The sequence below is a fragment of the Adiantum capillus-veneris genome, chromosome 21 (genome assembly GCF_014529385.1).
Source record: "Adiantum capillus-veneris isolate H3 chromosome 21, ASM1452938v2, whole genome shotgun sequence".
Taxonomy (NCBI): Eukaryota; Viridiplantae; Streptophyta; class Polypodiopsida; order Polypodiales; family Pteridaceae; genus Adiantum; species Adiantum capillus-veneris.
In genome coordinates this window covers 40,833,057-40,905,145 of record NC_140951.1, presented here as the reverse complement: position 1 = coordinate 40,905,145, position 72,089 = coordinate 40,833,057, and the positions used below count along the sequence as shown (strand labels likewise).

At 41.7% G+C, this 72,089-nt stretch overlaps 1 protein-coding gene and 2 pseudogenes across 1 annotated transcript; 1 reads left to right on the top strand and 2 right to left on the bottom strand.

The window, feature by feature from the left end:
* Nucleotides 1–15,670: 15,670 nt before the first annotated feature.
* On the bottom strand, nt 15,671–16,348 carry LOC147430836 (L-gulonolactone oxidase 3-like; annotated as a pseudogene).
* An 11,149-nt stretch (nt 16,349–27,497) lies between these two features.
* Nucleotides 27,498–28,435, bottom strand: LOC147430835 (uncharacterized; annotated as a pseudogene).
* Nucleotides 28,436–57,863: 29,428 nt separating this feature from the next.
* LOC147430834 (uncharacterized) lies at nt 57,864–59,398 on the top strand. Its single transcript, XM_086494458.1, has 2 exons — nt 57,864–58,392; nt 59,074–59,398. Exons 1-2 carry the CDS (start codon nt 58,042–58,044, stop codon nt 59,263–59,265), a joined length of 543 nt encoding a protein of 180 aa, XP_086350584.1. The 5' UTR covers nt 57,864–58,041; the 3' UTR covers nt 59,266–59,398.
* Nucleotides 59,399–72,089: the final 12,691 nt, after the last annotated feature.

Sequence of the window (72,089 nt, the reverse complement as noted above, 5' to 3'; positions counted from 1 at the left end):
ATGATCACTTTAATATGAGAGCCATGTGAAAATGAGGGGTGCTTCTCACTCCAATGCTAGAAGCGTGTCTTTCCCCTCCATGCCTAGCTCTCCTCTTTTGAGTGCTAAGCTGCAAAGATGGAGTAAGTTTTTCAGTGTATCAAGAATAAAAAGGAAGATATGTCACCTCCCATGTAAAGTTGCCTTGCCATGATTACTTATGGACCACATATACTTGTCCATCTTGAGCGTGTCTCCGAGTCATCTAAACGTACTAGTATGGTAAGAAGAAGAAGAACATTTTGAAAGATCTTTAAGTAGCCCTTCTAGTGTTAGTTAGAAAATATTTTATGGGCCTAATGGAAGTATATTGCGACATCCAAGGAGCAAGGTGACATTGGGATCCTTAACCTTGAAGTGCATTCTAAGGCCCAATGTGCTCAATTTTTGGTCTCATTAGCCAAACAAGACTAGGTATGGGCCATTATGATAGAGGTGACAATGTGAAGCTTTCCTCTCAAGGGGGCCCATGGAAGGAGTTAGGGATTCACGAAAGGCTACTGGCACCTTGGTGGGTGAACTTGAGGTTGGGTGGTATCACGAACGAGGTGGTCCATCAGTGTAACATGGCTGTAAAGACTCTTGAATGGGAGGAGACCACCAAGTATTTTCAAAACTCCATAACACATTGGTCCCCATGGATACCTAAAGTGGGAAGGGAATTAGCAAATCCATTTTGGAGAGAGATTTCCAGTAAGATCAATAACAAAGGAGTACATCATCTTGGTCAATTTTGGGATGGCTGCAACAAGAGATGGAAATAAGTAGACCAATTGACTACTCATTTTCTCCTTAACAAAACTGAAAGCCTGCTATAATCAAACGAGATGTCAAAAATCTGGATCAAGTTGTGATAAGCTATTTGCAAGTTTGAATTTGCATGGAAACCCTAGGTATGGCCTTGGAATAGAAAATTCTCAAAACCATAAACCAAGGAAATTTACCCTAACTGATGCTGAAAACAGGGTGGATTCAAGTGGTGCAAGCCATCTCACTCTCGACGAGTTGGCGCCATGAAAAACGATCTCAATGACTAGATACCACCCTAGCTTGTGGCCCGTCTCTACACTCAAAATGGCTTCTTGTACATCTTCGAAAGATCGATACTGTTGCAAATGTGAAAAAGAACTCTCAACAGCTAGCTTCTGAGAGATTGTATGAGAAAATAGGGATGCACCTATTGCCATGGGTAAACTCAAGAACTTTTAAAGATTGGAAGCAAGCTCTCAAAGCCATGTCGGAGGTGGTACCCTCCATTTTATCTATCTTAGTAACTCTCTTGTGTCTGTCTCTCTTTGGTTGAGATGTTCCCTCGAGGCACAAGGTGTGCCTGAGGTACTTTGTACTTTTTTTTTTTCTGACTTAATATAACATCTCCACTCACAATTGTGACTTGGCAAAAAGAAAAAAAGAAAATAGCATTATGAAGGGTAGTTGAATATTTCCTTTCACAAGAATGTTTGGAGTGAATGATTGGGTCACCCTTTCAACACGAGCGTTGCGGGTACATTTCTAATTTGATGGCCATGTGCATATAATCATCACGTTGGAGTCTATTGTCATACCATGAACATAAGGAATTCAAGTCACGCCTTACCACATAAATAACAACAAACTTTTCACTCGTTCCTTTATATTTGACACGGGAAGGAATTCATGGTATTTGATTCTAAGTGCTACAACAACAACCCCCCCCCCACCCACCCCCCCCCCCCCCCCCCCCCCCAAAAAAAAAAAACTATCTTGCACGGGCAGCTTCAAAAGTGATCTTCGGTTGAGATGATTCGGACCCGTCAGATGCACATTTGTAATTTCGAAACATTTGGTAAATTCGGAAAGAAAAGTAAAATTAGGTAAGCTTGTAAATTCGGGGCAGCCCGCACTCCATGTCTTGAACCTGCGACCTCCCCATTGTGAGCCATGTGCTCTAACCACTACGTCCGCATACGTTCGTTGAAATATAGAAGATTCGAATATGTCATATTGTTAATGTGGGCTGATTAGTAAATTCGAGTAAACTAATAAATTCGGAGAAATTGTCAAATCTGACGATCTACGATTAACGCGCCCGATGTTTTCCTCCTCCACCATTGATCCCATTTTAGCATGCCCGTGTGATAGTGATGAGCGCCCCCCCCCCCCCTTCTTCTCTCTCTCTTCCCTTCTTGACGGGCACCCTCACCGCCACCCCCCAAAAAACAAACCCCCCTTATCAAAACAATTTGATTATCCAAGGTCTTCATGCCAGTACCCTTGTGTCATCCGAGCCACAAACTTCAAAATCTACCTCTATATTGAAATAATCAAAGGTGAGAAGACCTATGAAATTTGGAATATTTTAGTAAAACGTTCATCATAATATAATTTTCTCTGTAATTTTGCATATGTAGGCTTTTCCACTTTTTCTCCCTTTTTTGCCATATTAATAACTGTAAGTGAAAAGATTGAATTAGCATGGCAAAAGATTCATCTCCTCATGCCCACCACGGGTCAGCCCTTTCTGCCCCCGCCCCCTCTCTTCCTCTTTAGCTTGCTCCATGGCGATTCCTAGTATGGATGCCGTGATGATACCCATAGAGGAGGACATCTGAAAATTCTCGGAGGTGCTTGCGACAAGAAAGTTGCCGATGCATGAAGGCTTCGTGCCGATGGACGAAGGGGTGGAGCAAACACCGAGTGCATCAAACGATGTCAGTATGAGAGACGAAACAATGACTAGTGGACCGACCCAGGTGGATAATGAAGAATGTTCGATTGAGACGACTCCCCCGAAAAAAGACGATATGGTCGACCTCAACACTAAAGGGTGCAATTTCGAGGTAAAGACACTCAAGACTGGGGAGCCTCAAGGAACCATTTGTACAAACACCAACAAGTTACCTACCATTTCTAGTTCTCTCAGACCAAGCATCTCTTTTGCGAGCATTCGGAAGGGCCTTATTCCTATGGTCTGCAACAAACAAAGCCACAAGTGTTGAGGGATCTAGCAATGAAGACCATGAGAAACTGAAGAATGCTAAGTCTAGGCTCGAACACGAACTGAAACAAGTCAACAAACAGATGGAGACCGGCCCTGGCGATACCAAAAGGATCTAGGTCATAGACGAAAAGCGAGGGGGTACTAGAAGATGGGATGGCAGATCGAGCTTATGATGCTTTGAAGAAGTCTCTCCTGCAACAAGTAGAGGTTGTGGAGGCCATCCCACTCAACTTTGGGGGCATGCTTTGAGTGTAACCAATTTGGGCACTATGCCAAGGATTGCCCCATGAAGGCTAAGTAAATACCGACCCGGAAATGCAAGACTTCAGGATGGAAGCCATTGTAGAAGTGAGTGAGAATCAAGTAAAGAATTGCAAGGAGTCAGGAGAAGGTGAAGAAAAAGAGGCTTTGATCTGTGACAAAGAAGTTACCAAACTGCAAGAGAAGGTGGTGGAGAAGCAGTGTGTCGCTTTGAAAATCCCTAAAGGACCAAGCAATGAGAATACCTCTCCACCTAAGTTCACGACAGTGACAACTATGTTGGTGGTGCAAATCCCAGGCCTGAAGAGGGTTAAAAGGGTGAAGGTAGTGGCAAGGGACTCCTAGTGACTTGAGACTACAAAAGCTTGGAAAGAGAGAAGCACCACCCCACCCCCGTCCATCCAAAAGGGGCGATGTCTATCGTCCCTCTTCACAATCCCTTTGCAGTGTCACAAGAAAAGAAAGCTCTTGATTTGCATCCCCCGAGAAACTTCATGGTAATCGTGGGGAATGGGAAAGGACCAATGGAGGAGGACACCAGGAAAGCTCATTAGGAGTGTCTCAGGAGGTGGAGGAGTTCGTTCCCCTGCCTCAATAATGGAGGAGTTGATTATCCATTCATGGAATGTTAAGGGGCTCAAGAACCAAAAGAAGAGCTCCCTCTTTTGAGAGTAAGTTAGAAAGGGAAAGGAAGTAAACTATTGGGCTATCCAAGAACATCACCTTGATGCCGCAAGTAAAAGAAAACAAGAACGGAGGAAGGAGCTTATATTTTATGGAGAGGGTGGTGATCGTTACAGTGGTGTAATGATGATTGTGGACAGAGACCTTGAACCCAAAGTGGTGCTCAATCATCCCTGTGGGAGAGCCTTGGGTGTAAAGATCAAGTGGGTCCACCAACATATCACCATTGTCAACATATCACCATTGGCAAAGGAAAGAGAAAATCTCTAGGATCACGTGAAAGGCGTGCACATGGAAGGGGAATGGCTTCTGATGGGAGACTTCAACATGGTGGAGAAGAGAAAGGATAGAACAGGATCCTCGAGCATGCTTGTGGGCTCAGAGAGTTCCAATGGCGAAGGTTCTGTGAGAAGTGGGCTTTAATTGACTTGTGGGAGGTGGTACATGGAATAGCACGCCATACCAGCCTGCAATATGCTAGCACAACATCTCAATTGGATAGATGCTATTTCTCCCATCAAGCCGACTGGCTACTGCCATTGCTTAATATGAAGGTGGTAACTTCACAATGCCTATCGGATCACCTACCATTAACCATGAAGTTACTGCCCTCACAACGAAGTTACTGACAATAGAGGCAATCTCTTTAAATACGATCTCTTTAGAATCCTGTTCATAAAGGCTATAAGAAAGCTTTGTAAAGATGTGAATTTGGTAAGCCCTAAGGCTTGGGATATCTTCACCAAGAATGTTGAAAAAGCAATCAAGACAACAGGCCCTAGAAGGAAGAAATGCCACAAGGAGCAATTGAAGCAACTCGCAAACGACGTAGAGCTATTAACTACCAAAAAACAATCGGCTTCTGAATCCGAGCACAAAAGGTGGCTTGACGCAAAATGCAATTTGATTGAACATCAACTCGAGGAGGTGAAGAAGACCAGAATTCTATCCAGAGAGACTTTCCTCCACCTAGAGGATGCTAATCAATCTCACTTCTTCGGGGCCCTCAAAGTCAAGAGAAATCGGGGCATTGTCCACTCGTTATACTATGGGGAAGGAAAGGAGATTAAGGACCCAAATGAAATGGCTCATATGATGCTTAACCACTTGCAACACATTTTTGGGCAGCCTGAGCTCGTTCCCCGGAAGTGGATGGAGCCAAAGATGCTCTTCCGAGAAGAGTCAAAAAAACAGTATCACATTCAGACACCAACATATTGGAGAAGGCATTCTCTAAGGAGGAATGCTCTCATGCATTGCAAGATTTGGGTAAAGAGAAGTCTTCTGGATGGGATGACATGACTACAGAGTTCTTCAAATAATTTTGGAAGAAGCTTAAGTCTCCAATCACACGCATGGCTAACCAAGCCCTAGTCAAAGGAGCTCTCGACTTGAGCGTCAAAAGAGGCCCTATCAAACCGATCCCTAAACAAGTTTAATGCTCCCAGCTAAAGCAATGGTGCCCTATAACTATGATGTCAATGGCATACAAAATAATCACCAAAATTGTTGCTCTCAGGCTCTCGCCTCTTCTTGACAAGGTCATCACCCCCCACCAACATGGATTTATAGAAGGAAGATCTATCTTTGACAACATCCTGGCAATAATGGTTGGCATCAAGCTTGCATCATTCAGTTAGCAAAGTGTGTATTACTTCAATTGGATTTAGATAAAGCGTATGATAGGATCACATGGTCTTTCATCAAAGAAGTCATGAAATCACTAGGCTTTGGTCCGCGGATGTGTCGGTTGGTTACCACACTGGGTGTTGGTAGTCAATCTAAGCTCTTATTTAATGAGAGGATTGTGTGGGCTTTTGAGGTGAAAGGATCAATCAAGCAAGGTTACCTACTTGCTCCCCTTTTGTTTGCCATTGGATCTCATCCCCTGGTGACAATGTTCAAAGACAGTGCTTCAAGAGGGGAGATTCAAGGGCTTTCCCTTCCCAATAATGACCAACTATTGGTGAAGCTATTTGTGGATGATTCACTTCTTTTTCTAAAAGCTTGTCCTCAGGTGATCATGAAGGCTCTAGAGATTGTGCAAATGTATGCCATAGCATTAGGGTCAAAGTGTAATATTGAAAAATCTAGATTGATCTCCCTTTTAGAAGATGAATCGTTCAATCCAGCAATGTGGTCCGGGGAGATTGTGTCCAAAGGGACGGTGTTTAGGCACCTGAGATCCCCCTTGGGGGTGGATATTATCCACAAGCAAAGATTCTCATGGGTGTTGGATAAGATAAGGATCAAGGTGCATAGGTGGGAGTATGTGATCCTCCCTTTCGCGAGCAGATTGAAAGTGATCAATTTGTTTATGCTCCCATCTTTAGCATTTAATGGCGGCTTGCTTAAGATAGGAAAATGTACCTGGAAGGATTTCTTAAAAACGGTGAAAAAATCCCTCTGGAAAAACAACAATAAGGACTCGTTGCCTTGGAAATGGGTAAGCTGGAGACCATAGCAAGGCTGGTGGGGCAAGGTGGTCTTGGAATTATAAACCCTAGTACTCATGCAGAGGCCGAGTGTGCCAATTTTGTGGTTGCAATCACAAAGCAAGATCAACACTGGGATGTTATAACAAAGGCCATGATGGAAAATGCCAAACTGTACTTGCAAGGTGGCCAGTGGAAAGGGCTTGATCTACACAACAAGTTGCTTGCCCCTCGGTGGTCTAACTTGAAGCTTGGGGGCATGATTAGTGAGCTAGCTCGGAAGTGCAAAAGTGTCGCAGAGGCCTTGGAATGGGGAGAGGTAACTAGATACTTTCACAACTCGATGTCTCACTGGTCCCCTTGGCTTTCTAAGGGGGGAAGCATCCTGTTAAACTCTGCTTGGAGGGAGGTGGCCAAAAAGATGAACAACAAAGGACTCCATCGGCTGGATTAGTTTTGCGACTTTAGTAGCAACGACTTGAAAGGATCAAACCAACTAGCCTCCCAGTTCAATCTCAATGGGACTAAAAGATTGCTGGTAAATAGAGTCTTAGAACGACTTGACGGTTGCTGCCTATCGACCTGTGAGTCTAAGTTTGATTGGAAAGTATGTGGTGGCCTTTAGATAGACACTTCTATAAACCGCATACCAAAGAAGTGTACAATATTCTCATGGTCTCACTGGATTGTTCTCCCCCCTGAACAAGAAAAAGCAATGGCTGAAGGCAAGATGGGTGACAATTGTTAAGAACATTTGGTGCCCACAATGGCCATTGGCTTAGGATGGAGGTCTTTGTATGGAAGGTACTTTGGGGGGCCTTGCCAACTGGGGTGAAGGTCCTAGCTAGAGGTATTGGTCCAGATAGATGCCCGCAATGCAGATCAGCAAGCGAGAACCTCCTGCACCTTTTCAAGGACTATCCAGGATCTGTGGCGTGGCAGGAAAGATTTACAAGTGGATTCAAAAGACATGGAAGACTGGGTTCTGCAAGAACGTCTTTTCTTGGGTGGGATGGTGATCATGAGCCACCACTTCTTATAAGTACACAAATTGTCAGGTTTTGTTAGTTTTTACACATCTAGAAGGCCATGAATGTCAACTTTTTGAGAAGGTCATTAAAAAACAAGGTTCACAGAGATCATTCAAGAAAGCAAGGAAACAATTATTGCCATTGGAAATAGAGTAACCCCGAAGAGAGGGACAAAGTTGTGTCTGCAGCAATATTGGAGTTGCATGGGTAAGTGTTTAATCCTTAGCCAGCTTAGTGTTCTACGCTCACAGCAAAGTGGCCCCCCATTAGCCGATGTACTAATGTTTTCTGGAAGATGTCATGGCTCGACACAAGCATGACTAGTAATTGTAATTCTTTTGGGTTGCTTATATAATCTACTCATGATTGTGAGTTTCACAAAAAAATAAAAAAGCATAGCAAAAGATTCAATACAAGCTATCGGAGTGCAAAAGAATCAAGTACCACCAACAAGAATTACTCCAAGCAACCACCAAGAAAGAATTGCAAGGGATCATAGAAGAGCCACCGCGGGCATTAGGAGAAATACAAGACAAGAGGTCGCCAAGAAGATAGAGGAAACATACCACTGCATTTCTAGAGAGAGATTCATTTCAAGCACTAGTAATCCATGCATAATGTTGAGCAACGACATTGGATTGGCCCTCTAATGACAATTTTGAGCATGCTAATGTCCACCCTTGGATAGTAAGTGTGACTACTTGTGTCCCTTGTCTCCAATGCTCACATCTTTCGATTTGTAGTGGAAAATTTCTAGCTGAAAACAAAAAATCTTGGTTATAATTTCATTAGAATTTGATTTTGGCATTCATAAAAAATGGTAGTGCTTTTCTCATTGGACTTCTCTATCAAGACCAATATTTCACGCTAGAGTAGCAAGGAATAGTCTTAATGTTTTCTCAATAAGACACACCTTGAAGCCTTTGACCATGGTGCATCAAGTTATGACCCAAAATAGGTGTGGTACAATCTTTTGGGGTGCTTCCATTAGTAGGAACGAGTGTGTGACTTGCACATTGCTGTGGCTAAGAAAAGCATGGCCATTGGGTCGTCCCCCCCTCCCCCCCCTCCAAACCAATATTCATACGTGTGTGATTGGGCATATGCACACGAGTGGAGAGGGTGGATTGTAGTCCTTGTAATCATTCCAAGAAGATGACAATTCTCTCTCTCTCTCTCCCTCTCTCTCTCTCTCTCTCACACACACACACACACACACACACACACACACACACCCCCCCCCCCCCCCCCCCACACACACACACATCAAATCTTGAGATCAAGATTTGTCAATGTTATGTTGTGATTTTTGTGTGCAAGATCTACATGTAGTATAAAGCGCTTCAATAGCTGATACGTTATCACTGGGCTTTGGGCCTTGCCTTTCTCGACTTATACACACTCTGGGTGTAGGCAGTCAATTATGGAGGAGATCCATAGAAAAATAAGAAGGGGGGAGTTCGTGCTGATTCCCTTCCCAAGTTGGGTCAAAGTGATCAATATTGCCTTCACTAGTCTGCTCCCCAAAATTGCCAAATGTAGCTAGAAGGAGTTTTTGGATTCTTATGGAGGAACAACACTAAAGACTTATCGCCATCGCAATGGGCAAAGTGGGAAGTTATTGCTCGATCAATGGTTCAAGGTTGTTGAGATGTCGAGCTCTACATCTTGAGCTGGCATCCACTACGGGTCTTGGCCGCTTACGACATTTACTCACTGGCGCATTAGGTGACCGACACGGAGGATCTCTGCCAGTGATTCTACAGCTAGACTACACTTATAGTGCCAGCCTAGTACGCTTCTAGCGAGTTCACACTTAATGACCGCATGTACATATGTGCTACTTTTCAGTTTTAGCACTTAGTCATTTGTAGTCTCTTTTCTGTGCGAAGAAGAAGAAGCTTTCCATCTCTGTGTATTTTGTGCTTGTCTTCTCTAGCTCTCTTGCATCCTCATTCTTTACATGGTATCAGAGCCTAGTGCAGGCAAGAGAGGCTTAAGAGATCAAGAGCAGTACACAGAGATTTACTGTACAAGTACAGTGGTTGTATGTACGCTTGATTGTGGACACTTGTTGAGTGTAGAAAGCGTTACAGGTACCACGATAGCAGGTTCAGCAGATTTGCAGGTTTTTGCAGATTGCAGCTATTTTGTCTTACTGCTTCAAGATGTATGACGGTTTCAGTCAGATTGTCACTGAGAAGCTTGAGAAAAATAACTACCCTGCATGGAAGTTCAGAATAACAAATTTCCTAAAAGGAAAAGGTTATTGGGACTATGTAGAAGGAGACAATGAGAAGGAACCAGAGATTCCCGAGGCAAATGCTACAGCAAAACAAAGAAAAGCTTTGAGAGACTGGCAACAAGGCCAGAGCAAAGTGATGTACTGGCTTTCTATGAGCATCACAGATGGCATGATGGGCTATCTACACGATGCTGAAACCCCCGCCATTGCATGGAAAAACTTAGGCAGAGTGTTCGAGGTGAACACCAAGGCCAGGAAGCTTCAACTAAAGTCGGAGCTAAATCAGGTTAAGAGGAACAACCTCTCCATCAATGATTATGCTTTGAAGATCAAGAGTATCATTGAGGCTCTTGGATCTATTAAAGTCTCAGTGGAAGACGATGACATTGTCCGTGCATGCTTGGATGGCCTAGGAGATGAGTATGTACATTTCAGGTCTTCCATGAATACAAGAGACGACATGAATACAAGAGACAACATCCCCGTGCTCCAAGATTTGATTTCTATGCTTATTCTTGAGGAGAAGAACATTGACACATCTTCTTCTCATGGCAGAAATAATTCTGAACACGTCTTCTATTCTAACTCCAACAGAGGTGGAGGTAGGGGCCGTGGTCGAGGCCCAAGTGGTTGCAGGGGCCAATTTCAAGAAGGTCAATCAAATCAAAACAATACAGGTGGCAGGGGAAACCAGTCTCAAGGCAGGGGGAGTCAAAGAGGTCGTGGTGCAAGATCAAGCAGGCAGCAACATACTGCAGATAACAGAGAATGTTGGACTTGTGGTGAAAGAGGTCACATGTCACATGACTGTCCAAAGGGAAAAGCAAGTGGAAAGAGAGAACAGGGCAACTATGCATCTACTAGCAGAGATGCAGATGACATCAAAAACGAGCGCATGTTTGTTATGCAGCATGTAATGAATACAATGACTGCAGAGAATTCCACCCAAGATGATGTTTGGTATGTGGATTCAGGTGCCTCTAATCACATGACGTCTCGTGGAGAGTGGTTTAGAGATATGCGCAAACCAGATGTGTTAGGCTATGTGCAAACAGGAGATGACACAGCTCACCCCATTGCTCATGTAGGGGACATACCTCTAAATACGAAGAGTGGCAAATCAAATTACTTAGCAGATGTACTTCATGTCCCAAACATTACAAAGAATCTTGTTTTTGTTGGACAAATGGTTGAGCAGGGTTTGCAGGTTCGCTTCAATCCAAATGGCTGTTATGTAGAAGATTTCCAGAATGGATGTAAGCTGATCACAGAGGGCAAATGTGTGGGTAGAATGTTTACGCTGAATGTAGACATGCCTGAGGTAAAATATGCATTATTTGCACAGGGCACAGGTGTTGTGGCTGATGTTGACATTTGGCACAAACGCATTGGCCATGTCAATGAGCAGAGATTGCGTAGCATGGAATCAAAACAAATTGTAAAAGGTTTGCCCAAATTCAAGGTGGATGGTATGCATAAAGTGTGTACAGCATGCCAGTTTGGAAAACAGTCAAAGGGCTCATTTCTACATGAGCGCAATGTATGTAAAAAGCCACTTGAGGTGGTGCACACAGATGTTTGGGGTCCAACCGATACTGCAAGTATACATGGTTGCAAGTATTATGTCTCTTTCATTGATGACCATACAAGGAAAGTATGGGTCTACTTCATGCGTAACAAAAGTGAAGTGTTTGGTCACTTTCAGGACTTCAAAGTCATGATTGAGAAGGAGACAGATATGCAAATCAAGACATTGAGGTCAGATGGAGGGGGAGAGTACTTCTCTAACGATTTTTCAGATTTTTTGCGAATGCATGGTATACGCAGGCAATTTACATGCAGATATACTCCACAACAGAATGGGGCCGCAGAAAGGAAAAACAGGCACATTGCAGAGGTTGCACGTGCATTGATGAATGAGAAAGAACATGCCTCATCATTTCTGGGCTGAAGCTGTAAATACAACTGTGTACATTATGAACAGGACACCTACAGCTGCGGTGCATGATGTAATGCCCGAGGAAAAGTTTACAGGTACAAAGCCTGATTTGGCACACTTGAAATTGTTTGGCTGCATAGCTTACGTGCATGTACCGGATGAGTTGCATAGGAAATTGGATCCTAAAGCAGAGAAATGTATTGTTGTGGGATATTCCCTTGAACAAAAGGGGTACAGGTGCTACAATCCTACTACACGAGAATGACGAGTGAGCAGAGATGTAGTCTTTGATGAGATGAGTAGCTGGTACAGTAATGCACATGGCACTATTGGGGCTGATGTAAAAGATGATGTGGTTGTACAAAATGTGAGGCCACAGTCATAGGTTTTGAGTGGACCACAAGAGTCCTCTTCTCGTGGCTCTGTTGAGAAGCCATGGAATGGTAGACTACGTACGCAGGTTACTCCATCAGCAGGTACAGGGAATGTATCACGAAAAGGAAAGGAAAAGGTAGATGAACCTCCCTTTATGGATGATGCATCATTAGGGTTTTCACATGTAGACATGGATTCAGATGGTTCTAAACAATGTCTTGATGAGGAATTTGGAATTCCGGCTGTCGGGACACCTGGTGTAAGGAAAGTACAAGAAGATGCTAGAGGGCAAAGGAGTGACCCAGGACCGCGTAGATCTAACAGAGTCAGAAATCCAGTTCAGAAATTGACTTATGATGGGTATCTAGCGCATCACCAAGCCTACATGGCTAAGGTGATACAGGATGTGGAGCCCACATGTTTTGAGGATGCAGTTGGAAATTTACATTGGGATGATGCAATGAATGAAGAGATGGCTGCATTGGAAGCAAACGACACATGGGAGTTGGTGCCATTGCCAAGTGGCAAGAAAGCTATTGGCTGTAAATGGGTGTATAAAACCAAGCATAAGGCTGATGGTAACATTGAGCGTCACATGGCAAGGCTGGCCGCAAAGGGTTATGCACAGACGTATGGCATAGACTATGAGGAGACCTTTGCTCCAATGGCAAAGATGACGACTGTGAGAGCTATCATAGCAGTGGCTGCATCTAGAGGATGGATTATGCATCAAATGGATGTAAAGAATGCCTTCTTGAATGGTGAGTTGCAAGAGGAAGTGTATATGGATCAGCCACCTGGTTATGTCGATCCATGTTACCTAGATTATGTATGCAGACTTCTCAAAGCTTTGTATGGTTTGAAGCAGGGCTCTAGAGCATGGTATGACAGGATTGCCAAGTATCTTGTCAGTATTGGGTTTAGGAGAGCTCATGCTGATCATTCACTCTATGTATGTGAGAGTGATGTGGGGATTGTGGTCATTACCATATATGTAGATGATCTTATTATTGTGGGTGACAATGCTATGGAGATTGACCATGTGAAGGGTCTTCTCAAACAGGAGTTTGAAATGAAAGATTTGGGCGAGTTGCGCTACTTTCTTGGCATTGAGGTGATCAGGACTCCAGAGGGTGTATGGCTGTCACAGAGACAGTATGCTTTGGACATGTTGTCAAAGTATGGTATGGCTGATTGTAAGCCAATTTCTATTCCCTTGGATGTGAATGCAAAGCTGAGTGCAGAGAAGGGTGATGTTGTTGAGGATGTCAAGATGTACAGGAAGATTGTGGGTAGTCTAATCTACTTGACTATAACGAGGCCAGACTTGAGCTACACAGTAGGCTTGGAGAGTCAGTTCATGCAGCTTCCGAGGAAGCCACATTTGTATGGAGTACGACGCACACTTCGGTATGTGCAAGGGACTCTTGACTACGCATTGTTCTTTGCAGAAAATGTGCCATTAGCATTGTATGGGTATACAGATGCAGATTGGGCAGGTAGCATTGTTGATAGGAGATCTACGAGTGGCTTCATGTTCTCTTTTGGGAGTGCTGCTGTTACTTGGAGCAGCAAAAAGCAGCCTACGGTTGCTTTATCGAGCACAGAGGCCGAGTACAGAGGTGCAGCAGTTGCGGCGTGTGAGGTAGCTTGGCTACGCACATTACTTGAGGACTTGGGAGTGCAGGTGGACCATCAGATTGTCATCCATTGTGAAAACCTCAGCAGCATGCAGTTGGCTAGGAACCCAGTGTTCCATGCCAGGACCAAGCACATAGAGGTCCATTACCACTACGTTCGAGAGCGAGTGTTGGCGGGCGACATCGACTTGGTCTACGTCAGCACAGAGGAGTAGAGAGCGGATATCTTTACCAAGGCCCTCGGAGCTGAGAAGCTTCGACATTTCCGGCCTATGCTTGGACTCTGCGACACGCAGAGCTCGAGGGGGAGTGTTGAGATGTCGAGCTCTACATCTTAAGCTGGCATCCACTACGGGTCTTGGCCGCTTACGACATTTACTCACTGGCGCGTTAGGTGACCGACACGGAGGATCTCTGCCAGTGATTCTACAGCTAGACTACACTTATAGTGCCAGCCTAGTACGCTTCTAGCAAGTTCACACTTAGTAACCGCATGTACATATGTGCTACTTTTCAGTTTTAGCACTTAGTCATTTGTACTCTCTTTTCTGTGCGAAGAAGAAGAAGCTTTCCATCTCTGTGTATTTTGTGCTTGTCTTCTCTAGCTCTCTTGCATCCTCATTCTTTACAAAGGTGGCCTCGAAATTTTCAACCCCATTGTTCATGCTGAGGCATTGTGTGCCAAGTTTATGGTCTCAATTGAAAAACAAGACCAAGCCTGAGCTATCATGACTAAGGATATGATAGCACATAAAAAATTTGCTCTAAAGGTGGCCAGTGGAAAGGTGTCGAGGTGCATGAAAAGCTATTAGCCCCAAGGTGGTGGCATCCCGGGAGAAGCAACATGGGTACTGGAATGTGGTGAGTTAACTAGATACTTCCAAAACTCCATCTCTCACTGGTCCCCTTGGCTTTCTAAAGCTGCTAGTGTAATTCTAAATCCTTATTGAAGAGAAATTTCCAGAAGGATAAACAACAAAGGACTCCAACCGTTTATCCACTTTCGGGATGGAAACAACAAGTGTTGGAAATCCTCCAACTAGTTGGCTGCCTAGTTTCAGCTCAATGGCACTGAGAAGCTTCTTATCAACAGAGTTGTTGAAGGCCTGTATAACACTTTGACGCCAATTTGGGAAACCACTTTTGAGTGGAAATCTTGAAAATGGGCCATGAGTAGCCATTTCTTGAAGCCTCATACCAAGGGCATCTACCAAGCATTGATGCACGAGATTGATTGGGTCACCTCTTTGAATAGACAATGAAAGAAAAAATGGTCGGAAGCTTGATGGGTTGAGGTCATGAAGAACATTTGGAATCCACAATAGCCTTATTTTATGAAGGTATTTCTATGTAAGGTGCTATGGGGGGCTTTGCCGATAGGTGTCAACATTCAGGCACGTAGTATCGGGTTTGATAGCTGTAGAGGTGTAGATTGGCTAGCAAAGACCTCACCCACTTTTTCATGGAATGCCCGGCTATTAGAGTCTTGGCATGGAAGGTGTGCAAATGGATACAAAGATCGTGGAGGATAGGGTTTTTCAAGAAGGATCTGTGCCTTGGTGGGAAATAGTTTCAAAGTCCCGCACTTCTAACCTGTACTCAGATTGCCAGCTTTTGTTTCTTTAGTAAGATATGGAAGTCCAGGAAACTTCCGTGTCTTTGATAGCGACCTCTCTGTGGCTAGATTCTTAGAGATTGTACAAGAAAGTAAGGATTTATAGTTGTGATAGGTAAAAGGAAAAACTTGGATGATTGGCTAAGGGCGACTCCCACCATCCATTCGAGCCTTGCTGTGTAAAGGACTGGACTTTTGGTAGTAGGTACTTCTAACTAGGCTCTGATGTAACCACTTGCCCCTCAAGGTTCAACATGATCTTGAGGTTGTTTTTATATTTCTTGGTGTCATTCTAATACAATCACTCATAATTGCGAATTTTGAAAAAACAAAAAAATCACTTCAAAGCTAAAAGCTATTAATATGGAATGTTACCCAAAAGACATACCAAAATAATATTTTGTGTTGTGAATGGTTAACTTGTTGTCATGGCAATACTCCCAAAACTCCCAATGGCACTTTAGCAGCATCAAGCTCTTCATCTACCTCTATAAGATTAAGAATCTTGGCATTGCCCTATGATTCTATCATAGGCACAACCAGTCTCAAGCCAATGCCATAATCATGGACCACTCCACCTCTTCCTTTGAAGGATCTTCCATGAGTCCCCATGCTAATTAAGTCAGCAATGCTCACACCCTTCCATAATAGAACAATACAAAGAGAAAGCCCATATGAGGCAACACCATGAAGGGACTATTGTAAGTGACCACTCTACTGTCAAGGGAATCGATCATTTGCTTCTTGTCGGAAATCAACTAATGGCTATAGTCCCTAGTACTGATAAGAAGCCCTCGGCTTCCATCAAGGCATGTGTGTTTGGGAGAATTGACAGTAAGCTTCGAGATGACCTTGATCTTTTGCTTCATCCTTGCCATCTCCTCACAACAATCACTATTTTGGAGGTATGATAAACAATTTGACATGTTGTGCAAGGGAAATATTGGGCCATTTGTCGTAGGTGTTGTAGGCTTTTCAAGAGAGGGATTCACAAAGTATAGAGTCAAGAAGAGGGCGAGCCTGGGCGACATTGCATTGCAAAATGAGAATAATGTTTGTGAAGACGATAACACAAACTATGTTGAGAAGTAGCCAACACTCCATGTCTGAAGCTCTACCCTGCTCATTCGCCACATTACCTAAAGTGAACTCTTTGTGTGTGTGTGTGTGTGTGTAATAAAATCTAATATCTAACCAACCCAAATGATTTTCTCATATTAAACTGATCATTTAATGTGGGAGAATAAACGGGAACAAGGGTTAGAATGTAGACATGTGCTTATGGATCTATCTCAGCAAGGGGCCAAGGTTAAAGGGGTCCAAAGGAGAGATGGTATCTCAAAGAGCAAGGCTAGATAATGGAGCTTAAAGACCTTTGGGTTAGCTTCATTAAAGACCTCCAAATATTAGTGTTAAAAGTCCTTAGACCTTAGGCAAGCTAGGGCTATGTTTGAGGTGGGAACCCGGCCCAAGCTTGAGGTGCTTGTCGTGCTTGCTGACTAAGGTGCTCCAGGTGCTTGTCGTTCTTTATGAGTAAGGTGCTCCATGACTAAGATGCTTGAGGTGTTCCCAAAGTCAACCACAATCCCTACTCATGGGGGGGGCAAGCCCTAATTGTAGGGGCAAGAGAGAGAACACACACACCCTCACACAAGGAAAGCCTAGTCTAAAGAAGCAACAAGGACACATGTCAAGTTCCTCTCCATGTTGCCTTCATAAGGTGCCTAAAACCTATTGGTTTGCCTCTAAAGGTGTGCAATAATCTTTTAGCTAATTAAATTAATTGTGTATCCATTTATCAAGTCCTCTATCTCAAAGGGTAAAGGGGGACACTTGTCCCAAGGCTAGCATGGTTGCAAGATACAAATAAGTTTCTTAGAAATTGCTGGAATACATATAGAACCTTTATCAAATGTGCATGCAAAAAACTTGACCCTAATTCTAATTGTAATGCTTCTATACTATGGGTTGACCATTTATTATGGTATGTGTTTCAAAATTTACCAAAGTTTTTTCCCTTCACATCTGGACTTGCACAAGTATATGCATTTATAGCATGGGTGGCTACTTTACCTCTGGAAGTACGACATGCTATTCTAGTCTACTATCATTTTCATGAACATATGGTGGAGGCTGCTCGCAGGCTAGTCTTATACTCTCCAGGAAAACCTCTACTACCCAGAATTGCCGACACACCCATAGCCAATACCATCAAAAATATCCTCAGACCGCTGAAAGGCAAAGAACCCATGAAGAAGATTCTACATACACCAGGTAGTTCATCTTCTACTGCACATAAGAAACCTTGACAATTCTGAGGTGCTGAAGATATTGGGGATACATCAAAAACTTTGGAGTTCTTCAACGAGGAACAGGTTCAAACTATCCTTACTAAAGCTAACTCACTTAAACAAATGACTAGAAACTATAAGTCAAAAGGAAGATTCATACATATATTTTTTTGTGATAAATTTATGGATTTTATAGAACCTTCTACAAGATGTCTTGAATTTTATTGGCATACCTAGAACTTTAATGTCATAATAATCAATATCTAATTCTCCTAAATGATTTTCTCATATTAAACTGATCATTTAATGTGGGGAAGTGCCAAGGGAGAAAAAGTTAGAATATTGGTTAAGTTAGCAGACCGGCCACAGTAGGGATCCAAAGGAGGGAAAATAGGGATCCAAAGGGGGGGCCATCTGCAAAAGAGCCATGTGAAACAATGGGATAAAAAGACCCTAAGGTTCAGCCCATTAAGACTTCCAAAATGCTAAGGTTCCAAAATTCAAAGGTTGTGTCCAAAGGTCAACCTTAGGGAAAATTGGATGCTTAGTGTGTGCCCAAAAAGTCTTTCTACATCCCTACATGGGAGGGGGCGAGCCCCAAAGCTAGGGGATGAGAGAGAAAGCCACACACACACACACAGGCTCCCTTTACACAAAGGGAATGAGGGACACATGTCAGCTCCCTAGGCCAGATGCCCACAAGGTGTGCCCAATTCCTATTGGAAGACCCTTGAAGTGGACCAATGAGAATTAGGCTAGAGTAAATCTAGTTTAATTAATTTAAAAACATTTAATAAAAGAAACCAATAAGAATTAAGTGTCCTAGAAGACTATTGGGCAGTCTCCCAAGGGGTCCAATGAGCATTCAGGAGCCCTATGGCTTGCCTGATTCCTATTGGCCAGGAGGCAAAGGGGTCCAATGAGAGTTTAGTTTAATTATTTAATTACCTAAAGCTCTCACAAAAGGGGAAAGGGGGACACATGTCAGAAGGCTATCACTTATGCTGCTTAATCCCTATTGGCTTGACCTGGGGAGGTCCAATGAGGCAAAAGCCAGATTAATTTAGCAGCTAGGGCTCGCCCAAGAGAGGGGGGGGGCTGATTTTTGCTTGGCATTGACACACACACTCTCACACTTGACCATGTGTGAAGGGAAAATACTCTATCTCCTCCCAAGCTTTAATGGAGAGCTCATCACCTACTCAAAGCTTGTGAGATAGAAGCCTACATCAACACTCTTTTGGCATGTGGATGCAAATCCAACCAAGAGCCAAGCTTCAATGCATGCTCATCTTCTCTACCAAGCTAATTACTAAGCTAAGCTATGCTAATATGAGTGATTATGTGAGGAGATGTACTTCTTTCTCGTAAGATACTTCTTTTTCCTCTCAATCTACTCTCATACCCTGCTAGCTCTCACCATCTTCGAAGGTGTGTGAGGTCTTGGGTCTGAGAACGGGGATAATTCAAGTTGTGTTTGATTAAGTGTTTTGCTTGGTGTATGAAGCTTCCATCTTCATTGCACTAGCTAGTCTTGAAGGAACACAAAGAATTGTATTGTACAATGTCTCTCTTGATGGGAGAAACCATAATACAAAGCCTTTTGGAGGGGGGACCGGCTCCATGCAAATCCGGTCCTCAACTGTTGTCAATAGCTTAATTGCTCTCTCTTTTGAAAGTATTGTCGATGCTATCTAACTAGGTGTTATGCTTTTTGTTGCTCTCTCCACCCAAGCACTCTTGTAATTCTCATTAGGAATCAACTCTAATGAAATGCCCACTATGTTCATGCTAAATTCCGCTACACAAAAGATTTTAGGCCATTAAATGTTACATTGGTATCAGAGCTCAAGGTTTCTCTTTTCTTGCTCAAGAAGGGAGGTCCTCAAGCTAGCTACAAATGGTTGGTATTATTAATTGCCTGTGAGTAAGTAGAATAGGGATTTTTCAGCCTTGCAGTGCGCCTGCCTTTGTGCAGCTAACGGGGCATCACCGTCGAGAGCTATGGTCTTAATAGTGGAGTCCTACGGGGCTTGCCTACGGCTTAACCACTATTGAGCTATTAGAAGCTTGACAGGAGCCGGTGCTGTTTTGGTGTCGAAAGACCCTCTCTTCTATTCCTTGCAATTAATGGTATTCGAGCCGCGGGTACAGTAGCTTGAGTGCTTTTTCTAAAGGGGTAAAGAGGAGTAGCAACTAGGGCTTGAAGTGCCAAAGTACACCTAAAAAGTTTACACCTAAAAGTTGTTAGAATGGCTGACAATAGTAAAGAGAGTGAAATTAATGTTGATAACTTTGATTTTGCTCATGAGCAAGCTACTAATGATGCTTCAATGCTTGTTAACTATCTTGTTTCTAGGCTTCAACAAGCCATGGGCAATCCATCTCTCCAAAGTGAAGTGCAACGGCAGCTCCGTGCTCACGGGATTCTCCAAGCTCATCACCATGACGAGAGAACACCTAGGAAGCCTCCTTGTGAAACTACCAAAAGAGGTCTCTCTCCGATTCGGGAAGAAGAAGAGAATCCATATGAAGGGCTCAAGAACTTACTTCTTGATGATGCATCTCCTTTCCAAAGGAGAACTCAAGAGCCTCCACCGAAGGAACGAGAAAGAAGCGAGTCTCCCGCCACCTCGGTGGAGATGGCTCCACGAAGACGGCGGGCTAAACGCTCTCCATCACCACCAAAGCGGAGAAGACCATCACACTCTTCTCCACGCCATAATTCAAAGAGGGATGATAAAAAGCAAGAGAAGAAAAAGGCGAGAAAGAGGACACCCTCTTCTCCATCTTCTTCATCCTCTTCCTCTTATGAAAGCTATGGTGAAGACGACAAAGATCAAGACAAGAAAAAGGCGAGAAAGAGGTCACCCTCTTCTCCACCTTCTTCCAATTCTTCATCTTCTGAAGAAAGTGATGGTGCAACTTTTGAACCATCAAAAAGAAGAGGCCATAGGAAATCCTATGCCGCATGGAAGAGGTCGTCCAAGCTGAAGAAATTCAAAGAGGGAGGGAAGAGCATCTCTTTCCTTACCTATGATGGCACCTTCGGTGCTACAGACAAAGTTTTGGCCTTTATCCAGCAATTCGATGCGGCGTTTGGAGATGAGGGCTTCACGGAGTCCTCTAAGCTACGCCATGTAGCTATGCACTTTCAAAAGTCCGCCAGACAATGGTGGTCTAGCCTACGAGCCAATGGTGAAGCTCCACGAACATGGAAGGCTTTAAGAGCTTCCATTATGAAGCAGTTTTTGGCCACCGATGCCAAAGACAAAGTACTCACCGAATGGCGAAGCTTAAAGCTCTCTCCCAATGAATCCATCCACAAATATGTAGACAAGTTTTGGGACCTACAACTCAAGGCCACTGTCTTCAAAAAGTTGGATTTTGGAGAGCAAAAGCAACAATTTTGTGCGGGCTTAACCAAAGAAATGGCGGAGTATGTCAACTCCCAAAGGCCACGTACCATATCGGCGGTAATACACCATACTATGGTGGCCTCGCGAATCAATTTCCAAACGGGGGGTAAAAGAAATAATAAGCCCCCGGAAAACAAGGGTTCCAATGAGCCTAAGGGGAAGGACAATGTCCAAAAGTCTCCTAAGGGCAATTCCAACAAAGCTAAAGAGAAGGGAGTTTACAAAGGAAAGAATAAACTCTCTCCTGAAGAGCTTGAGCGTTATCGTAAAGATAACCGGTGTTTCAAGTGCGGCGAACAAGGGCATGCGTACCGCGCTTGTCCCCAAAAGAACAACCGCCAAGATCCTCCTAGACCTTCTTTGGTTGAAATCCAAGAGGAGGAGATTCACCAAACTCACCACAAAGGATCTCCTCTATGCCATGCTTGGGGAAAGGTAAGAGAACATGATGCTTTTATTCTCTTTGACCCTGGTTCTACTCACAATTTCATATCTATGGAGTTAACCACCAAGCTAGGCATACAATCCTACGAGATGGGAGATATCCTACCCGCAGACAGTGCCTTCAAGGGGCAAGAAGCTTCAGTCACTCCCTTAATCGGGAAATTGAGGCTTCATGTCCAAGGCTATGTGGACAAAGAGGACTTCTTTATCTCTCCTCTCAAGCATGAGGATGTAATCCTAGGGGCACCATGGTTTGACCGTCTGGCTGCCCATGTTAAATTTCCTGAAAGGAGAATCTCCTTTAAGTTCAGGGAAAAGGACATGTATATAGATGCTAGGGAGATGGGTAACACCATCCCCATTGTACATACACCAGCTTTCAACAAGTCAATAAAGAGCTCTATTTCCGTGTACATGATTTTTGTTAAAGATTCTCAAAATGAACCTAATGCTTTAGCAAAAGAAAATAAAAGCAACCAAAAGGAATTAGAGTTATCCAATTTTCTCAAGGGGTTTCAAGATGTCTTTATTGACGACATCCCTTGTGAGCTACCTCCTAAACAAGGTAATGACGACCATGCAATTGAACTTCTTCCAGGAAGTTCACCGCCTAACAAACCTCCTTATAGAGTTTCTCAAGCTCAACAAGAGGAGATTATGCGGCAAGTGCATGAGTTAATTGAGAAGGGCATGGTTAGGCCTAGCTCATCTCCATTTTGCTCACCTGTGCTATTAGTGCAAAAGAAAGACGGCACATATCGTATGTGTGTCGACTATAGAGCACTAAATAGGATCACTATCAAGAATAGGTTTCCCGTTCCACAGGTAGAAGACCTATTTGAAAGCTACAAGGATCGACCTACTTCAGTAGGATTGACCTAAAAAGTGGCTATCATCAAATAAGGATAATTGATCAAGACATTGTAAAGACCGCATTTCGTACTACATTTGGTCTTTACGAATACATTGTCATGCCTTTTGGCTTGACTAATGCACCAGCCACATTTAACCGCTTGATGGAGAAGCTGTTCAGACCTCATCGAACCTTCACTGGAGTGTTCTTTGATGATATTATCATCTACTCTAACTCATTGGAGGAACACAAGCAACACCTCCAGGTAATATTTCAAGTATTAAGAAAGAATAAACTTTATGTTAATCGAAAGAAAAGTGAATTTTTCTTGCAAGAGATTCAATATTTAGGTCACATTATCTCTCAAGATGGAATCCAAATGGATCCATCCAAGTTAGAGGTAATAAAAGGATGGCCTAAACCAAGGAATCTTCATGAACTAAGAAGCTTTATAGGTATGTGTGCATACTATAGACGCTTCATAGAAAAGTTCTCACAAATTGCGGGACCATTACATGACCTAACAAAGAAAAATGTTAGGTATACGTGGTCTGCTAAGGAGAACAATGCTTTCGAAAAGCTTAAAGAAAAGCTTATCTCTCAACCATTTAGTATTTTCTCAATCCCTTTTGTGACTGTTCATGTATGATTTTGAATAGGTTTGCTAAATTTTGAAAAAATATTGAACCCTTCGGAATGCATGTTACTGACAATAGCATTGGCAGGCATGCCATGCAAAGGACTTTTTTAAGGAAAGGACTTAACCATATTCCTATGGTCCCTGTAGACCCTATTAAAGTGGCAAAAAAATTGATTATTGGTTGGTAAAAAATATGTAATATTTTGGGTATAGATGATTCTGTTGTACACCACAATATTATTTCTATAAAAATTGATGAAACATTTGAAAACAAATTCCCATCACATAGGGTCAATCCGTTATCCTGGTTTAAGGACCCAGATCTGAGGAATAGAATCGAGTTCCTACTAGAACACCTATTTGTTTGTGGCTTGGATAAATCTTCCCAGACACCCATTTTTATTTGTAAAAAGCTAGTACGCTTAGCAACTTACAAAAGACTTTCATCTAGTGAATTTCAGTTTTCTCATAGAAATGAATGTGAAATCATCGAGGATGTTCTGCAATTCTCTTCGATGAATGAAATATTACTACCCTCTAAGCTTAGTCTTCCTTATCTCATGGGTAATTACAAGATTCACAAGGAGGAATTTAGATGGATAACTAATGCCCATGACTGTATTTTTTTCCCTTTAACTAACATTATGGCATCTATTCTCAAAGCGGTAAACATTGGCCTTTGTGAATCCTATGAAGGCTTACATACAAAATTAAAAACCTTCTCTAGAGTTAATACTAATGTTACTGGATTATCCATAATCAATATGATTTTTTGATAATCATTCCAGATAAAATACTCTCATCTTATACATTTGATATAAAAGCTTGCTATGAGGCAACATCACACGATGGCAATAATGGATGGTTGACACACTTGAACATATTATTAAACTACTTCGCGGAATGGGTTATAAAGGGTCTAGAAAATCTCATAAAAATAATGTTCTCACAAAAACATAAAGAGATTACATGGTCATTTGAATTCTTCATCACTTTGAACCATTTTTAATTAGATAATTGTGTATCTAAATTAGGAGATTACATTTTTTATCAAAAACAAGGAATGCCAGTGGGATATGCATGTGGGCCTCTTTATGGTGTAATCTCTATCTAGCATGGTTTGAATTGGATTATATCAGAAAGTTATCAAGACTTTAGAAAAATGACATGTTACATGCATTTCTATACTCATGGAGATACATGGATGATCTTCTCACCATAGTAGACCTCTTTCAGATGAGGACCCCTTTTCTATTTACCCACTTGATATTATCAATATCAAGCCCACTTTTGACAACCACATCACTTCATACTTAAGTACCACTATCAAGGCGATTCGTCCCATTATTGGGGAGTTTGAAACATTCACATACTGGAAAAAAGATGTATTACTAGGTGACGATGTGAACTTTATTCATGCACATAGTAACAGACCAAAACGGCTGGCCGAAAAGGTTTGTGTATCATAAGTGCTTCCTATCATTTACAATGCATTGAAAACATCGTTGGCATTTATTGATCTATCACGTCTTATATTAACATGTTTGAAAAAAATAGTTTTTGTCCAAATAGAATCATTCGACATATTGTACATTTTCTAAAAAATAATCAATTTTCCAAAATTAGAATTGATATATCACTACTTATTAAGATTTTGGTGGGGGATAGGTCCACTTGGTGGCCTATCTTTCACCAAGTGGACCTTTCCTCTAGGATGGGGGAGGACCACACACACACACACACACACACACACACACACACACACACACACACACACACACACACACACACACACACACACACACACACACACACACACACACACACACACACACACACACACACACACACACACACACTCGTTATATTAGTTGGTCCTGATTGTTTATCAGAAGAACAAACCCTTACATAGTTATAGTAGATATCCTAACCCTAGTATTCAAACAAACACACACACACACACACACACACACACACACACACACACACACACACACACACACACACACACACACACACACACACACACACACACACACACACTTATAGCACTGGTGGATGTCAAATGGTTATAGGAAAAAAAACTTCTTTTACACACAATAATGTACAGGGTTTGACCTTTTAAGCCAGTAACAAATAATAATAAGCAATTATTGTCCGAATATTGTATATCATAAGAAAGTATAACTCTAACATGATTAATTAATTGCAGATACAAGCAAAAATTACTTTAGGAAGTACGGGGTCCACTGGGAATGCTCTAAGCAATGTATGTGTTATGGAATTGATATCTTATTATTTATTGCAGCTGCTGTGACAGGTGGAAAAGTCTTGACCGAGCTAGGGTATTGCAAAAGGATATCATATTTTATGTACATTTTATTATTCAAGTGCTCTTTATGAGCTTTGGCCATTTATGACTGGCCAGCCAGTTTGTAACCAATTTGACCATTCAAGAAATCTATAAAACAAATACGTGCAAGAGGGAAATGGTCACTCTTGCACGGGGGGAGATTGCACCCAGTGTCTGCGTTATTCTTCTCCTCTCCTCTCTTCCCTCTCTCGCCGTGCCGGCGTAGCACTCCGCTCTAGGAGGTGCGCCTGCACGTAAGCTGTCTCGCTCTTGCTCTCTCTCTCTCTCTCTCTCTCTCTCTCTCTCTCTCTCTCTCTCTCTCTCTCTCTCTCTCTCTCTCTGTTCGCTTATGGATTTGATTATATGCTACAAGACTAGTCAGGTATGCGGATCTATCGGTTTTATGGTTGCAACGTGTCATTTTGCTATTTTACAGGGAACTCCATGCCTCCGGCTGTAGCAGTGGTATCAGAGAATAGGCTACGCTCCAAGATTAAGGATTTTGACAAGCATCAGCTAAGTATTTTGTTCTGTCATGCTTGTTAATGTTTTTAGTTGATTCAGCTTGCAGTAACTCCACGCCTCCGGCTGTAGCAGTGGTATCAGAGAATAGGCTACGCTCCAAGATTAATGATTTTGACAAGCATCAGCTAAGTTTTTTGTTCTGTCATGCTTGTTAATGTTTTTAGTTGATTCAGCTTGCATAACAGTTAGTCACCTTTGAAATTAAAGAGAAATTCTTATTTATTGTTATGATATAGTAATTACTAGTGAAATTATGATAATTAAACATCATAATTGAACAGATTAAACTTAATGAAAATACTCAATAATAAGAAAGGATTAGCATACGGCCTTAGATAGGATATTATGGGAAAAAAAAGCAAGAGAAAATGTATTTAGCCATGATGACACTTTGTAAATAGCGAGTATAATCAAATTTTGTCACATAGAACGACCAGAAAAAAAGAAGAAGTAGTAGCAACATATTTTATGGCGGATTGTTGTAGGAATATACCCAAGTGAACGTGGTGATTATCCGAGTGAAGAAGTAAACGGGAGGAGAACAGGAACTCGATTGCCTAATCAACCATCTCTCCGCTTAGTGGGAACGACCATCAAATTAGTTTTGTGAGAAAGCCATACTATTGTTTTCTTTTAATTAACGAACACAGTTGAAACATAAAACCACAGCAGGTGGCGCAAGCAGGCAAGGACCATTACTGATGGATGTGCACTTGGTATATAGGTGCCATCCACAACTCCCCAATTGTCTCAAACCCCCCCCCCGGCCGGCATGCAGAGTTCGACACTCTCTCTCGCTCTTTCTCTTTCTCTCGTAGTTTCCAGCTGGCCCCTCTTGATGCCATGCATCAATTGAAATTCCCAATCCCCCTCTCTTTCTCTGGTCCACTGTCAACCATATTCTCTCTCTCTCTCTCTCTCTCTCTCTCTCTCTCTCTCTCTCTCTCTCTCTCTCTCGGTTCAACCACACAATTCCATGAAGCAGCCTCACCAGACTCCTGTGCCACCAGCACTCGACTGCCAACCAATCATGCTCTCTCTCTCTCTCTCTCTCTCTCTCTCTCTCTCTCTCTCTCTCCCCCCTCATTTTGTTGTTGGTTCCAGCACCCCATCTGATCTCACTCTATCTCTAATTCCTCTCCTCCCACTCATTCTAGCCGCCATGCAACCCTCTTGCAGTTTCCAGTTGCGCAATATCTCCTTTTTCTCTCCCTCTCTCATCAAACTGCAGCCCAACCACTTGAATACATGAGGTCTTGCAACCATTACCACACGACTTTACGTCGGCTGTCCTCATCCTCACAGAACACCAACCGCCATGCAACTCACCAACACTCCCCAACCGTGACAAAAAATTTCCTTAGTTTGCATGCCTTTGCTCCTCCGGATCAGACCCTTAGTCAGACACCTTAGATCAACGCGGCCATTCATTAACACATGCTTGCGTCTGGCTGTGTTGAATGACTGCATGCATAGTATCAAGACCGTCACCCCAAGGCTGCACGCGCCATCTTCCACTCCTCATGAGGCTGGCACTAAACCCCAGCTCCAGCCCACACACTCTAGTAAACTTTGCGGCGTAGTTTTGTTTTAAACTACTCACGACCACACCAGCTGCATGTCATGGTCTCTCTCTCTCTCTCTCTCTCTCTCTCTCTCTCTCTCTCTCTCTCTCTCTTCTCCCATGCACACTCCTTTATCTCATCACCACCATGCCTTGTCTATCTCTCATCTCTCCCTTTTCGATACCTTCAGAGCATGGTATGCCATCTGCTCCTTCACAAAGTCCTCCGCTGCACCATCGTGATACAAGTTGAAGGTTTTGATAGCAAGTGGCACTCCAATGGCAGCCGTATCTTCAAGAACAATACTGTATCTTCTCACCGTGAAACGACCTGTAAGACCAATATCTTTCATGCTATATGCAGGCAGCTTGTGGAAACTTTCAGACGTGAGGACATCAAGACGTGAAGACGTGGAAATTCGATACTTCAAGATGGTAGCCTGGTAGGAGATATGTTTTCCATCCGTGCACACTGCCTCTTGTTTTTTTCTTGAAGAACTAGTAGCCCCATATGTTCTTGCTCTTTTTTTGCACAGACACTCACACTATTTGCACGGTTTGTGGTTGAAGTCACTTCAATAACCGGAGGATACACAGATGATCTGGCACCTATGACCTCCCAAGACAGTTTTTTTGTCACCTCGATGATTGTAGGCTTCTACCAAGACATACAAGAGTGCAGCAAGAGGAGTGGATCCAATTTTAACCACAGGAGAATATTCCAAGGTCTTCATAGTAGCATTTGTAGCTCTTTAAAAAAATAAAATAAAATAATAATAAAATAATAATAAAATAATAATAATATATATATATATATATAAGGATTGTAATTGCTCACAAAGCCATACTTTGTCTCATCTAAAACCATATCACCAAACATCTGTTGAATAGTGTCTGTGATCTTTTGACCTTCTTGGGGTTATTGAGGGCATTCTCAAGTTCCCCATTGTCCTCCATGTGAAATTGCCAGTTGCCCTTTTTCCTTCACCGTTCCCAAACACACGCACAGACATACGGGTCTATCACATACCTCCTGCGCAACAAAGGTATCTAAAAGCACGATGTCTGTGCAACTGTATTTTCTTCTGCTTCGTGCACCCATAAACTTAAAGAAATGATCAAAAGATCAGCTAGCGAATCTACAGTGATAAATAAATCGTCCAATGCATGACGAATGTCTATCCCGTCAGATGCAGGCCAAAGCGATGCAAAGCGCTCCAGTGGAGGAAAATATGATAGTTGTTTATCATCCAAGGAAGCCGTCAATGCCCTAGCGCCTTCCCAAAATCCAAGCCATCTCTCGAACGAAGACACCATTTGGGGAGAGACGGCCTGAATGCACGAGCATGAAAGCCATTGGGAGACTCGAGGACATATTTCCTTTTTGACTCAAATGTAATTTTGGCATTTGAAGGTGTTGAATGTAACATTCTATTTCATTTCATTTCTCGCTCTTTCCCCCTCGTCTGCTACATCTGACACCTCCACAACAGAGCCCCCCCCCTCATAATTACATTGATGATATGTCCCATCGATGATTACAATGTGACTAGATATTGACGAATGGTACAAATTTGCGGTGGGTAACAACACTAATTAAGGCAGAGAGTATTTGGAACACAACTACGAAATGATATGCTGGAGACGACTACAATCACGCTTCATAAAGTGATCATAAGACTTAGGTTTATATAACTCTAATATCGTCAATGAATTCCATCACACTATTTTTATGGCTTGATTTGCATGATCTTTCTTCGGTACGTAGCACAATATTTTTTTAAATCCTTTGCACTACCTAGCAATGTTGTTAGGATTTTATTTTCACTTGATTAATGTTTTAATTAGCACAAGCTGGTACAAAATGTTCTATGCTCATACTCCTACTGCCAGCTTGCTCAGTGACCACTTTTTGCAACTTCATCTAATTCCGGCTAGGCTATATTGCATGCTCTTTCTACAATTCCTTGTATCGATCAACGTTCAATGTCATGCACTCTTAATTGGTGACTAACAATTGGTTGCACTTTTAAAAATTTGAAGATTTTCTAGGTTTCCTCCTCTTCAAATGGCACATTGTTATATTTTACTAGTTGCTGTACAATAGCACTGCTCAACACTATTACCTTTATTTGGTTTACCACAATTTTAAGGAAATTAAAGTATCTGTCTTACTTGACCTTAATCAAATGATTTTTATCATGATCTTCATTTGTTTTTATTACATTTCTTTAACTCATTTACGGATTCTTTTTATAATTTTTTTAAAAAAACTATGCAGACCATAATGCAAGGACGTTAGATAAGTAATCTCTTTACTTTATTTTGCAAACTTATTTTTACACCTTTCGTACTAATCTCCTAACCATATTTTATCCGATTTTATGATACCCTCTTACACTACTAAGGTCATGCCCTCTAATTGTATTGAAAGAAATTTTTGTTGAGATGATTTGTCAGTAAGCTATGTAGCTACTCATGTGAGCTAAGGTGCTCTGGGATAGTGCACAACCATTTGTAAGTCCTTTGATGATATACTGCACTGTGATATCGACAATGTAGTAAATATTTTTTTTTCTCCTTTATGTCTTGTCTAGTCCATTGGTCACAAGCACACAGATTCGCCGGTTTAGGCAGTGTGCAAATGCTCATCCTAGTGCAGATTCGCCGATGTAGGCAGCACATTGATAAATTGTAGATTCATGATTTTTAAACTTATACCAAATGCAGATTCGCCGATTTAGGCAGCACATCTTATTGGTGTAGATTCGCCGATTTAGGCAACACCGATCCCAAAATCATGCTGCAGTGTGGCTGGCCACCATTGTAACTGGTATGATTTTGTTACCCGCGTATAGGAAATGCAAGATATTTTGGATTTGGATTTGGACATGGGATTTGGAATTGGTATATGATAATTTTTTGCCGCGACAGTATTTATGGAGTTGGACTTGAGATTGATAAGATCAATGGATTATTGAATGATGATTCCCGGGGGATTCACCATGGAAAACTTACCGCACCACGTAAGTACAGGGGAGGGTTTTTTTTTACAAGTTACATAAGCATATAAGTTAGGGGCAGGCCCCCAATAATTTATCTCCCAAGCTTAAAAATAAAGAAGGGGGTATCATATATATGGGGTGGGGTGGAAGAGGGGGGAGGGGAGAAGTGAGAAAAGGAAAAATTGAGAGGACTTTTTTGTGTTGCAAAATCATGGCTTCCCAAAAGACTCTGCCCTCAAACTTGTGAGCCAATAGATACATGCAAGAACTAACATTGATTTGTATCAATTGCTTGTTTTGTGATTATAATTCATTTGTTGAGGGATGAAAGCTATAAAGAGTTTGCATAGATGCAAATTTACACGGAGAACCTAGCACAACTTTATAACCATGTTTTTTGAGTAATTTGGATGGGTCAAAATTGGATCAACACAAGTGGTTTCTTAGTAGGTTGCTAGTCACTATGCTACACGCTCTTTGAATAGTTTTACTCAGTTAGATCATGTGAGACCTGAGTTTTATATGTAAGATAGTTTTCTGCATTGATTGTCGTATAAGCGTAGAAAGGGGGGTCATATTCCCTAATATGAGTCATATATAGGGGTTTTATCAAAGTTGTCCGCTCGTAGGTGGCATCCCATTTTGTATATAGAGTGAATCCCCCGGGATGATGAGTGTGACCAATGATATCCCGATTCATCAGGATATGACATATACTGCTTATTCTAGTGGTATGGGACACTAGAATAGGTAGTATGTGGATGACGGCAGGCATAAGAAATGTTGTCTAATTGTATGGATTTTTCTTTTACTATTTGCTACAGATTTCTAATCATTGTTTTTGACAAGTACTGTTTGCAGATTTGTATCTTCACAACTGAGGACAGTTGCTTTCCAACGGAGAGGTATGTTATGGAATTGATATCTTATTATTTATTGCAGCTCTGATAGGTGGAAAAGGCTTGACCGAGCTAGGCTATTGCAAAAGGATATCATATTTTATGTACATTTTATTATTCATGTGCTCTTTATGAGGTTTGGCCATTTATGACCGGCCGACCAGTTTGTAACCAATTTGACCATTCAAGAAATCTATAAAACAAATCCGTGCAAGAGGGAAATGGTCACTCTTGCACGGGGGGAGATTGCACCCAGTGTCTGCGTTATTCTTCTCCTCTCCTCTCTTCCCTCTCTCGCTGCGCCGGCGTAGCACTCCGCTCTAGGAGGTGCGCCTGCAAGTGCGCTGTCTCGCTCTCTCTCTCTCTCTCTCTCTGTGTGTGTGTGTGTGTGTGTGTGTGTGTGTGTGTGTGTGTGTTCACTTATGGCTTCGATTCTATGCTACGAGACTAGTCAGGTATGCGGATCTGTCGGTTTTATGGTTGCAACGTGTTATTTTGCTATTTTACAGGGAACTCCACGCCTCCGAGTGTAGCAGTATGATCGGAAAATTATGAGGATTAGAGATACATTATTTGCATGAAAAAGTTTTTTTATGTGCAAAACTTTATCTACCTTCTAAATAGAGTGGGTGGTTGCTTTCCAATAAATTCACGGATTTTTTGTATTCCCTACTGGCTTTGTAATTCACTTGAAGAAAACCTTGGATATTTAGCTAGAATTTCGATATATAGCTGGATTGCATTTTCCTCATCTTAATATGGTAGTGGATATTGAGTACCACCACATTCCTAAAATCGGCCTTCCTATGGTGGATAGCTATTAAGTAAAGTTGGTGTCCTTGACAAAATTGGCATGTGAAGTAAGTGCTACCCATTTGGGTCGCAAGCTGGGATGCGAGCTCTGCTTAAAGTATTTATACACATACCTCACGATGTCTGTGCATGCACAACCCGCTGGTACAGAGTGTATGCGCATACATTATCGGAGGCTTTCACACCTAATCTCACACCTACACTCACCTACAAACGAGTACACACGCACACGCACGCACACATACACACTCGAGAGGTCTATCTGCAACAAACCGTCAAAGACCATGAAGTAGTTGAAGACAAAGCATTGTAGAAGACAAGTAGACATTTTTCAAAATTTTTCTCTTGGATTAGAGCGGTGTCTTTGATCCTCGATTGGAGAGTTGTCTTTCTTCATCAAGTTGTAGCCCAAAGCCCAAGGGAGTATTTTTGTCATCCTTTGTGGATCTGCCTTCCTTTGTGGATATGCATTGACATCGTGTGTGGATACTATGTGTCATCCTTAGTGGATAAAGAATTAATCTTCAATGTATTGTCCTAGTCCAAACCTCAAGGGGAGGATTGTAAGGTATGAGCTTTGTCCTAGAGTCACTAGAGTGTGAGTGAATGACAAAAAATGTGGAATTATCCCACATGTAGTGGTGCAAGGTTGTAGAGCTACTTAAAGCTTATTTCATGAATAAACAAATTCAATCAAGTTTGCATTACATCTCTCTTGATTATGGTGATCTTGTGATGGGTTAGCAAACTACTCAAGGTCGTGTTTATGAGTTCAAGTAAAAATCTAGCCTACACACACTCACTTGTGTGCATTATGTTTGTCTTCCATCCACCCTAGCTAGCATGATCCCATTCCCATTAGCTTGGTTCTTATTATTGTGTTATTTTATCTTTTTAGCATGAATACTTAACCTCTAGAAACCATCAACACCATCACCTTCTTTGAAAGCGCGCTATTTGATATATTTTCCCTTGTTAAAATCGCTCTCTCTCTCTCTCTCTGTTCCGCCGTCAACTCCTTCCCTTGTCTTACGTTGCAGACAACTTCCTATTTGCAGTGCATCCTCTCCTTGTAAACCAAGCAGGGCTACCCTCTTGATTCACACTTCATTTGTTTTTTCTTGCAATAGCATGCTAGATCACATATAGCAATTGTTGGATTTCGTTCATGGGACCGGTTGGAGTACTCACCTTGGATCGGAACACGGATTTCTTCTACCAAGGTTAGATCCAAGCAAACTTGCATCAGCCAGACAATACATTGGGCTACTACCTTCCCTATGCAAGGTCGCAAGATAATGGGCATCTTGAGTTCGGCGTCCCCATAGCGGAAGGCACCATATTCACTCCGCTCATCACTATGCTCATCAAAGTTGAGCATGCACGATGCTGGAGAACCTTTTGATGTACATACTTATGCAGGAGCGGTTCGTTGCTTGATATATTTGGCAGGCAACACTCGTCCAGACATTCAATTTGGGGTTTCACAAGCAAGCAGATTTATGCACAGCCCAGGTATGCATCATTGGCAGGCTGTGAAGCGCATACTTCGTTACCTTTCAGGTACCCCTAATCTTGCCATGTTCTTTCCAAGGGGGGATATGTATGGAAAGCACAGTTCTATGCAGCTTCTTGGTTACAGCGATTCAGATTGGGCTGGTGATTTTGACACACGACATTCCACAAGTGGCAATTGTTTTTTCTTGGGAAATGCATGTATATCTTGGCTAAGCAAGAAGCAACCCACAGTGGCTACATCAACTTGTGAAGCTGAGTACAGGGCAGCTTTCACGGCAACAGTTGATTGTGTATGGATACGCAGGTTATTGGCAGATCTTTGTGAGTGTCAACACGCACCCACTACCATTTTCACTGACAGTCAGAGTGCCATGGCAGTTGCAAGGAATCCAGTATTTCATGCAAGAACAAAGCACATAGAGGTTCACTACCACTATGTCAGGGAAAGGCTACATGCAGGGGAGATCACACTAACTTACTGTCCTACACAGGATAACATTGCAGATCTATTTACAAAGGCGTTATCATGAGAAAAGTTTGAAGCTTTCCGAAAAGCTTTGGGCTTACTCTCATACACATGATGATCTTCTACCTTGTACGGATTCACACTATCACTATAGGGGGGATTTGTAGACATGTAGTAGTGTTAGTGTGTATACGCGCTTCACCAGGGGCACTTTTCTCCCACTGGGTTTTTCCCCCTGGACATCTGGTGTGAAAGGACACCTTATCTCTTAGGGTTTCATATAAGCTTTGTAGCTTTGAGTTTGTATATACTCTATTATTCTAATACAGAGAGAGATACTACACAGAGACGTACACAAGCTCTGTGTCTTCTCCTTCTCCATCTTCTTCCTACTCTGAGTTGCTATCTTCCTTCTGTTTCCTGTTTCATCATCTTCAACAGTACTCACCTTGGATCGGAACACGGATTTCTGCTACCAAGGTTAGATTCAAGCAAACTTGCATCAGCCAGACAATACATTGGGCTACTACCTTCCCTATGCAAGGTCGCAAGATAATGGGCATCTTGAGTTCGGCGTCCCCATAGCGGAAGGCACCATATTCACTCCGCTCATCACTAACCCAAACACCGATATGGCGAACATACTAGTACATGACACTCATGGGCATCAGTACGGGTGGAGTTCCACTCGATATCACATCATTCACCTTTGTATTGGAGCCACAAACTAGCAGGGGATGTGTCATACTTAGCAGTTACAAAGCCCATACTACCTTGCATTTAGCTCCCTACAGAGCATTGCGGCAAGCAATCACCAACTACAGCCTATAAATACCCATGTTATTAACATCAGGAGATCAAGCCATGGTTCTGAGGCAATACAACGCCGAATTTATCAATCTGTTTGATGATCCATGACAGACAACCATACATGTAGCGCTCGAGAAACAAATAAACTGACTTTAATTTAAAGGTTATTGCATTGAATTCCCCTAATTTCCCACTATTCAATGAGATATTTGTATCTGGGATATCACTAAACGTAATTTATTTCTAACCACCGGATATATGATCCCTTTCTCCAAGGTGACTGTGATTGGATGACGTGAATTGAAATAAAGTTATGATGCAATAATATAGCACATTTGAATGTGCATTCCCTCCTAAATACATCACCCAATTCAATACCCCTAGAATATTCTACCACAAACATCAAACCAGTCTCAATTCCTACCTCGTTCTGGACGGGTCTCTCCCCCCCCCCCCTCTCTCTCTCTCTCTCTCTCTCTCTCTCACACACACACACACACACACACACACACACACACACACACACACACACACACACACACACACACACACACACACACACACACACACACACACACACACACACACACACACACACACACACACACACACACACACACACACACACACACACACACACACACACACACACACACACACACACACACGTGCGCACGCGCGCTTGCAAAGAGTGGCCAGTGTTTGATATTTATTAAGCACTAAGATCCCAGACCCAAAGAAAGGATCTGTGCAGCGCTCTATGTAGGCCCTCAAGATGGAGTAGCTCAAAGCCGGACTCAATCCGCTTCCATGGAGGTGGACAGGTTGTGACGGGGACAGCCGGCTGGCTACTTGGTTCTTGGAAGATGTGCTAAGGGTGGGTTCAGACTAGGCGGCGAAAGAGAAACGCAAAGAGGCGTGGATGCTCCATGGTGAAATCTGATTGTTTTGAGTTGAGGCACTCTTCCGCCGGGCCCTCCATTTTTCTTCCGAACCCCCCCCCCCCTTGAAGAGTTAATGGCCTCTCTCAGCCCCCTTCACTTTTTCGCTTTTCCTCCTCCACTCTGTTCACACTAGGCGGCGGCAAATTTGCGAAGGATGGTTTCTTTCGTCAGTTCAATCTGAACCCAGCCTAAGTGAGCTTTTGACATCAAACCACAAAATATCCTCTTGATCCGCCGCATTCACGATGGCATCAGAAGCAACATTAAGGAATCAATCCTTACTCGCATACTCTGCAAGGAACCCCATGCGAGGCTTACATTGGATGCGCTCTTGTGTCATCCATGGCTACTTCTCAACACACATTAACACCACAGCTTGCCCCTCATCCTATAATTGATGGATCAACAACTGGTTCTCTGCCTTCTCAGTAGCACTATGGAGAAAAAGGCAAAGTGTCAGATGTAACCACTGCCTTGTGGAGTTTCCTTGGAACATGAAGCGACATCCGGCATTCAAAAGACGACAAGGCAACTAGAGCTTGAAACTCCATCTCCTTGCAGGTTGAACAATGGCTCCCTCATCATTCCAATTTTGTATAAGGATGATATGCTCAAAGCCGGGAAGCCAAAAGATGAGATTGCACTTCTCAAGGAAGCCTTAAGCAAAGATTTTGCTATGAAATATTTGGGTGATGCACATCACTTTCTTGGTATGCGTATCAGAAGAGATTGCAAACGTGGTATACTTGAACTTTCACAGGAAGAGTATATTCACAAGGTCTTGCAACGTTTTAATATGCAAGGGGGGAAAGCATTGAGTACCCAATGGTTGCATACAAAAAACTTAGCGAGCATGATTTTCCCAAATCAGATGCTGAAAAGGTAGAGATGGAAAAGCTGTCGTATTCTTTGGTAGTTGGCAGTCTCATGTTTGCCATGGTTAGTACACGGCCAGACATTGCATATGCAATGGGAGTGGTTAGTAAACTTATGGAAAATCAAGGCAGAAAGCATTGGGAAGCAGTGAAGCACATTTTGAGATACATCAAAGACTCAGTCAGCAAGTGCTTACACGTTAGGAACAATGATGCATCCATAGTTGGATACACTGATTTCGATTATGTGGGTTGTGTGGACACTAGGCGATCCACATTTGGCTACGTTTTCTTGTTTGTCGGAGCGGAAGTCTCTTGGAGATCATGTCTCCAAAATTTCACTTCGTCTTCCACCACTGAGGTTGTAATGGAAATGGCCTATGAATTTTAAGAGTAGCGGAATTAGGAAATTAGATGAAGCACTTTTGTGAGATTACTTTGTGAGCATAGCGGGTGAACTTAATTATGGTAGCAACATAAACATGGTACTTAGTTAATTTGGCATGAACAATACTTTGGTAAGATAGAGAGAGTTTAGAGAACATGACAATAGTTGAGGACCGGATTCATATGGAGCCGGTCCCCCCCTCCAATAGGCATTTTTATTATAGTTTCTTCCATCAAGAGAGACTTGGTACAATACAATCTTTGTGTTCCTTGTGACCTAGGTGATGCAATGAAGATGGAAATATTCATGCATCACAAGCATAACATAAACTTTGTATAAAGAATTAACTATCCCAAGCCTCAGTCCCAAGGCCTCAAACACCTTCGAAGGTGGAGAGAGCTAGCGGGAAATGAGGATAGGTAAGAGGAAGAAGAAACATTTCATACGAGAAAGAAATACCTCCTCACTTATCATCACTCTTCTTCCTAGCATACATAATGAAGATGGAGAAGATGGCAAGCTTAAGCATTGAAGCATGGCTCTTGGTTGGATTGGCATTCCATAGCCAAGAGTGTTGGTGTAGGCTCTCACTTCTCACAAGCTTGGAGAAGGAGGTGGAGTTCCTCAACCAAGTGAGAATAGCTCCCCCAAATGAGTGTTTGTGTGTGTGTGGAGTATATCCCCCTAGCACCCCCCTTGCTTTCTTGGGGCGAGTTATGAATTTTCCACATGCTGCAAGCTCATTGGACCCCTCTCCCCCTAGACAATCACGTGCATCATGCATTCAAGTACATGGGTAGTCTTTTGACAAGTGTCCTCCTTAACCCTTAGAGAGAGAGAGCTTGAAAAGATCTAGATATTTTTTGGATAGAATTAGAAGCTCATTAGACCCCTCTTTAGCCCAACCAATAGCATTCAAGCACACCATGTGGTTAAGCTTAAGGAGAATCTGACATGTGTCCCATGTGCCCTTTGAAAAAAGGGATGCCCTTTGGGTGAGTGGAATGTTAGGTCAAAGATTCCCCTAACTTTGGGACTTTCATGCATAGGAAGCTTCTCAAGCACCTTCCTCATTAAGTTTGTAGGGTCTCTTTTTGACTCAAGCAACTTAACCCCATGGATGGGAAGCTTCTCAAGCACCTTCCTCATAAAATATGACAAGCACCTCAAGTACCTTAGTAATCAAGCATGACAAGAACCTTAGGTGGAGTTCCCACCTCAAGCTCACCCTAGCTTGCCTAAGGTCAAGTTTAGGTCGGGTTCCCACCTCAAGCTCAACCCTAGCTTGCCTAAGATCAAAGGCAAGTTTAGGTCGGGTTCCCAGCCTAGGTCAAAGGACTTTTAACACTAACCATTGGAGGTATTTAATGAAGCTAACCCTAAGGTCTTTTAAGCTCCATTAGTTAACCTTCCTCTTTGACAGACCATCTCTCATTTGGACCCTTTACCATTGGCCGTGTTGAAATAGATCCGTAAACACATGTCTATATTCTAACCCTTGTTTCCGTTTATCATCCCACATTAAATGATCACTTTAATATGAGAAAATAATTTCGGTTGGTTAGATATTAGATTTAATGACATTACCTCTCTCTTGAAATCATAGTCGTCCTCGAGTACTATGAGGTAAAAGAGATAAAGCCATAGTCATTAGTCAATTTGTCTTAGCGGGTAGAGGATCCATTTTTACCCTACGACATCATTACAAGATGGATGACTAATCCATTTGCTGCTGGGGAGACATTGCTGCCGTAAGCATATCTGCTCTTTAGTCCATTTCATCCTCCCAAGTAGAGTGACAAATTCTACATGGTGTTTGAGAGACGTCGTCATCCCAAACATGATTCTTAGTATGCATACTACTTAAATTTGTGCACAGTAAAGAGAGAATTAGTCTTATAAGACAAAAACATTGATCATTTAAAAGAAACATGTACATTTTCTTACTCTAATGTAGCATTGTAAGTGTTGACAAGGTTCATACTATCCTTAAGCTAGATTCCTTGCATCCATCTAGCATCTTCAAAAGGATAATTTTTGAACTTAATAAGATACCGTGGGATAATCGTAGACCTTGTCTTCATGTCGAAGGATAGCTTCGGGTTGTAGTACCTCTTCTTGGTCTTCGATTTTGGGAGGGTCTTCAATAATTGGTTCATTTGGAGGCTCTCGTTTGTAGGGCTTAAGTAGGCTCACATGAAAAGCATTGTGTATGAGACAATGGTTAGGCAACTTGAGTTGATAAGCCACCTCATTGATTGGCTTCAAAATTTGAAAAGGACCATAGTATTTTTTCCTAGTTTAGCATAATACTTTTGATGGCCGGTAGGATTTTTTGCCCGTTGTTTGCCTCAATTGAGCCTTAGGAAACTTAAGTAAGACCCAATCATTTTCTTTGAACGTTAAGGCCCTTCTGTGCTTGTCAGTAGAGCAAGTTTTTGCCTTAGTTGGGAGATGGATATAGCCTCCTTAATCTTTTGAAAAAATGCTTGCAGGTCACGACTATACTCATCGGCAGCGAAGATCTTCCCATGTCTTTTAAGTAGCAAGGGACTTTTAGGTCTTCCCTCTATGATTTCAAAAGGTGCTTTTCTTGTAGAAGTATGGATAGTATTATTATACGCATACTCTACAAGGGGTAAGTACCTTTCCCATTGTGAGCGTTGATCTACTTCTGTAACATAGGTCTTTAGTAGATCAGAATCGTAAGATTGGCTTTCTCACTTTGGCCATCCGTTCGTGGGTGATAGGCCAAAGAGAAATTCAACCTTGTACCTAGATTTTTGAAGAGACCTTTCCAAAATCTACTGGTCATTCTAGGATCTCTATTTGGCATGATGGATGTTGGAAATTCATGGTGTTTGAAAATCTGGGATATGAAGAGAGTTGCCATTTGGTGTGCCTTAATAGTCTTCTTGACAGGGATAAAGTGTGCTTGCTTGCTAAACCTGTCAACTATTGTCCATATTCCCGTATTCCCATGGATAAACTTGGGTAATCCAAAGATAAAATCCATGGATATACTCTCCCACGATGAATTAGGAATTGGCAATGGCTGGAGTAATCCAGGTTGCTTCCCTCTATCATACTTGGTCTTTTGGCATACCACATATTTTGAAACAGACTCTTGTATGTCCACTTTCATGATAGGCCAATAAAACTACGTCTCTACTCCTCAAAGAGTAGGTTGAATGCCTCTGTGCCCCGCATAGGGAGGAGCATGGGATTCATACATGACTTTGTCACGAAGGGAGTGGGTAACAAATAGCCTATTGCCATGGAGAAGATAACCATCCTGCAAGGTGAATGGTTCCTCTTTCTTCCCCAAAGCAAGAGATGACATTATGTCTTTAAAGTCAGGGTCAGTAGCATACTCATCTATCATAGAAGATAGATCATTGTGAGTTGCTATTGACACATCATTAACTTTTGGTGGTCGTGAAAGTGCATCAGCCACTTGATTGTGACTACCAACAATGTGAGCAATGTGGAAATTAAATTGCGAAAGAAAATTTGCCCACCTCATTTGTTTGTTGGAAAGCTTTGTTTGCATCATGAAGTACTTGAGACTTTGATGGTCTCTTCTTAAAATAAATGGAGTCCCCAATAGATAGTGCTTCCATGTGTCTAGGGCATGTAGAATAGCTAATAGCTCTTTCTCATAAATGCCTAAGACCTGTTCATCTGTGTTGAGCCTTCTGCTCTCATATGCTATGGCATGCCCTTCTTGAAGCAAGACTTATCCAAGGCAATCACCACAAGCATGACATTGGACCTCAAATGGTTTTGAGAGGTCTGAAAGCATAAGGACTGGTTGGGAGGTAAGCTTCTCTTTGAGCTTGTCGAAAGCACTTTTCTCCTTAGCAGTCCATGAATACTTAACGTTTTTCTTTGTTAAGTCATGTAATGGTCCTTCTATTTGAGAGAATTTTGCTATGAAGCATCTATAGTATGCACACATACCAATAAAGCTTCTAAGCTCATGTAGATTTCTTGGATTAGGCCATGCTTTTATTACCTCCAACTTTGATGGATCCATACGGATACCATCTCAGAGATAATATGACCTAAGTATTGAATCTCTTGAAGGAAAAATTAGCTTTTCTTTTGATTGAGAAAAAGCTTATTCTCCCTTAATGCTTGAAAAATCACTTGGAGATGTTGCTTGTGTTCCTCCAAGGAAAGATGATGATATCATCAAAGAACACTCCATTGAATTTTCGGTAGGGTCTAAAAACTTTCTCCATCAATCGATTGAATGTAGCTGGTGCATTAGTCAAGCCAAAAGGCATGACTAGATATTCATAAAGGCCACACGTTGTAGGAAACACGATCTTTAGGATATCTTCATTCACTATCCTTATTTGATGGTAGACACTTTTAAGGTCGATCCTACTGAAGTAGGTAGTGCTTTGTAGCTTATTAAACAGACCTTCTACCCAAGGTACAAGAAATTTGTTTTTGATAGTGATATGGTTTAGTGCACGATAGTCCACAACATGTGGTATGATTTCTTTTGCATTAAAAGGACTGCTGAACAAAAGGGGAGGAGCTAGGCCTCACCATCCCTTTCTTTACCAATTCTTGTACTTGCCTCATGATCTCCTCTTGTTGAGCTTGTGAAACTCGATAAGGAGATTGATTAGGCAGTGAGCTTCCTATTAGGAGCTGAATTGGATGGTCATCATCCCATCGTTTTGGAGGTAAGTCCATAGGGATATCATCGATGAACACAACTTCGAATCCTATTAGAAAGTTAGACAAGTCTAACTCTTCTTGATTCCTACCATTCACCTTTGATGAAACATTAGGGCCTCTTAGGGATTCTTTGACAAAAATCATGTACGCTAAAACTGTGCCATCAAATATCTAATAACTAACCAACCCAAATGATTTTCTCATATTAAACTGATCATTTAATATGGGATAGTAAATGGGAACAAGGGTTGGAATATAGACATGTGCTTACGGATGTATCTCAACACGGGGCCAATGGTAAAGGGGCTCAAATGAGAGATGGTCTGTCAAAGAGCAAGGTTAACTAATGAAGCTTAAAAGACCTTAGGTTTAGCTTCATTAAACGCCTCCAATGGTTAGTGTTAAAAGTCATTTTGACCTAAGAAAGCTAGGGTTGTGCTTGAGGTAGGAACCTTAAGCAAGCTAGGGCTGTGCTTGAGGTGGGAACCCGATCTAACATTAGGAAAGCTAGGGATGTGCTTGAGGTGGGAACTCCACCTAAGGTGCTTGTCATGCTTGATGACTAAGGTATTTGAGGTACTTGTCACATTTAATGAGGAAGTTGCTTGAGAAGCTTCCTATGCATGGGGGGTAAGATGCTTGAGTAAAAAAGAGAACCTACACACTTAATGAGGAAATTGCTTGAGAAACTTTATATGCATAAAAATATCAAAATTGGGGGAATTCTAAAAGAGCACATGGGACACATGTCAGACTCTAAGCTAACCACATGGTGTGCTTGAATGCTACTGGTTGGGCTAAAGAGGGGTCCAATGAGCTTCTACTTCCATCTAACAAATATCTAGATATTTTCAAGCTCTCTCTCTCTAAGGGGTAAGGAGGACACTTGTCAAAGGACTACCCATGTGCTTGACTCCATGATGCATGTGATTGGCTAAGGGGAGAGGGGTCCAATGAGCTTGTAGCATGGAGAAATTTCGCACAAAGCAAGGAAGGGGGGTGCTAGGGGGATATACTCTACACACACACACACACACACACACACACACACACACACACACACACACACACACACACACACACACACACACACACACACACACACACACACACTCATTTGCAAGTCCATTCTCACTTGATGAAAGATGAGGAACATCACCTCCTTCTCCAAGCTTTTGAGAGTGAAAGCCTACATCAACACTCTTGGATATGGAATGCAAATCCAACCAAGAGCCATGCTTCCATGCTTAAGCTTGCCATTTTCTCCATCTCCATTACTATGCTATTATGTATGCTAGCAAGAAGAGTAATGATAAGTGAGGAACTATTTCTTTCTCCTATGGAATGTTTCTTCTTCCTCTTCCCTATCCTCATTCCCCGCTAGCTCTCTCCACCTTCGAAGGTGTTTGAGGCCTTGGGACTGAGGCTTGGGATAGTTAATGCTTTCTACAAGTTTATGTTATGCTTGTGATGTATGAAGCTTTCCATATTCATTGCATCACATAGGTCACAAGGAACACAAAGGTTGTATTGTACCAAGTCTCTCTTGATGGGAGAAACTATAATACAAATGCGTACACGTTTATGTTATGCTTGTGATGCATGAAGCTTTCCATCTTCATTGCATCATGTAGATCACAAGGAACACAAAGATTGTATTGTAGCAAGTCTCTCTTGATGGGAGAAACTATAATACAAATGCCTATTGGAGGGGGGACCGGCTCCATATGAATCCGGTCCTCAACTATTGTCATGGTCTCTAAACTCTCTCTCTCTCTCTTGCAAAAGTATTGTTCATGCCAAGTTAACTACGTACCATGTTTATGTTGCTACCATCAATTAAGTTCACCTGCTATGCTCACAAAGTGATCTCTCAAAAGTGCTTCACCTAATTTCCTAATTTCGTTACTCTCAAAGTTCATAGGCCATTTCCATTAGATTGGTATCAGAGCATTTGGTTTCTTATTTCTTGCTTAAGAAGAGAGGTCCTTAAGTAGCCAATTAATGGTTGATTTTGTTGATTATATTATAGAAAGTGGGACTGGGATCTATTATCGGTTTTGTTGAGCCCACTGTGTGGGATATAGTGCACACCTCGGGAGCTTTGGTCTTAATAATGGAGTCTTTTTAGACTTGTCTACTGCTTTACCATTATTGAGCCATAAGAAGTCCGAAAGGAGCTATCCCTTGGCAACTTCGTTATGTTAGACTCACTCCACTACTCTCTATAATTAACCAATTCGAGCCGTGGGTGTAGATACTTAAGTGCCTATTTTCAAAGGCTAAGAGGAGTAGCAACTAAGGTTTTGAATTGCCAAAGCATACACTAAGTAAATACCTATGTTTAATTAACATGGCTGACAATAAACAAGAGAGTAGAATGAACATTGATAACTTTGATTTTGCACATGAAGGTGTTAATGATGATGCCCTCATGTTTGTTAATTATCTTGTTACTAGGTTGCAACCAGCTATGGGCAACCCCTCTTTGCAATCCGAAGTTACTGAACAACTTCCTGCTTATGGGATTTCCTTTCCTCTCAAAGAGGAGAGAGAGATTAGGAGGCCTCTTGGTGAGACCCCCAAAAGAAGACTCTCTCCCATACGAGAGGAGGAATCCAAAGAATGAGAAAGTAATGACTGCCTAAGTTCCTCAAAAGATGTGGCTCCATGAAGATGGTGGTTTAGACAATCGCCAACTCCTCCCAAGAGGAAACTATCAAGCCATAGTCCTTCTCATTGTCACTCCAAAAGGGAAGAGAGGAAACAAAGGAAGAAAAGGGCAAGAAAGAGGTCACCCTCTTCTCCTTTTTCTTCACCTTCCTCCTCTACCGATGAAAGATATGGCTATTCTCCTAGAGAATACAAGAGGGGAGGACATTGCAAATCTTACCCTGCATGGCGACGATCACAAAAGCTAAAGAAGTTCAAGAGGGAGGAAAGAGTATCTCTTTTCTCACCTATGATGGCACCTTTAGTGCTACCAACAAAGTACTGGACTTCATCCAACAATTTGATGGGCCTTTGGAGACTAGGGCTTCACAAAGTCCTCCAAGCTACACCATGTAGCTATGCACTTCCAAAAATTGGCTCGCCAATGGTGGGCTAGCCTTCATGGCAACGGCGAAGCACCAAAGACATGGAAAACTCTACGAGTTTCCATCATGAATCAATTCCTTGCAAGTGATACAAAGGAAAAAGTTCTTACCAAATGGTGAAGTTTAAAGCTTCTCTCTAATGAGTCTATCCACAAATATGTGGACAAGTTTTGGGATTTACATCTCAAGGCTACTATCTTTCAGAAGATAGACTTTGTCGAGCAAAAGCAAAAATTATGTGCGGGATTACCCAAAGAGATGGCCAAGTATGCCAACTCTCAATGGCCTGGTCCTATCACCAAAGTAATCCACCACACCATGGTTGCTTCGTGCATCAATTTTCAACAAGGGGCTAGATGGAATGACAATCCCATGGAAAATAAAGACAAAAATGATACCTAGGGGAAAACCAATGCCCAAAATTCTTACCAAGTCTATTCCAACCACAACAACAATTGGTCCGAGGAGAAGGGACTTTACAAAGGTAAATATAAACTCTCTCCTAAAGAGCTATAAGCTTTTAGTAAGGACCACAAATGTTTTAAGTGTGGGGAGCAAGGCCATGGTTATCGTCCTTGCCCCAAGAGAATTGACCGCAAAGATAGGCATACAAGATTCCTTTGTTTTGTTTGACCCTGGTTCAACTCATAACTTCATATCCACGGAGTTGACCACTAAGATAGGCATACAAGCCCACGAGATGGGAGATACATTGAAAGCCAATGCATCTAGATCAAGGGACAAGATGTCTCAGTTACTTTTAATTGGAAAACTTAGGCTTCATGTCCAAAGCTATGTGGAAAAAAAGGATTTCTTCATCTTCCCTCTCAAACATGAGAATGTTGTCGTTGGGGCACCATGGTTTAATCGCATGGCTTCCAACATGAATTTCCTTGAAAGGAGAATCTACTTCACCTACAGGGAAAAATGCATGTACATAGATGCTAATGAGTCGGGGAACACCCTACCCTTGCAATAAAGGGAATCAAGAGGATTTAGAGTTGTCTAATTTACTAAATGGATTCCAAGATGTTTTCATTGATGACATCCCTAGTCAGCTATCTCTAAAATGAGGGATGATGACCATGCAATTGAGCTCCTATCAAGAAGCTCACCGCCTAACAAGCCTCCTTATCGAGTTTCACAAGCTCAACAAGAGGAGATCATGAGGCAAGTGCATGTGTTGGAGGAAAAAAAAGGATGGTGAGGTCTAGCTCCTCTCCATTTTGTTCACCATTGCATTTAGTGCAAAAGAAAGACGACACATATCACATGTGTGTCGACTATAGAGCACTAAATAAGATCACTATCAAAAATAGATTTCCCGTGCTGCAAGTAGAAGATCTATTTGATAATTTACAAGTTTTGGCCTGACAAATGCTTTAGACGCATTCAAACTCATGATGGACAAAAATCTTCAGGCCACTCAAAATCTCTTGAGGAGTACAAGCGACACCTCCAGGTAATTTTTCAAGTTGTGAGAGAGAATAAGATTTTCATTAATCAAAAGAAAAGTGAATTTTTTTCTACAAGACATTCAATAGTTAGGTCACATTATCTCTAAAGATGGCACCCGTATGGATCCAACAAAGTTAGAGACAATAAGAGGATGGCCTAATCCAAGGATTCTACATGAGGTACAAAGCTTCATAGGTATGCGGGCATACTATAGATGCTTCATAGAAAAAATTCTTGCTAATAGTAGCAGGCCCATTACATAGCTTAACAAAAAGAAACATTAAGTATTCATGGACTACAAAATTGCAAGAAGATTTTGAGAAGCTTAAGGAGAATCTTGTCTCTCAACATGTGCTCACACAATTAGATCTCTCAAAGCCATTTGAGGTCCAATATGATGCTTGTGGTGATTGCCTTGGAGCTATTTTGCTTCAAGAAGGGCATGCCATAGCATATGCGAGTCAAAGGCTCAACTTCAATAAGTGAGTATTGGGTAAATACAAAAAGCTACTAACTATTCTATATGCCCTAAACACGTGGAAACACTATCTCCTAGGGACTCCATTCATCCTATGAATGGATCACAAAGCCTCAAGAACTTCATGACGCAAACCAAGCTCTCCGACAAACAAAAGAGGTAGGAAAATTTTCTTTTTCAATTTAAATTTCATATTGCTCACATTGCTAACAAGCACAATCAAGTGGTCAATGCACTTTCACAACGACCAAGGGTAAATGTGGTGTTTAGAGCAACTCACAATGATCTACCTTTTATGATAGATGAGTATGCTACTGATTGAAAATTTAAGTACATAATTATAGCCTTTGCAATAGGGGAAAAAAAAAAGAACCATTTCCCTTGAAGGATGGTTATCTTCCAAACGGCCATAGGCTATGTGTGAATCACCCATACAATACGAAAGTCATGTATGAATCCCATACTTCTTCTTATGCGGGGCAAAGAGGGATTCCATAATCTACTCTTCGAGGAGTAGAAATGTATTTCTGTTCGTCTACCATGAAAAGTAAACATACAAGAGTATGTTTCAAAATGGGTGGTATACCAAAAGTTGAAATTTGATCGAGGGAAGCAACTTGGATTGTTTTAGTCTCAAGAGGATTAACAAGAAAACACACTCTATGCCTGTCAAAAAGACTATTGAGGCACATCAAATGTCAACCCTCTTCAGATCTCAAATTTTCAAGCATCATGGATTTCCAACACCCATAGTGTCGAAAAAAGATCCTAGAATGACTAGTAATTTCTAGAAGGGTCTCTTTGAGAATCTAGGAAGTAGATTAAATTTCTCTTTCGGCCTATCATTCACAAATGGATGACCAAAGTGAAATAACTAATCTAACGATTCTTAATCTACTAAAAGCCTATGTCATGGAAGTAGATCAATGTTCTCAATGATAGAAGTACCTACCTCTTATAGAGTATGCGTACAATGATATTGTACATACTTCTATGGGGAAAGTACCTTCTGAGGTTAAAGAAGGAAGATCCAAAAGTCCCTTACTACTTAAAGTACATGGGAAGATCTTCGTTGCTGATGAATATAGCCGAGACCTACAAGAATCTTTTTCCAAAGATTAAAGGGGCTATATCCATCTCATAGGAAAGGCAAAAAGGGTTGCTTCTAATAAGCACATAAGAGTCTTAGCCTTTAAGGAAAATGATTGGGTCTTGCTAAAGTTCCTCAAGGCTCATCTGAGGCATACTATGGGCAAGAGTCCTATGGGCCACCAAGAATATCATGCTAAACTAGCAAAAAGATATTATGGTACTTTTTAAGTTCTTAAGCTAATCAATGAGATAGATTATCAATTAAAGTTGCCAAACCATTGGTTCATGCCCCATGTTTTCCATGAGAGCCTATGTAAGCCTTACAAAGGAGCGCCATCAAAAGAAGCAAAAGTTGTTGCAGACCCTCCAAAAATTGAAGATCAAGAAGAAGTACTTCAATCTAAGTCCATCCTATGACATGAAGACAAGGAGTTAAGAAACGGTTAGATTATCTGACGATATCTTATTAAGTTAAAGAATTATACTTTTTATGATGCTAAATGGATGCAAAGGAACCTAGCTCAATTCGATGGTCATCATTACATTGTTTGGAGGTAAGTCCATAGGGATATCATCAAGAACACATCTTCGAATCCTATTAGAAAGTTAGACAAGTCTAACTCTTCTTGATTCCTACCATTCACCTTTGATAAAACATTAGGGCCTCTTAGGGATTCTTTGACAAAAATAATGTACGCAAAAACTGTGTCATCAAGTATCTAATATCTAACCAATCCAATGATTTTCTCATATTAAACTGATAACTTAATATGGGATAATAAAGGGGAACAAGGGTTAGAATATAGACATGTGCTTATGGATGTATCTCAACACGGGGCTAATGGTAAAGGGGCCCAAATGAGAGATGGTCTGTCAAAGAGCAAGGTTAACTAAAGAAGCTTAAAAGACCTTAGGGTTAGCTTCATTAAAGACCTCCAATGGTTAGTGTTAAAAGTCCTTTTGAACTTAAGCAAGCTAGGGTTGTGCTTGAGGTGGGAACCCGACCTAAAATTAGGCAAGCTAGGGCTGTGTTTGAGGTGGGAACTCCACCTAAGGTGCTTGTCATGCTTGATGACTAAGGTATTTGAGGTACTTGTCACATTTAATGAGGAAGTTGCTTGAGAAGCTTCCTATGCATGGGGGGTAAGATGCTTGAGTCAAAAAGAGAACCTACACACTTAATGAAGAAGTTTCTTGAGAAACTTCCTATGCATAAAAATCTCAAAGTTAGGGGAATTCTAAAAGAGCACATGGGACACATGTCAGACTCTCACTAAGCTTAACCACATGGTGTGCTTGAATGATATTGGTTGGGCTAAAGAGGGATCCAATGAGCTTCTACTTCCATCTAACAAATATCTAGATATTTTCAAGCTCTCTCTCTAAGGGTAAGGAGGACACTTGTCAAAAGATTACCCATGTGCTTGACTGCATGCTGCATGTGATTGGCTAAGGGGAGAGGGGTCCAATGAGCTTGTAGCATGGAGAAATTTCGCACAAAGCAAGGAAGGGGGGTGTTAGGGGGATATACTCTACACACACACACACACACACACACTCATTTGCAAGTCCATTCTCACTTGATGAAAGATGAGGAACATCACCTCCTTCTCCAAGCTTGTGAGAGTGAAAGCCTACATCAACACTCTTGGCTATGGAATGCAAATCCAACCAAGAGCCATGCTTCCATGCTTAAGCTTTCCATCTTCTCCATCTCCATTACTATGCTATTATGTATGCTAGCAAGAAGAGTAATGATAAGTGAGGAACTATTTCTTTCTCCTATGGAATGTTTCTTCTTCCTCTTCCCTATCCTCATTCCCCGCTAGCTCTCTCCACCTTCGAAGGTGTTTGAGGCCTTGGGACTGAGGCTTGGGATAGTTAATGCTTTCTACAAGTTTATGTTATGCTTGTGATGCATGAAGCTTTCCATATTCATTGCATCACATAGGTCACAAGGAACACAAAGATTGTATTGTACCAAGTCTCTCTTGATGGGAGAAACTATAATACAAATGCATACAAGTTTATGTTATGCTTGTGATGCATGAAGCTTTCCATCTTCATTGCATCACGTAGATCACAAGGAACACAAAGATTGTATTGTACCAAGTCTCTCTTGATGGGAGAAACTATAATACAAATGCCTATTGGAGGGGGGACCGGCTCCAATAGAATCCGGTCGTCAACTATTGTCATATTCTCTAAACTCTCTCTCTCTCTCTCTCTCTCTCTCTCTCTCTTGCAGAAGTATTGTTCATGCCAAGTTAACTAAGTACCATGTTTATGTTGCTACCATCAATTAAGTTCACCCGCTATTCTCACAAAGTAATCTCTCAAAAGTGCTTCACCTAATTTCCTAATTTCGCTACTCTCAAAGTTCATAGGCCACTTCCATTACAAACTGAGCTCTTCATTGATTTATCAAGAGCAAGGGAATTTACAAGTGGTATAGTATGACCAGACTCATTAGCATCTATATACATATTCTTTTCCATGTAGGTGGAGTAGATTCTCCTTTCAGGGAACTTCATGTTGGCAGCCATGCGGTTGAACCATGGTACCCCTAGGATAGCATCCTCATGTTGGGGAGGAGAGATAAAGAAGTCTTCTTTGTCGACAAAGCTTTGGACATGAAGCCTCAAATTCCCAATCAAAGGAGTAACGGAGGCTTGCTGTCCCTTGAAAAAGGCATCGGCAGTAACAACATCTCCCATTTCAAAAGCTTGAATGCCCAACTTGGTGGCCAACTCCAGTGATATGAATTTGTGAATATAACCAAGGTCAAACAAGATGAAGGCATCATGCTCCCTTACCTTTCCCCAAGCATAGGAGAGAGGTGCTCCTTTGCAATGAGCATCCTCTTTTGGAGCTTCGATAGTGGAAGCTCTATGAGTCTCATTGCAAGCATTTCTTTTGGGGCAAGAACGATAACCATGTCCTTGCTCCCCACACTTAAAATATTTGTGATCCTTGCAAAAAGTTTCAAGCTCTTCAAGAGAGAGTTTATTTTTTACCTTTGTAAACTCCTTTCTCCTTAGACCGATTGTTGTTGTTGGAATGGCCTTGGGAAGAATTTTGGGCATTAATTTTTTCCTTGCATCACTTTCCATGGGCTTGACATTCCATCTAACCCTTTGTTGGAAATTGATGCGTGAAGCAACCATGGTATGGTTGATTACTTCGCTAATAGAACCAGGCCCTCGAGAGTTGACATACTCGGCCATCTCTTCAGGTAATCCCACACAGAATTGTTGCTTTTGCTCAGCAAAGTCTATCTTTTGAAAGACAGTAGCCTTGAGATGTAAATTCCAAAACTTGTCCTCATATTTGTGGATAGACTCATGAGAGAGAAGCCTCAAACTCCGCCATTCGGTGAGCACTTTGTCCTTTGTATCGCTTGCAAGGAATTACTTCATGATGGAAACTCGTACAGTTTTCCATGTCTTTGGGGATTTTCCATTGCCACGAAGGCTAGCCCACCATTGACGAGCCAATTTTTGGAAGTGCATAGCTACATGGCGTAGCTTGGAGGACTCCGTGAATCCCTCATCTCCAAAGGACGCATCAAATTGTTGGATGACGGCCAATACTTTGTCGGTAGCACCAAAGGTGCCATCATAGGTGAGAAAAGAGATACTCTTTCCTCCCTCTTTGGACTTCTTGAGCTTTTGTGACCTTCGCCATGCAGGATAAGATTTGCGATGTCCTCCCCTCTTATATTCTCTAGGAGAAGAGCCATAGCTTTCATCGGTAAAGGAGGAAGGTGAAGAACAAGGAGAAGAGGGTGACCTCTTTCTTGCCCTTTTCTTCCTTGGTTTCCTCTCTTCCCTTTTTGGAGTGATGAGGAGAAGGACTATGGGTTATAACCGTTTCCTCTTAGGAGGAGTTGGCGATCGTTTAGTCCACCTTCTTCGTGGAGCCACATCTTCGGAGGAATTTAGGGATTCAATACTTTCTTGATCTTTGGATTCCTGCTCGCGTATGCGAGAGAGTCTTCTTTTGGGGGTCTCATCAAGAGGCCTCCTAAGCTCTCTCTCCTCTTGGAGAGGAAAGGAAATCCCATAAGCACAAAGTTGTTGAGTAACTTCGGCTTGCAAAGCGGGGTTGCCCATAGCTTGTTGCAACCTAGTGACAAGATAATTCATGGGGGCATCATCATTAGCACCTTCATGTGCAAAATCAAAGTTATTAATGTTCATTCTACTCTCTTGGTTATTGTCAGCCATGTTAATTAAACTTATGTGTTTACTTAGTGTATGATTTGGCAATTCAAAACCTTAGTTTCTACTCCTCTTAGCCTTTGAAAATAGGCACTTAAGTATCTACACCCACTGCTCAAATTGGTTGATTATAGAGAGTAGTGCAGTGAGTCTAACATAGCGAAGTTGCCGAGGGCCGATAGCTCCTTTTGGACTTCTTATGGATCAATAATGGTAAAGCCGTAGGCAAGTCTAAAAAGACTCCATTATTAAGACCAAAGCTCCCGAGGTGTGCATCATATCCCACATAGTGGGCTCAACAAAATCGATAATAGATCCTAGTCCCACTTACCCTAATGTAATTAACAAAATCAACCATTAATAGGCTACTTAAGGACCTCTCTTCTTAATTAAGAAAAGAGAAACCAAATGCTCTGATACCAATGTAATGGAAATGGCCTATGAATTTTGAGAGTAGCTGAATTAGGAAATTAGATGAAACACTTTTGTGAGATTACTTTGTGAGCATAGCGGGTGAACTTAATTGATGGTAGCAACATAAACATGGTACTTAGTTAACTTGGCATGAACAATACTTTTGCAAGAGAGAGAGTTTAGAGAAAATGATAAAAGTTGAGGACCGGATTCATATGGAGCCGGTGCCCCCTCCAATAGGCATTTGTATGATAGTTTCTCCCATCAAAAAGACTTGGTACAATACAATCTTTTTGTTCCTTGTGACCTAGGTGATGCAATGAAGATGGAAAGCTTCATGCATCACAATCATAACATAAACTTTGTAGAAAGTATTAACTATCCCAAACCTCACTTTGGCAAGGCCTCAAACACCTTGGAAGGTGGAGAGAGCTAGCGGGGAACGAGGATAGTTAAGAGGAAGAAGAAACATTTCATAGGAGAAAGAAATAGCTCCTCACATATCATCACTCTTCTTGCTAGCATACATAATGAAGATGGAGAAGATGGCAAGCTTAAGCATTGAAGCATGGCTCTTGGTTGGATTTGCATTCCATAGCCAAGAGTGTTGGTGTGGGCTGTCGCTTGGAGAAGGAGGTGGAGTTCCTCAACTTTCACCAAGTGAGAATAGCTCCCCCAAATGAGTGTGTGTGTGGTATATATCCCCCTAGCACCCCCCTTGATTTCTTGGGGTGAGTTGTGACTTTTCCACATGGTACAAGCTCATTGGACCCCTCTCCCCCTAGCCAATCACATGCATCATGCATTTCAAGTACATGGGTAGTCTTTTAACAAGTGTTCTCCTTACCCCTTAGAGAGAGAGAGCTTGCAAATATCTAGATATTTGTTGGATGGAATTAGAAGCTCATTAGACCCCTCTTTAGCCATAACCAATAACACTCAAGCACACCATGTGGTTAAGCTTAAGGAGAATTTGACATGTGTCCCATGTGCCCTTTGGGTGAGTGGAAGGTTAGGTCAAAGATTCCCCTAACTTTTGGGACTTTCATGCATAGGAAGTTTCTCAAGCACCTTCCTCATTAAGTTTGTAGTCTCTTTTTGACTCAAGCACCTTACCCCCCATGCATGGGAAGCTTCTCAAGCACCTTCCTCATTAAATATGACAAGTACCTCAAGTACCTTAGTCATCAAGAATGATAAGCACCTTAGGTGGAGTTCCCACCTCAAGATCAGCCCTAGCTTGCCTAAGATCAAAGGCAAGTTTAGGTTGGGTTCCCACCTCAAGCTTAGCCCTAGCTTGCCTAAGGTCAAAGGACTTTTAACACTAACCATTGGAGGTCTTTAATGAAGCTAACCCTAAGGTCTTTTAAGCTTCATTAGTTAACCTTGCTCTTTGACAGACCATATCTCATTTGGGCCCCTTTACCATTGGCCCCGTGTTGAGATAGATCCGTAAACACATGTCTATATTCTAACCCTTGTTCCCGTTTATTATCCCACATTAAATGATCAGTTTAATATGAGAAAATCATTTGGGTTGGTTAGGTATTAGATTTAATTACAGAGGTAGAGTATGTTGCAGTTTTCAGTTTCAGTAAGGAAAGTGTGTGGTTATCTCGTTTAGTGGAAGACCTTGATATACACCATATTCTAGTGCTACATTGCGAGAGTCAGAGTGCGATTGCGTTAGCAAAAAACCCCGTGTTTCACTCCAAGTCAAAACACATAACGGTCAGCTATCATGTGGTACTGGATATTTTGGCTAGCAAACGCATTGAGTTATTCAAAGTTCACACGGATGAAATCCCAGCGGATTAAAACCCAACGGATGCATAGAGATGATGGGTGTAGGGTGAATCTATGGTCATGCCTCACATTTATACAATTGTACATAATAGCCCCTACATTCTTTAGCCACTTGGGCCATGTTTCCTTCAAGTGGGAGATTGTTAGGTTATAGGCCAAGTGGCCCGTGGCCAGTTTGGTTTGGTGTCTGCCCATTCACTTCTATTCTTTGGTTATATGGAAGAATAAGGAGAGTGAGTATACTACTCACTTAGCTCCATCCACCTACATGTCTGCTCCTTCTCCTTCCCCTTCTCTCCTTCCCTCTCTTACACTCACCGCATCCACTCCCACATCTTTCTAAGCTCGATTGTGTACTCATATTGCTTTGAGCTCGATGCAAAAAAAGTGTATAAAGAAATGTCAGTGTGTTTGAGCTTCAAGATGGAATTACTAGCATGTCCTATTGATCTATTATGGGTTTACCTACATCAAGGAACCACTTCTTGAATCCCACAGGTGTATACGGGAGAACCATGTGTGCAAGTTTGTTTGACTTGTTTTCAAAGGCATGTGGGACAAATTGGGGTAAGTGAATAAAGGACCCCTTGGTAGCTGTAAACTCCTGATTACCAACTTTCCATACCAACTCCCCTTCAAGCATGTAACATGTCTCCTCCTCTTGTGTGTGGATGTGAAGGGGCGGTCCAATGCCTAGAGGAAGTATGCCCTCAAATAAGGAGTAGGACCCTACTGTTTCATTGCTAAGAACTTTCAACGTAACCAACACTCCTAATACCCACAAATTGATTCCTTATCATGTTTTCAACATGTTTACAAAAAATATTGAGACAACATGAAACTCGAGCATCAAGGGAAACTTGATCCATAATAAATTGACCAACACAATGTCGGAGAAGCAGGACAACAAGCAGCGAATATGGATGTTGGAGCTTGCAACTGGGCTGAGGATGGCTCCTTTTTTTGTAGGAACATAATGAAATCTCTCTCTCTCTCTCTCTCTCTCTCTCTCTCTCTCTCTCTCTCTCTCTCTCTCTCTCTCTCTCTCTCTCTCTCTCTCTCTCTCTCTCTCTCTCTCTCTCTCTCTCTCTCTCTCTCTCTCTCTCTCTCTCGGGCAGAGACAAACCCGTAAAGAAACCTCTGAACTACTTTTGGAGCCTACGAGCTACCTCTACGAACTTGCTTTTATTACTTTTTACTTGGCAGCTTTTCATGGCGACGTTTTTTAATAGCATTTTATGGTGTTTTTTTAAAATTTGAAGCATCTACCACGTGGTCGCTTGTGCATCCAGATAATGCAAAAAGAGCCTTTGGCTCACGAAGTAAATAAATACTTTGCATGAATTTTTAAAAAGGAAATTTTAGGTCCGTAGGGGTTGTAGGTTTGGGTGAGTGGGTGCAATCCCATACAATTTTATTATAAAAAGAAAAGGAACTTTTAAAAAAGTGACCTACTCTAGTCTTTTATTATTATGTATTATTATTATTTCTTTTCTTGTTGCTCTAAAGTGATAATTTTTAAATTTCAAATAGATGAATTATGCCATTCCCAAGGCACATGTGTGAACGTGCTTCCTGATGCATTACTACGTGCTTCCTGATGCATTACTGCATTATCGTTACAATTCTTGAGTATTGGTCCTTGAAGTGATTACTTTTGATCATGCACTCTCATGCAAAGTTTCATTTCATAAATTTGTGCACAAATGGATGAGTCAGCATGTTACTATGTTTAGGCGCGACCAAACCATAGTCAGAACATTTTGCTATTCTTTGAGAACTCCATGCAAGAGACAAAGGTGCAAACAATATGAGAGCACTTCAAGCAAGGTGACCAACAATTTCCATTCTTCCACTAACATTGTTAGGTGTCCAGGGCAAAGCTGGAACCATGACAGAATGCCAATGGCAAGGATGTTATGTTCTTTACCATGTAAACCATGAGTTTTACAAGGTTGTTTTTACTTTAATCACTATGGGAATTTGAAACATTGGAATCTAGTTAAGCACCAATATATCTTGAGAGGAAAGACATGAAAAACAGTAGAGAGACTCAAAAAGGTGTCCTCCTTGACGTGATGAGGCCATTTTCTCTTCAAAGTAATGTGCAAGTCGCTCTTTCCTAGGTGCAAGAAATTGATTTGGCACAAGAGATTTCTAAGTACTATGATGGGTTTATTGCTTATGAGTTGCTACCTGCAAAAAATAACTCATCCATGTCTTCAATGGAGCAAAAATATGACAATCATCATTGGATAGAGTACATGACTAGCAACAATGACAACTTTCATGGAACTATGAGATTTAGGAGATGTTGTGCCCATCTAAGTTGTGTGGATCTTGAATGTCCATTCTATCGTTATAGGACATCATTGTTTAATGAGTCTCAATGGTGGGGTAGGCTATCAAGATGGGTTTTGAAGGGTTTGGTGTCCAAGAAATCACGCTCTCTCATATGCATTCACTACAAGCGAATGCTAGAGTGCATGGAAATTGGAAACATGCCCTTTTGTCAGCTACTATTGTCTTCCTCAAGACAAATGGCATTACCAAGACATGTCACTCACCTCCGACATCACAAGCATCAGGTTGTAGAAGGACAAAGTAGAGTAGTATTTGAGCATGGACATGCTTGCAGCTAAAGATGCATGTTTGGGTGACATCATGCCTCGAGCATCATGCATGATAATGAGTTTGTATATTTCCTAGGTATAATTATTACATTGTTTCGGACTGAGAGAACCTTAGAGGATGCGAAGAGATCAAAGGGGTCACTGCAAAGGGTCTAGTAGAGGTTGTGCTTGATCTCGAGGCTAGGGGTCATTATCACTATATTCAGAGTGTACCGACCACACCTTAAAATATCTACTCAAGGGCGTGGAAGTGGTGTGGTTCTTGTCAACAGAATGAATCCAAGGGAAACCTTAGAGCGCATATGTGGGTCCATTTTGATTATGTTTGACATTGCATGTTGGGATGGCCTACAATATTAGCTCATGTGTATGGCCCATATGTTTGTGAGCTTCTCAGACTTGCCACATGTGAATTCATTGTTGAGAACAACATGCACAAATTGAATTATGGCACATTCTAATAGAGTTGCTATGGAAGAAGGATACAAGGAGCCCAAATTTGGAGGTTTTATGGCTAAGAAAGAGAATGCAAATTGGATTGTAGTGCTATGTATTTTAGAGGGGCACAAATATTGTGCTAGATAGGGAAAGGTTGTGCATTGTTCTTTGGGAGTAGAGCATGGTGCAAAATGCATCCAACCACCTTATCAAGAGGAGCACAATATTCTATTTGCAAATGGAGAGACTCTCTATAAATGGGGCAATATGGGAAATCAATTTTATGGGTTGCGATACATTTTTCCTAACCGAACACAATAAGTCAAAATTTGAAGCTTTTGCCGATAATTACCATACTGACTCTTGAGATAATTACAGGGTGTGAGGAAGCTTATTCCGTGTCCTTTTCTTACTAGCCTTGAGCTAGACATGGAAGTACTTTTAACCCCTTCTAGAAAGGGGGGAAAGAGAGAGAAGGGGCGAGAGAGACGCGAACGCCAAGTGGTGCGCACTTGCAGCAGTCCGGACGCGAAGAGAGAGAGAGAGAGAGAGGGGTCGAAGACGCAAGAGCTCTCTGTGATCTTGAGCGCAGAGAGAGAGAGAGAGAGAGAGAGAGAGAGAGAGAGAGAGAGAGAGAGAGAGAGAGCACATCATGGAGGACCCAAGAGAGGATGTGAAGACGGTGATACAGCAGCTTGTTTGCAGGCCCACCTTGCAACAACAAGCGGAGGCGCTGCGCACCTACTTTACCCCCGATGTGCAATTCTACCACTTCTACATCAACATCGCTGGCGGAAGGAGGGACCTTACTGCCATCTATCAAATGGCAGAGTTTCTCTTCAATTATCAGGCTGTCAAGTTTCATGACATTGTCTATGATGAGTTTGCCAATGCAGTTGCCGTCAACATGACCGTCTACATCCGCCCTTGGCTAGCATTCTACACAGAGCATCATAACCTTGTGTTTTTCATCCTTCTTGAGCTGGAGAATCACATTAGAGAGGTAAGTTTATGCAAACCTCTCTTGGTCCAAATTTGGTTTCTCTTTGCATTTGGCATTTACATCATCTTGCACATTCAACTATTGCATATGAATCTTTATTGTGCATTCAAGGCTTGGTATAGAGAAGATGAAGAGAAGGTTTAACGTCATAGGAACAATCCCAAGAGACGTCAAAGATCTATCCGATGAGCCTTGAACTCAAGAACTATTGTTCAAGAGGGACCTGGGATAACCAATCTACCACTCAAGGCCTCTTATTCAAGAGGGGGTACGAGTGTGCAATAAGGGGGTTTTGTAAGGTAAAAAGGCCGATTTTTACAAACGGGAAACTGGGCGTATGTAAGGTAGTTTTGGTGCGTGCAGATGTTACATCTCCCTAGTACTACTAGTGAATCCCTTGGGTCCATGCTTTGCTGTATGTTGTGTTGATTATGAATGATTTTCATCGCATTAGTGTTGCATGATGGAATGACACTTGCAGTTCTAACTAAGTGGCTTCTCCAAAGTGATCCTTGTTATACCATAGCATATAAGCCCATTAGAGGATCATAGATTTACAAACAAATACTGTTATAAAAACCATAGATTTTTACATAGAGAACCACTCGATCAATCATTTGCATCGACCTTTTCCCATGTAAGCATCAAAATTGAAACCCATTAATTCTCATTTGCGTGTAGGATGGCAAAAAAGTTAAGCTGATCAAGGTGCAGCGAGACTTTTTCGAGCGCTCTCCATCATTTCTTTTACTGCCATTTATTGGTCGGGCATACAATTCGGTGTGGCTACGTGTATTGTTAGGCCACGCAATTGTGATCTTTGTGAGGTCGCTCAGGTTTGTAGCTAGTGTTTTTTTCCCCGACCATATGTAAGAAAGTGTTCCACATGTACTAATTGATATATTTTCTTCTTGTTAAGCACCAAACAAAGTATGGTCATTACGGTTATGGTTATATCTTCTTAAGCATGAATTGCAGTTTTGTTCCTTGCACTAAACAAATCAAATCACGGCAAGGTACTACATAATCCTTTGTGAGTAGGGGAGGGGGGATTTCCTTTTTTTTTTTTGAAAGCCTTGGTTTTTGCAAGGCAAACTAGTCAAGACAATAGAAATACACAAAAGTCCACAGCAATTGTCAAGATATATGGATAAAATGCTTGAAAATAGACTTTGACGACTAATGTGCAATGAAATCGTAGCCCATAAAATTAAACTACAAACTTGAATCATGAAAGCGTCTAGTACTCGGTTACGTCAGGCCCAAATTGGCAAGACCTGGTTGTTTCTTTTATCTTCTAGATTAAAGCACGGTACTTTGTAAGTTTAAGTTGCAATTTCTTTTCTTTTGTAGATGGATTGTTCCTCTTCTGTGGGATTTGCCCATATATTTCACGTTTCTTCTTTTAAGACAAACCTATTTATGTAATCGAAACCACCAAAATGGTTGATAAGGTGCTATTTTTTTGTATTTGTAAATTTTGTGGAACTTCCTCTCATTTTTACCTATGCAATTCATAGCGTCATCTTTATCTCATTTTGTGCATAAGTTTTCTTGCTTTCGAAGAGAGTATTTGGTTTGGCTTTGTACCTTTTCTCTAGAATTTGATCATGTACAGTTCTTTTGTTTGTCAAGGGTTGGAGAAAAATTGTGATACCATAGAATATCTACTTTTTTTGGAAATTCCTTTTTTGAGCTAATAGTTCAAGGATCACTACATAGAGGAAAATGAGAAAATTGTAAAATATCTCATATTTTGACCATGGCATGCCTTCAAAGTTGATGTACTATTGCATTTCGCTCCAAACAGTCATATTGAGAAGATTTTTGATTTTTATCTCCAAAGAGAGAGTGCAAACTTCTATGGATTGGTCATCAAAACTTATTAGTGTTTTAGACTCACCACTTTCTTTTTCTTGGGACATAGAATTAGGTACAAAAAGTTCATGCTTTTTCCATTATGTTGACCTATCATGAAAGTTTATATTGCCACGCTCAATATATATTGTCATTATGTACATGTTCTTTTGGGTTCTTTTGGGCCTTTACATTCATGAGGAACCATGGAGTATGTCAATAACATAAAGCATTCTCTAAGCTCCAATATAAAATGCTCCAAATATATGTAAATTTGAAGTTTATGATTTGATATTGTTACTATCTACAAAACATAATTCTCTTAGGAAATTGCCAATTTGATAAAACGATACTAGCTAGATAGATATATAACAAAGAATAATCAACTTAGGTATGGTAACAATTTTAATTATTTGCAATACATGAACAAAAATATGTATGCTAGATTGGCTTTGATTTATGATGGATTGAAAAAATTAACCATCCTTATGTGGTAAGCTATATTGGGTATTAGGTGTTCCAAAACTCAATGAAGAATCCTTCTATGTTATGAAATTCACCTAAGCAATCCGAATTGCCTTTGGATTTCATTAAAGCCACTAAATTTTTTTATGAAAGTGCAAGATTTGACCAAAAACTATGATTGGTAAATTCTTGTAATTAGGTTATAACTTCTAACTTGAATATTTCATTCTCTTTAGAATCATGGAAAAATACCAAGGCTAATACTCTACAATGTTAGACGTAAAAAATAGGAGTTTTATGGGTGAAAAGCTAGCAAACTTCAAAAAAAGACAAGAATAGAATATTTTTTCACACAATTTACGTGGAGAATGCTACAAACGGAAGGCACAGTGGCCATGCAAAATACCAAAAATTACATACTACAAGCCATAAAATGAACAAATCTGCATACTTGACGAGTCTCATAGCACATAATCAAAGCTATATGTGGTGAAAGAGAGACACAAAGGGCGATAGAGAGCAAGAGCACGTGCAGATGCACCTTTGAGAGCGGACTTCTACATCGGCACGGTGAGAAAGGAGTGGAGAATAGAAAAGAATAGACACAGGCACTGGGTGCAATCTCCCCCCGTGTAAGAGTGAGCATGTCCCTCTTGCACGTATTTAATTTATAGATAGAGGCCATGCTCAAAATTGATTACATCATTTCTAAGCATAAATATAGTAATGGTTCGTAAAGAGCTCAATATAACAACAAGTAGTTGTCTACATCTCAATTTATAAATTAACCATAAAATACTAAGGATTGCCACAAAATCCAATGGTGGCAGTTTTGTTCCAAATAAATGCCATCGCCTTATTGACTTGCATGTACAGTTTCTTTGATTTGTTAGCACAACATCCGACAAGTGATCGTATTTTCACAAATCAAATTAACAATGTAATGCTTTATCAAAATATCAAATAGTTCACAATTAAATCATCAAAATATCCATTCCATTACATACTCCGGGGTTGAAAGACAATTGTCTTTAATTGTTAAAACCAAACTAGTAACGATGGTGGTCAGCCACTAGTAGAGTGGTTCAATATTGGTGTTGCTCAAACCGGCGGATCTACACCAATGGACGTGCTGGCTAAATCGGCGAATCTGAACTAATGGTGCTTAGATCGGCAAATCTGCATTTTAAGTTCGTGTTGCCTAAATCGGCGGATCTACAATAGTGCTACTTGCACCGGAAAATTTGCACTTGAAGAGAGGCACTACCTAAATCGGCGAATCGGTGTCTCTAGGGATGTGGTATTCAAGTATCGAGTGATGGTAGTGCGGACATAGCGATACTTCAGAAATCTATTGACACTCTTTTAAAGAATGAATTTTATATTTGATCAAATATCTTTTGTACTGGTTTCTTGTGCGGGTAGTGGTCATGTCATGATCTAAAATTATTTTGGGAGTTAGAATTTCTTCGTTGTTCTCGATTAAGAGGGACTCAACTGTGGGAGGGGTATCGGGAGTAGGTCCCTTATGTGGTTTCAACAAACTAACATGGAAGGAGTGTATTTTTCAGTTTGAGGGAATGCCTAAGCGGAACACATTGTCATTGATCTTTTCAAGGATTTTGAATGGGGTATAGAATCTATGGGCCAATTTTACTTTGGGATGTTTTTCTACGCTTTTCAAGCGTCGTTTTTCTATGTTAAGCCAAACAAGCTCATTTTCTTTAAAAGATGCGGGTCTTTTTTCTGGTTAGCTTGTGTAGTGTACCTTTGTTGTGCTCTTTTAATGCAATCATTGACTTCTTGTAAGATGCGTGTGGTTACTTGCTAAAGTACCGGCTGCACGAACATCATTATTCATAATAGATATAGGGAGTGGGAGTTTCTTACCATAGACAATTTCAAAGGGTGTTCGAGTTGTGACAAAGCGAGGTGTGTTATTGTAAATTGAAGCATAGGGAGGTGTCATTAGGAAATTATGGAGATCATTTGGAGGGCCTTATTGAAGAGAGAGAAAAGAAGGCGCAACCAATGAGCAGCAACCTTAATGATGTAGAAATGCATGGAAAATATCACAAAATTGAAAGAAAGTATTTTAAAATATTGAGATTTTTTCCCTTTTCGTAAGGTAACTTCCTCCTCTCACAAAGTAGGGCCCACTGTCAGTAGCCGTCATGTCAGGCCAAGGGCCACCCTGGAGGCCAAGGGCCGGGGCCAAGGGCCGGCTGCTAAAGGAGATGAGATCCTAGGGGCAAGGCCTATAAAGGGAGGTTGGGTGGAGGATCAAGGCTAGGCAGTTCTAGGGTTTTACACTGGCAACAAAGCTTAGGGGAGAGGAGCCATGGAAGGGGGAAAGGACTCTCTTGGTTGCTCTCTCGATCTCAGCATGAGGCATGGCATCCCTTCCGACAGGGCAGGGTGTGGGCATGGCCCCTAGGGTTGAGCGGGGAGCAGCCGACAGAGGCCGAAGAACCGTGGGAGCAACCTCCTGCATGCAAGCTCGGTCGGGTTTTGACCTGCATGTTCTCGGACCGTGTTAGGTTCAACAAGTGCACGCTAGCGTGAGGAAGCTTTTTTGACTCTATAGCAGCTGGAGCCGAGCTATGCATCGTCAGGTCTCTCCCACCACGCCATCGGTGCTGTCTGCAGAACGCCATGGCCCGCTTTGAGAGTTGGAATTTCACGTTGGGACGCCCATACTTGCAAGTGGTGGCCACAATTAAAATTAGCAAATTGATTAGGGGTGCATGCACACCCCTAAACCTCGGCTTGTGGCCTGCGTACGAGCATCTATACAAACATCTACGAACCCGATGGCATGAACGAACATGTCCTCACAAATTCTGCAGAAATTTTTGGCATGGCCCCATTGATTTTGGAAGATTTCTTTAGGCATACGTATTGACCTTAACGCAACTATCACCATCTCTTTGACAATGCTCGATTTTTGGCGGTTTTTGATGACGTATTCCTATATCTGCAAAGATTTCATTAGTGCAATACTGTGAATGAGATCCGACCTCGACACGAGAATTGGATAAGGTTTGAGGTTTCTTGTTTTTGAATTTTCCATCACTTTATGTATAAATTAATATTTGCAGGAGCTTTACATTATGATAATCTCGGCTATGATGTCCTGAGATAATACATACAGGTTTGAGTATGACCACGATCGTTTCGTTCATGTCCAACTAAAGCTGTGGTTATCACACTTTGGAATAAGGAGCACGGATCCATATGGAATTACTCATAAGCTTGTCTCGATTATACAGACATAAACCATTGACAACCACTTTCACAGAGATAAATATTTCGGTTGAGTACCCAAAAAACAAACTATGGGATTATACAATAGAAAAAGCGCCTTGGATTACAAATTGGGCAAGGCCCTTAACAGTACGAAGAAGAAAATCTATTGATCACCAATGGATTTATCCTATGAACCAAGAAAAGATATTTGATGGCAAGGCCCGTTGGTACAAGTTATTCACGAGACGCACGCACGGCTTGACTACGCAACCATTCAGTAACAAGTATGACTTTTTTTGAATACCTCGATAGAGCATGCCCATACGAGGTTGAATTGTGCTGCCAAGGAAAGGCAACCAACACTGTTTTTCACTCACGGGGATCGGCACAACCTCTTGTTAGCATTGATGCAGGAGACACAGGTGTTCAACATGGCCACTCTTTTGTTCCCACTTTAAGCAACAGTATTGGGAATCTCAAATCCATTACGGGGGTACGACTCCATATACCGACACTCAAGACACCGACTTGTGTCTTACGTCAGCTACTATATTTTTGATATCTCCTTCTTCTTCTACCTAGAGAAGGGAGAAAGCAACGCTTTAAGGAGCACAACTCCATGCATCGGATGCTATGCCTTTCAATGCCAAGGGAAGTCATAGGTAAGTATGCTAGCTTTAAGTTTCACTTTTGAACTTATTCACTTTTGCAAGGATTTTCACAATGTCCACTTGTCCAACAAATGTTGCTTCGATCAAGTAGTGTTGGGAAATCCATGACACTTGCTAGCTACGACGCTCTAAATATTGGGAAATATCATGATTTTATGTGAAGCATGGATTCACTTCAGGACATCTTATATGGAAGTTTCCACAGTTTGGAATATGCTTATCGCATACGAGCTTGGGGAAACTTGCCATAATGTTTGCAGATTTTTTCAAAAAAAATATACAAGGGCGTGTATCTGATACATCTGCTACCTCACTCAAGGAGTACATATGGCTATGCGCCAGCTTCGAGAGAACTACCAAAAACCTCGCCATAAGTGGGCGACAAGGTTAGTACATTTCAAGTTATGTTGGTTCTTGTCTCTGTTGTATTTTTTATTTTTGAACAGATCTCTTTGATGTGCAAAGCAAAGTGCTTGGGCAGACTCCATACGAAGCAACTGTACAAGCAACTCACATGGTTGAGACTGTTATTGAAGTCAAGGGATTATCATTTCATTTTTTGATATGTATGCATGGCATACTAGTACGATGGTCGTACAACACCCATCATTGCATATTCTTCCACTATAACGCTACATACTCTGTCAAGGACAAGGTTTAGTAATTGGTCTCTTCAAACATTTTTTATGTTCTTCACAGGCAACGTGCCGTGTTTAAAGCTACCCTGATATGGTCACGCTCACATACAAGGTTAGTGGCTCACAATGTGACTTCTGGTACCTCTCTCTATGCGGTTACAAGTACACAGGTGTACACTTATAGGATACGCTACGTCTCTCTCTACGAGAGCGTGTAGTTGTACGCTTATAGGATAAGCTACGATAGAGCCATGGTTTGCACGGGATCATATGCACGGGACATACAACACTATCGCATAAGGGGATTTCATCAGACCAACATTCTCTCTCTCTCTCTCTCTCTCTCTCTCTTTCCAACTTCTATGCGGGAAAGGATGTTGATATGGTAACAGACAGGGCTAAGAGCCATCTGTTTTTGAAGGGCTAAGAGCCACGTAGTTTGAAATGGCTAAGAGCCATCTGTTTGTAATCCATCAGTGATTGCTTTCAAGATCAAACAAATCTCTTCAGTTGAGTACCCATTGATTTCAATGGACAAACAAGCATCTTGCCATTACTAAATTTTTTGGGTGTTATTTTAGCACTACACACTTTGAGTGTGAAGATCAAGTTGAGCTTTTGAAAGTCTCAAAATTGAACATGCATCTCTCTACCACGGTGTATAGATGAAGCAAGCAATTCAGAAAACACGGTTGTTCAACAAAACTCCTCGATTATGGATTTTGAGTCTAGAAAAGATCCGGTTGTGAATACGATTTCAACTTGAGTGGATCTTCTATTTCATCTACAGCACTAAGAGTGTCTGTACAACTCCAGTTTTGGGTAAGACTCGTGATTATTCAATCACTCATTAAGTGTGATGGTCAGTTATTGGAATCTTCACACCTGCACTTCTAAGGACATGAATCCATAAGCTACCAAGGGCTCGTGGATAATTTCAGCTTCCAGAATTGACTTAAGATAATTTTGGCTGCTAGTTGAGCAATTTTCCTGCAATGTTTAACCAAGGGGTTTGACAATGATGATTTTAACCAAGGGATATGGTTTGCACAAGCAACACCCAAGGTTCCATGTGCAATACTACTTGCCTTTCACTAATTTTCAATTAATGTTCCTAGGCCTTTGCCGGCAGGAAATTTGGGTAGGTGTTTTTCACTCCACTACATGTACGCATCTGTTTTGGTTTTGTTTCTTTTGGTTTGTTTTTTCTACGTAGGATGCATATCCATTTTGCCTCTTCAGAGAGATGACAAGGTCATGTAAGAGCCAAAGACATTTGGCTATAGTGTCCAAAATTAGTGTGGAGCAAGGCTAATAAGGGTTCCTCTCACTCCCGTCGTAGAGTGTTTGCAGATACCTCTACACACAAGTACATCTTGTACTTGAAGGATGTTCTTTTTCCAGACATCCTTAGTTGAGACAGATTCCACATGTGGCGAATATGAGTCTCTGGGACTGACATTGGCGCCCACTTTTTCATCTGTCACGACAAAGTCCCTAGGTGCTAGTCAAATATGTTTTCTAAACCATTTTGAGCCTGATGTATCAGGAGCAATTTCGGTGGCCAAAAATTTTTGGATACTTAGAATGATTTGTTCAGGTACAAGTACTGCTAAACAACATTACAGATGGTTGTTTATACATATAGCAAGGCTCTGAGTTGTTAATGAAACAGTTTCATTGTTTGTCCCTAGAAGTGATTAATGTTTCACCTTCTATTATGGTTCAAACATTTCAGCAAGGCTTGAAAATGATTGTGGCTGAAAGTATTTAGTTTCTTTTTAGAACTATTTACATTCCTCTTTCCTGTGTGCTACGCACATCACATTCACCATAAGTATTGGCAAGGATGATCATGGATATCTAGGTTCGGATCTGTTTTTTGCTAAATGCATGCACACTAGGTGTTATGGGCCCTAGTGTTTAGGAAAAATTGATTTAGAATGGCATGCGTGTTCCTCAAGTTGTTGCTTATGAAGCATTTTGATCTCTACGTGCAGTATCTCTATGAGATTACTTTTGGGTCTACCAATCACCAATAGAGGTCATGGCTCGGTTTGGGTGCTTGTGGATTTTTCAAGTTAATCACGATGGTTATTCCGGACATTTTTGATTCCTCAGCAATGTTGTATGATATTGTGATCCCCGTTTACCAGTCATCTGGGAAGATTGTCTGTAAACTGTGGGGAAAACACACCCCCAGTACTATCAGTTATCTAAGGGGATAGGCAGATTACAAAGTATAATCTTGTGCTAAAGGATATGAAAAGTGCGTACATTAGTACCAAGCAATCCAATTCATAAGCATTTATTGCTCTACTTGGAGTTTGCTTGCCATCAGATAAAGCATGTTGGCGATTAGTCGTAGTCCCTTCATGTTTAAGTTTGGTTCTTAACCTTGAACACTAGTTATGGTGGGGTTGTTTATTGATGAAATTTGAGAACAAGTCAAGGACTTAAACTTGGTTGATGAGTTATATCGGCAAGTTACTTTTCATGGAAAGTGGTACTCTTTTGGGTACATCTTTGTTGTGATAACTCGTTTAGCATGCTCATGTGCGTTCTATATGGAGTCTACACACTATGATTAGATATGAACCGATACAATCAGATGGTTGCAAATGGGCAACATTGTGGAAAATCAAAATCTTACTCTTGGTTTCATTGAACCTCCTACTGAACCGTGTTCGGTCAAGCAAACGGCTGGATCCATGAAGCAAGCCACTGTGGAAAACATTAGTGTATCATCACTCTTGTTTTTGAGGACGAAAACGCTTCTCCAAGGGGGGAGTAATGTCAGGCCAAAGGCCACTGTTAGGACACGAGTCTTGTACCCTAAGAACTAAGCTAGGCAAGGACTACGGCCAAGGGCCGGGCTAGGCAGTGTGGACAAGGGATCCGTCTAGGGCAAGGGGCTAGGAGCCCACCTATAAAGGGAGGTTGGGAGGAGGATCCAAGAGAGCCTAGTTGTCTAGTTTCTTACACTGGTATCAGAGCTATGGAAGAGGGGAGATGGAGGTCGACCATGGAGTTCTCACATGGAGTTATTGCATGGAGTTCTCTTTCTCTCTCTCTCTCTCTCTCTCTCTCTCTCTCTCTCTCTCTCTCTCTCTCTCTCTCTCTCTCTCTCTCTCTCTCTCTCTCTCTCTCTCTCTCTCTCTCTCTCTCTCTCTCTCTCTCTCTCTCTCTTCGTTCGTAGACAAGCCGACGGGGCTGCAGCATGCCGTGGGAAAGAGTGTTCCACAGGCGGGCAGGCGGGAAGAGAAGCCCGGCGTGTGCAGGCCCGCTTGGGAAGGGTCGAGCCGACGGGGAGGTTGAAGCCAAAGCCCATGTGCAAGGCCGCTTGCTGCGAGGGAGGAATGAGTTTCGACCTGCATGGAAGCGGGCGGCATTGGGCTTGTTCGGTTTTCCACAGCCGGTAGAAGAGATTTCGACACTGCGCCTCCCCCCGATTCGGCATGCAGCAGGTTCCCTACCCCTTCTCTCCCTGCGCGCAAGCGGCCGAGCCTGCCATCGCTAACACAGGTTTTTTTTTTTTTTTGAATCACTTGAGGTGGAAGACCGCCCTAGGAGTTGTTTCCCATAGGCATTTGTAAACACTTCCTAGCATGCATCGCCGACTCAAGGCATGCACATGATATAAAATTTGTTCCGAGCACTACATGCAAGGCATGTATAGCTACAGTGCATGCAAGGCGTGCACCACATGCGCCGGGGTTGGCCGTCGGACCAAGGCCAAGGGCCGTTTCTATCTTAAATTTCGGACTCAATTTGAGCTCCATCATGCCACGACTTTGAGTCGAACCACGACAAAGAGGACCAGTTTTGGAACACCATGGTTCTCGCGATTGCAGTCCAACAAAGACAGTTTGCAATGAGGTTGTCAGATTTGAATTTCACCGCATGTCCAAGGGATGTGCTAGTGGCTAGATTGGACCACGATTCAACAAGAGCACAAAGCTTCAGACTAATCCACAGGCTTGAGGTTTCATGTTTTTAAGGTTTTCTCGTTTTTTGTATGATCTCAATTGCAGGGGATATTCCACATATTTGCACTAGTTGATTCTTGCTTCAAGAATCATTCTTGTTCAATCAAGGTAGCCGTGCATGATGATGCACCGCAGATTGTTACCAATTGGTACTGTTATTCAATTGCATTCAAGAAAGTACATGCAATGCCTGAAATGGGTATGGTACAGATGTTGGCATGGCCGACTAATTCTTTTTCTCGCCAAGGTATGCAATAGCTTTTGTTTTGGTTTGATTATGTTTTCAAACATGCTATGTAGCTCTTGCATGCAGGCACAAGCACAGCTTGTGACAAGTTCCGTACACAATCAACTTTTTTTCACCACTTTGTTTGCAAAGGGCCACTGTTTGATTGAAAGATCAACATCGAGTAGGGCTTGACTACACAATATTCAAGCCATGCAAAAGGAACTGATACTTCCAGGGATTGGCACAACCGATAATTCTTATGGCTTAAGGGTACCAAGTTGTTTGGCAGGTGTACTTAACGTATACGGTTTCTCAACGGTGGTTAAATTTGATGCCACTCCATAGACAATTGTTAGTGTTTTGGAGTCTCAAGGAAATTAACACATCCAGTTGCTCGACATGGATGACTCCTCGTCACTATTTCCAGCAGCTGCTACCGGATGTTGGCCACACAGTATTAGTTCATTCCAATTGAAATTGTTTGACAAGGCTTCAATTTAGGGATCTTGCATTGTGGTTTCCCATGTTTGGCATATGCTATGAGCATACACACTGGGGAAGGAATAGGCAAGGTGTTTGCAGGTGGATACAATTTTGCAGGTTATGGCCTTATGTACCAGACGGGTGTATAGGACATACGATGGCGTATGTACAGATATGGCTATAAGCCGTTTTGGATCGAATTTTTTCTTCCATGGAATCTCAGGCCAACTGGTTACAACAACTACCAGGTTAGCACGTTCTTCTTATTTTTTCCATGTTTACATCTTTGATGGAAAACTATTGCTTTTGTGAAAAAAAAAGTGTTTCACAATTTTACATGAAGCAAGGCTTCTCCCTTGCTTCAAGAAACTGCCCAATGATTTGGAATCACGGGTAGTGTATGCTACAAGCTACTTGTATAACGCTCTCATCGAGAGAGGAAACAGAAAACACAAGCCTTGCATACTTATAGGATAAGTTGCAAGTCAGGCATAAGAGGCATCAAAGCACACAGATTGGGTAAAAGGGGGCGTCACTTAAAGAAAGTTCCTCAATCCACCATTTTCTCTCTTCTTTCTTACTTCTCTCCATGAGTAATGAAAAATTTCTACGCAGTTTTTGGTACATATTTGGTTTGGAAGTCAGCATGAGCCAAGGTGCTCTAACTCTTAGCTAGATATTCGGAAGATGTGCTCTACATTAGTCTTGATCGTTTCGTCGATTGAACACTAATTTCCATAAGGGCTAGGAGCCACACACGCTGGCTACGAGTCATGGTCAGATCTTGGGTAAGAACCAACTATTGGCATTCTTTGGGTGATTGTTTTCAAGATATACCCAAGGAAGTACACATCGACGAAACTGGACAAGCAAGACTCTTGTCATTACGGATGTTTAGGGTGTCATTTTTGCACTACATGTTTTTAGTGCGACACTCAAGTTGAGCTTTTCATAATCTTCATCTCACAACAGCTGATCTCTACAAGGAAGTATAGATGCAGCAATCAGTTGCGATAGCATGGCTATCCACAAGAGCTAAGCAGTTCACTTGTGTGGATTTCCTACTCTCTCCATGGCACTACAGAGTGTCTATGGACATATTCTGTTGGGGTACAACTGGATGGGTGGTTGCTACATCACCCCATAGGCATTGTGGATCACAGTTGATCTGCATTGAGGATCACAATTTGACCTCTCCCAGTCAGACTTTCAAGGAAAGAATTCTGCAATCTACCAAGTGGTAGTGGAACAATTCAACTTTTTAAGTTGATTTCAATCATTATGTACACGGTTAACTATGTTAGTTACCGTTACCTGCTAGTTGAGCAGTTTCTACACAGGGTCTTACCAAAGGGTTTGACTATGTAGATTTTAACCAAAGGGGTTGGATTGCGAAGGCAACACCCATGGTTCCAAGTGCAATACTGTTTGTTTTTCAGGTAGGGGATGTGCTCCGCTCCATTTGAATACGGGTAAGTGAACATTACGTTCAAATCTCCAGGTACGCATCTATTGATTTGGTGTTATTCCATTTTTAGTATGCTTTGCTTGGTTTTTCATGACGTATAAATATGCTTGAATGTTATAGAGCCATGCCAAGGGCATGGCGGCACACAGTATTTTGGGCCAAGTGTCCAATCTATCTTTCTGCCTTATGCTGTTATGAATACACTTGTAGGATTCAATATGGCACATGTTGTCACATGGGATACAACATGGTCTAGGAACTCAAGGAGTTCGGTTTAGCCAGTGTGGAGCAATGAATGAGGGTCCCTCTCATTCCCGTCGTAGAGTGTCTGTAGTTATCTCCACACACAAGTACGTCTTGTACTTGAAGGATGTTACTTTTCACACATCCTTATACGAGACATATTCCACATGTGGAGAATATGAGTCTCTGGACTGCCAATGGCGCCATTATTTCAATTATGTGTCACGACAAAGTCCCTAGGTGCTGGTCACATCTGTTTTCTAGACCATTTTTAGCACTACATATTAGGAGCAATTTCGTGGACAAAAATTGTCGGATACTTAGAATGACTTGTTAAGGTACAAGTACTACTAAACAACATTACAGATGGTTTTTTATACATATAGCAAGGCTATAAGTTTTTAA

What these genes read in the sequence shown, in the direction of transcription:
- LOC147430834 (XM_086494458.1), top strand. Translation starts at nt 58,042, where the DNA reads ATGGAGGACCCAAGAGAGGATGTGAAGACGGTGATACAGCAGCTTGTT. An exon ending in TGGAGAATCACATTAGAGAG is followed by an intron (nt 58,393 to 59,073) that starts GTAAGTTTATGC and finishes ATTTGCGTGTAG; the next exon opens with GATGGCAAAAAAGTTAAGCT.